This window comes from Mesoplodon mirus (genome assembly GCF_964341445.2).
Source record: "Mesoplodon mirus genome assembly, chromosome: 6".
Lineage (NCBI taxonomy): Eukaryota > Metazoa > Chordata > Mammalia > Artiodactyla > Ziphiidae > Mesoplodon > Mesoplodon mirus.
This window is the reverse complement of record NC_138982.1, coordinates 18,469,482-18,541,570: the sequence shown is the minus strand read 5'-3', so window position 1 is coordinate 18,541,570 and position 72,089 is coordinate 18,469,482. Positions and strand designations below refer to the sequence as shown.

The following is a 72,089-nucleotide window of genomic DNA, read 5'->3' as shown; positions in this document are numbered from 1 at the left end:
ATGAAAAGAAAATAATCTCCACACTTTAACCTCCACACTTTAACATCTCTCAACATCAGGCTTCTGTTTGCCTGTTCCCAGACATCACAGCAGGGGGAGTTCCCTCCTACATGAAGGTTTTCTTCAGCCAAAAGGTGTTTCATATGATAGAAAGTTTCTTTAGGCTTTTCTAGATGTCATAATCCCTAAGAAGTGAAACTAAATGAAGATTTTTAAGTTCTCTGTAACTTCCTATCTTGCTCACAAATTCATGTATAAAAGGAGACCACGAATCTGACTTAAAAGAATATACTCAGGAGAAAAAAAACACGTATAACTCAAAGATGCAGATTCCACAAATGCAGTATTTTTACACATTAACAAATAACTTGGTTATGCATCATTTGTTTATTTGCACATTAATTTTGTAAATGTGTTAATTTAAAAAACCATCATACTGCATCACATTAAGGGTGATAATAGGCTAAGGCTTTAAATTTGGAGCAGTAAAATATTACACCCTTTGGACACATTCATTATATTGTCAATATTGACAGTAGATCTTCAAAACCTTCTTAAGCATTGTGGAAATAATGCTTTATTTTAAAAATCTGTTATAGGAAGGGCTTCTGTGGGCTTATTCAGCACCTGAAATTTAAAACATAATTAAGCCTTTCTTTTCAGTTTTTAATTAATCAAAAAGAGAAGAAAATAATCTCATTTGCTACTTTCTGTTAATTGTATCTCTTCTCAAAGTAGTAATCCATGCCTTATTGTGTCTGCATGTGAATAAATCTTTTACAACTAAGTACCTCAAACTCTGTACTTAACTCCATTGCAAAGGAAAAATGCTTTGATCTCTATAGTTCAGAATTAATTTCCTCTCCCTCCTGGCTGATCTCTAAGCAAATTAACATATTACAGCAACCTGCTTGTAACCATTCTCCCACCACCAACTCTATTCAAACAAAATGAAGTCACTGCACTTCCTGCTGCTAGCCACCCTTCTGTGGACTCATCATCACATGACATTTTTCTGTAACCCCTGCAGTGACTCAGTTTTCAGAATGCAACTCCTAAGTGGTTGATTTCACTAGTGCTTTCATTAGATTATCTCCCTTTAATCTCAGGACACTCCCTCTCTTTTACCTTAACATCTCTGCCGCTCTCTTACCTTGCAACCCATTACATATAGGTTCCCCAATTTGGAAGTCTTTGCCCACACACTCACTCTTCTCTCCGCCTCTCATATCATTCACTCTGCCATCCCCTGCTGCCTACAATACGACTTTGCAAATGTTATCTTCACCCTCTGCAAATGAAACCTTTTTTTTTCTTCAGTTTCCTAGTAAATCAAATCCATATGTCTTACTTAAGAGATTCTATCTTCGCATTCACCACTCCATGCTCTCACTCTGCTTCTCAGGTAGAAGTTCTGCTAATTCACATCTCTTAAACATGGAGACAGGAAATCAGGAACCCAAGAGATTATAGTCTGAGACTGACACAGGCAAGCCTACAGAACTGATCAACGGCTTATCAGTGAGATTTCCTCTCCCCCCAGGTTCCCCACGTATTCTCAAATTATACTAGAAACCAAAGCAAAACATGAAGTATCAATAGCTGATATGGTGAAATTATATTGACTGCCATAAATATGTATCAGTATTAAATAATCTGCTCTACTAATGGAGGAACAACTAGAATTGGTGGCACTAACTCTGCCATTTAATCTTAAACTGCTTCTTATTGTCACTTACTTCTTGGAAATACCATATTGACAATGAAAGTACTTACTCATTTGTTTTTCTATCTTTGTCACTTATTTTGAGTATATTACAGGTACTTTAATACTGTATTACATATACAGATGCCCTTATAATAGAGGTAATGTCCCATCTGTCAATATATGCTGGGAAAGAGCTGCTGTTGACTTTACACCTTCTGAATCCGCAACACTGTATCCTGAACATCATAAACTTATGTTGAATGATAGTGTGGTATGCACCTGCCAATTCATGTGATTTTTGTTCTCTAATCCATCAATCCATGTTTTCATGTGATTATCAGTAAATCATGATATTGCATATAACCTTTCCAATCCAAAGCAGCACATGCACATACCCACACACACACACACACACACACACACTTTCTTGTGTGTGATTTCTAATCTTATATTCAAGGCCCTCCACAATCAGTTCCTTGTTGACTTCTCTGATCTAATCTCTCTCTGTATCTCTACACGAATCAGCAGTTGCAGCTGCAGGCACAGGAGAGTGTGGCTAAAATATTCCCAAGTTTTTTTACCTAACAATGACACCAGCCAAAGTCAGCAGCAAAAGCAATAGTCAGCAGCAAAAGCAATAGGTGTACAGTGCCTGGAAATTCTCTCTTCTTTGCCCCAGCCTTATTTACTTTATTTGCATTTAATGCAGTTGCCAGAAGGCAGAGATATGATTGGCAGGGTAAAAAGGAGAATGTACATAGAGTTTTGACAAGTTTTAACTAGACCTGGTCAAAAGTCCACTGTCTCTAAGCTATACTCACTCTTATAGTTAAAAGAATGCAAACCAGACCAGAGTTCCACATGTTTACTCTACTGTTTTGTCTCTCCCTTCTCACAAAGTTTAGCTGACCTCTAGGCAGTTTTTTTCTAAATGTATTAGCTTAACTTCTCTTTATTTCTACTAGCTAAACTGGACATCTTCACCTTACCTTATGCAATAGATTAATATTATGATAAAACTGTCCCATTCAACACATTCATTAGCCTGGGTTCTCCACAGAAATGGAACCAATAGATATAATAGAAACAATATTATATATATTAATACATAACATATATAATATATACAATTATAATATATATATATATTTATATGTAAAGAGAGAAATTTATTTTAATATTATAAGGAATTGGCTCACAAAATGATTATGGATGCTGGAAAGACTCAACATCTGCAGTTGGCAAGATGGAGAGCTGATAGTATAGTTCTGGTGCAAGACCAAAGGTCTGAGGACCAGGAGAGGCAGTGGTGTAATTTCCAGAAGATAGACATCCCAGATCAAAGACAGTCAGGCAGAGAGGACAGTTTCTTCCTTTGTCAGCCTTTTTGTTCTATTCACACCTTCAATGAATTGAATGAGGCCCACCAACATTAGGGAGGGCAGTCTGCTTTACTCAGTCAGCCAATTCATATGTTAATCTCATCAAGAAACACTCTCACAGCAGGCCTAGAATAACATCTAACCATGTATCTCTGCACCCTGTGGCCCAGTCAACTTGACACATAAAATTAACCATCACAAGACATTACATGTGTTTTCACCTCTACACATTTGCTCAGATTCACATCCACATCAAAGGGTGTTCCCTATTTTTTCTACTTATTTCAGTCATACTTCCTTCAGGATGGAGCCTATGACTCCGTATTCCATGAAAGCCTTCTCAACCACATTCAGCCCCTGATCATTCTTTTTTTCTGTTGAACTCGTGTAGCACTGATGTGTAGACACATATATGCACATATAAAAAAGGAAAAAAATACCATATAAGGTGATATATGCTAAATCCTAAGTGAATATGCATATTAAATTAAATAATTACTATGTGCATATTCTTCAGACTGAACATTCCTGAGGACATCAGGTAAGGTCAGGCCAAAATATGTGTTTAATGCACAGCTCCTGCAAACTATACTTGTAAATCATTTCCCAGAATCAGATTTGCTTTGAAAGCTACAGACTTGCAATGCTGCATAGCAAACTCAGTGTTTCTATACCATGACTCCGTACACCAGAGATTCTGAATCTAAGCATTACAGACTCTACAGACTCAATGGGCATTAAGGCATCTGTAAGCTCCATCGACTGTGTACAAAATAGTGTGCTTGTAATGCAGTTGTTGGATTTTGGGGCTCTGCTCATATTCTAAGGAGTCTCTAACTCCAGTGGATTAAGAACCAGTATCCTTGGTCATTTTCTACTATATCTGTGGACATAAAATCTTTTTATTCTAGCATTTTTAATGAATAATTATTTTCCTTGGTAGAATATACATACTTGAATGTTTTTTTCTGTTATAACGAAATCAGTTTGAATTAAAACCTATTGGAATGTATCACTCAGTCACTGCTGTGTAATGACCATAAAATCTCAAAGGCTCAGAATAACAGGAAGCATTTATTTTACTCAAGAACCTGTGAGTCCACCGGGGCAGCTCTGTTCCATGTGTCTCACATCCTCCTGGGACCAGCTGGGGTGTGTTTCTTCTTGGGACAATGGCAGAGTGCAAGAGAACAAATCCTATCGTATAAGTACTAGTCAAACCTCTACTTGGGTTTAAGCCTGCTAACAACCTGTGGCCAAAATAAGTCCCGTAGCCAAGTCCAAAGTCAAGGAGTGGGGGGAATTGGAATATATCCACCTTTAGAGGGAGAAACTACAAAGCTATAGACAAAGGAGATGGATACAGGAAGGGATTTAGAACTGAGCCCAAGAATTCAATCTACCCATTCTCTAACTGAATGAGTAAACAAAGTGTGCCACAGATAATAATAAGAGCAGGTATGGTATGCTTTCATATGATTTCACTCATATGTGGAATATAAAAAACAAACAAACAATAAATAAAACAAACACATAGTTACAGAGAACAGAGTAGTGGTTAACAGAGGGGAAGCGTTGGGTTGGAGGGGCAAAATGGGTAAAAGGGATCAACTGTATGGTGACAGATGGAACCTAAAATTTTGGTGGTGAGCATGCTATTGTGTATACGGAAGTAGAAATATAATGTTGTACACATGAAACTTATATAGTATTATAAAACAATGTTACCTCAATAAAAAAATTTTTTAAAAAGCTGGTATAATTTAGATATTTAGAGTTATGCATTTTATATACAGATCTTAGTTAATCCATACAACCACCCTATACGTGAACCATTATGAATACAAATTATCCTTATAACATATAACGAACTGAAGTTTAGAGAGTTTAAGTAATTTGCCCAAGAGTACACAACTAGAACAGGAATCCTAATCTGTAACTATTTCTGTGTTAGAAATAAAATATTGTGTATAGTATTAAATACATGATTTTTAAATTTGCAAATGACAAAAACTTAAACCAGATTAAGCAAAAAAACAAACAAAAAAAACACACAAAAAAAAACCCCACCAAAATGGGAGGGAAGTGATTATTGGCTACATATTCCAAATGTGGGAAAGGAAAGGGCGGAGCTGGACTGGTCAGCAGCTCCAGGGGCTCTCACACTGCCCGGACTCACCGTCTTCAGGTTTCTTCTCCATATCTCTCTGCAGGTGGGCTATGTTCCCTCAGACAGGTTTTTCTGAGAAGGAGATCTGGCTTCCAAAAGCTCCTGATTTATACTTTACTCACCTGTGTCCAAGGGGGAAACAAACTCTCATCCGTAACCCCAGCTGCAGTCATAGAAGGATCTTTCCTGGCTGGATTGAGTCACAGGTCTACCCCTAGACTTACCACTGTGTTTGGAGGTGCAGGGTGCTATGACTGGACCAGGCTCAGACAGGGACCTGCCCCAGTGGTAACTGTAGCCAAGGAGTTGATTAGGATGAGGCTCTCATTACAATTACATGGGGTGGGGAGCAGGGAGGAGGAATAATGCTATTCCCAAAAGAAGAGGCAAAACAATGAATGATAATGATCACTGAGTTGCAATAATTATTTAGCATATTAATTTCAAAATGTTCTCAAGTGGTCAATTTACTTGTTCCTTCTCCAACGTTCAAAAATTGTTTTTTCTTCTCCATTAAACAACGATGGTCCGTTTATTTGATTAAGAGCAATTCTGCCTTGAGAAGCATCATAATCTCTATTTGCATTGTTTCTGAGTGTTCTGACAATCAGTGCTAGATTTGTAATGTGAATCAAATCTTCTTATATTCATCCATAGTACGGACACATACATAATATAAAATGGTCACTGAAAATAGAAATGGTGAAAATAAATTCTTTCAGGAATGAATTTTATCAATACGTGGGAAGACAAAAATAAGCAACAAGAAAGACCACAAATTTTAAAAAATCAAGTTGCTTTATTTGTTTTAGAAAATCTTATTGCCTATAGGTCCTTAAGAACATGACTTTAGTCAAAGCTGAAGGAAGAGAACTTTATCTTGGATAAGAAATCCTTCTCAGACAAGGGTAATTTTTCTGCAGAGAGGAAAAGGTATTATTTGATTCCACCTTCTGACCCTGGTGATAACACTAGCTTAGCAGCACAAGCTGTGTCATCAGGCATGTGTGTGCAAGAGACTGAAAAACATACATATGTTGAACATAACAGCCTAGTCAGATTAGAAATGTGAGACATATTCTCATTTTTACCTTTCCTCCTTACCTAGGGGCCTGAAAGTTTGATCATGTAAAATACGGATATCTTTGCAGGAGAGCAGTAATGGAAGGATTCATAGAAAAATAGTGTAATTCGGTGAAATGAACCCACAGCTTTGGGAGATTGACTCAGACCCTCAAGTACTTCATCTCTCTGAGCTGTGGTTTCACTTGTTTGAAATAAAGATGAATCTAATAATAACCAACTTACAGGATTATTGTAAAGAATAAAATAACCTTTTTAAAAGTATTTTAAGTTGCAAAGTACAAAACACTCCAAGAGTTATGGAATGAATGAATATTGTCAGATGGCACTGATGATATGAATCTTCTCCCCATCAGACTTAAGAAATACAGGGTGCCATTTTTCCCATTAATAAGTGATGAGTGCCCTGAACAAATTAATGCTGTTAATGAGACCCTAGAAGTCTTGTTTAATCTATTTAAAGAAATAAATTCATCATTTTTTTGAATGATGAAACAAATTACAAATTTCAAATGAGTCATCCTTTATGAAAACGGATCAAATCAGGCTCTAGCATCCTAAATGAAAAATTAACCTCGTTAGCAAATTCTAGTTACTAAATATAACTGCAAGTCATAAAAGTAAATTTCAAAAAGAAATAGTGATATAATTATTTTGGTCATGTTTTTTAAAAGTCTATATCCTATACATATGGAACTATTTATAATAAATGATATGCAGTCCAGGTTTTCCATAAAAATATGAGGAGGGCATGAATGAGTGAGGGTATAAATGAAAGAAAACTGGCCATGAGTTGATAATCGTTGATGTAAAGGGGTTCATTCTCTGAACATTTCTATGTTTGCAAATTTCTACATTTTAAAAAATGTAATTAACATTCAAGGATCACATTTCCTCAAATTTGAAATGGCTAAGTTTATATGTGTGTACATTATTTTGTGTTAAATAAATGATTTAAGTAAATTTTTACAGGCACCACTTTCCCAGGAAATTGACATCATAGATAATTTTACATAGGCTGAAATATCTGGCAATAATCTGTGTGTTATAATAAATTAAATATATATATGCATATATATATGTGTGTATGTATGTGTGTATATATATCTATATCTCTCTCTATATATATACATATACATATGTATTTTCTTAAAAAAAGAAAGAGAATAGAAATCATTAAACAAGCAGGCTTCACGACACCCCAGGCCTTAGTTCATCAAACGTTTTGTAACTCTATGGAACACGTTTATACTTTGGCCTCTAGAAAGACTTGTGCTAGCTATACCTCTGCTGGAGTAGCTAACTCCTTTCTCTAAGCTGGCCTTCCAAACAGTACACACTGTGTATGGGAGGATAAGTAGGAAGGTGTTTCCATATCAGTCCAGCAGAACTACCACCTGTTCTCTTTGCCACCAGGGACATTTCTTCTTACTTTCCCTATTTTTTCTGCTCCTTCTACAATCTACCTCAGCATACAAAAAGATTCCTGACTGCAGCTTTGCCATGTGTGATGTTCCTACTTTTGAGACAATTCCATGCAGCAAACGTGTGGAACACCCATAGCAGTTCAGGCACTGAGCCATATGTGTGGGTAACAATGAAACACAAGAGGGACAGATGCCATCCCTACCCCAGAGTGCTTTCTCTCAGGAAATGTCGTTTTAAATGTACTGAGTTTTAAAAAGGTGAAGTGCAGGGAGCTACGGGAGCATAAAATAAAATGGAAGCCCTGCCATGTGTTGGACTACCGGGATTGGGCTGGGCCCAAAGAATCCCATGACAAACCTTCTGGATTTGTACACTTAATAAACAGTTCTATTTGTGATACACCACACTTTAAGTTGCACTATTTCTTATGAAGAAAACTTTTCAAATTATTCACTGATTTTTAAATTTCATTGATGATTAAAATAAATCAATGTAGTTTTTGAGTATGTAGCAGCATGAACTGATATTGTGGGGCTTTGGTGCTTCTGGATATTGCATTCTGAGAGTCCGAGCTTCTGTCCAAAGCATGCTACTTACACTTTTCAGGAAATTTGGGGGACTCCATCTAGCCTAGCCTCATCCTTCCAGGTTGGACTCTGCATCTGTGATTGCATAAGCCTATATGTGGTCTCTCAGTGCACTTATTATACAATTGTATTAGTCTGAACTCTTGGAGGCTCAAGGAAGCAATTCAGTAGGGATGGCTGAATATCAGTGATCAAATGATGTCATGATGATTTGGTCACATTTCATCTGTTACTATAGTTCCCTCTGTCTGTTCTCATTCTTAGGCTAGCCCTAAGAATGAGAGGCTGCTAATTGTCTCAAATTTGAAATCCAAAAAGAAAAGCCATCTTGTCTCACTCACTATTTACACATCAAATTTTATGAAAGCGCCCTGATTGGAATTGTTTGACTCATGTTCTTACCCTTGAACCAATCTGAGTTCCGTGAAGTAAACTTGGAGTGATGGAGGAGTTGTTTCTCAAAGGCACATTTAGTGTATAGACAAAAGTGCAAGTATTTTATGAATATTTTTTTTTTTTTTTTTTTTTGCTGTACGCGGGCCTCTCACTGCTGTGGCCTCTCCCGTTGCGGAGCACAGGCTCCGGACACACAGGCTCCGCGGCCATGGCTCGCGGGCCCAGCCGCTCCGCGGCATGTGGGATCTTCCGGGATTGGGGCACGAACCCGTGTCCCCTGCATCGGCAGGCGGACTCTCAACCACTGCGCCACCAGGGAAGCCCCCTATGAATATTTTTAATAGATCTTTATTGGAGTATAATTGATTCACAATACTGTGTTAGTTTCTGTTGTACAACAAAGTGAATCGGCCATATGCATACATATATCCCCATATCCCCTCCCTCTTGTGTCTCCCTCCCACCCTCCCTATCCCACCCCTCTAGGTCATCACAAAGCACTGAGCTGATCTCCCTGTGCTATGCTGCTGCTTCCCACTAGCTATCTATTTTACATTCGGTAGTATGTATACTGTCGATGCCCCTCTCTCACTTCGTCCCAGCTTCCCCCTCCCCCCACCCCGTGTCCTCAAATCCATTCTCTATGTCTACGTCTTTATTACTGTCCTGCCCTTAGGTTCATCAGTACCATTTTTTTTCTTTTTAGATTCCATATATATGTGTTAGCATACAGTATTTGTTTTTCTCTTTCTGACTTACTTCACTCTATATGACAGATTCTAGGTCCATCCACCTCACTACAAATAACTCAATTTCGTTTCTTTTTATGGCTGAGTAATATTCCATTGTATATATGTGCCACATCTTCTTTATCCATTCATATGTTGATGGACATTTAGGTTGGTTCCATGTTCTGGCTATCGTACATAGCGCTGCAGTGAACACTGTGGAACATGGCTCTTTTTGAATTTTCTCAGTAGTGGGATTGCTGGGTCATATGGTAGTTCTATTTTTATATTTTTAAGGAACCTCCATACTGTTCTCCATAGTGGTTATATCAATTTACATTCCCACCAAAAGTGCAGGAGGGATCCTTTATCAGCACACCCTTTCCAGCATTTATTGTTTCTAGATTTTTTGATAATGGCCATTCTGACTGGTGTGAGGTGATACCTCATTGTAGTTGATTTGCATTTCTCGTATAATTAGTGATGTTGAGCATCTTTTCATGAGTCTCTTGGCCATCTGTATGTCTTCTTTGGTGAAACATCTATTTAGGTCTTCTGTCCATTTTTTAATTGAATTGTTTTTTTCATATTGAGCTCCATGAGCTGTTTATATATTTTATATATAAATACTTTTTAACTGTCTTTTTAAAAAAAATTAATTTATTTTTGGCTCCATAGGGTCTTCATTGACGTGCGCAGGCTTTTTTCTCTAGTTGCGGTGAGCAGGAGCTACTCTTCGTTGAGGTGCGCAGGCTGGCTTCTCATTGCAGTGGCTTCTCTTGTTGCGGAGCATGGGCTCTAGGCAGGTGGGCTTCAGTAGTTGTGGCGTGTGGGCTCAGTAGTTGTGGTTTGTGGGCTCTAGAGCACAGGCTCAGTAATTGTGGCACACAGGCTTAGTTGCTCCGTAGCTTGTGGAATCTTCCCGGACCAGGGCTTGAACCTGTGTCCGCTGCATTGGTAGGCAGATTCTTAACCACTGCACAACCAGGGAAGTCCTGTTTATATATTTTGGAGATTAATCCTTAGTCTGTTGTTTCACTTGTAAATATTTTCCCCCATTCTGAGGGTTGTCTTTTCGTCTTGTTTATGGTTTCCTTTGCTATGCAAAAGATTTGAAGTTTCATTAGGTCCGATTTGTTTTTGTTTTTATTTCCATTACTCTAGGAGGTGGGTCAAAAAAGATCTTTCTGTTGTTTATGTCAAAGAGTGTTTTTCCTATGTTTTCCTCTAAGAGTTTTATAGTGTCTGGTTTACATTTAGGTCTTTGGAGCTTATTACATTTGGAGTTTATTTTTGTGTATGGTGTGAGGTAGTGTTCTAATTTCATTCTTTTACATGTAGCTGTCCAGTTTTCCCAGCACCACTTATTGAAGAGGCTGTCTTTTCTCCACTGTATATTCTTGCCTCCTTCATCAAAGATTAGGTGACCATATGTGTGGGTTTATCTCTGGGCTTTCTATCCTGTACCATTGACCTATATTGCTGTTTCTGTGCCAGTACCATACTGTCTTGATTACTGTAGCTTTGTAGTATAGTTTGAAGTTGGGGAGCCTGATTCCTCCAGCTCCGTTTTTCTTTCTCAAGATTGCTTTGGCTATTCGGGGTAAGTTGTATTTCCATACGAATTGTAACATTTTTGTTCTATTTCTGTGAAGAATGCCACTGGTAGTTTGATAGGGATTGCATTGCATCTGTAGATTGCTTTGGGTAGTATAGTCATTTTCACAATGTTGATTCTTCCAATCCAAGAACATGGTATATTTCTCCATCTGTTTATGTCATCTTTAATTTCTTTCATCAGTGTTTTATAGTTTTCTGAGAAGTCTTTTGCCTCCTTAGGTCGGTTAATTCCTAGATATTTTATTCTTTTTGTTGTGATGGTAAATGGGATTGTTTCCTCAATTTCTCTTTCAGATTTTTTATTGTTAGTGTATAGGAATGTGAGAGATTTGTGTGCATTAATTTTGTATCCTGCAACCTTGCCAAATTCATTGATTAGTTCTAGTAGTTTTCTGGTAGCATCTTTAGGATTCTCGATATATAGTATCATGTCATGTGCAAACAGTGACAGTTTTACTTCTTCCTTTCCAATTTGGATTCATTTCTTTTTCTTCTCTGATTGCCATGACTAGGACTTGCAAAACTATGTTGAATAAGAGTAGTGAGAGTGGGCAACCTTGTCTTATTCCTGATCTTAGAGGAAATGGTTTCAGTTTTTCACCATTGAGAATGATGTTCACTGTGTGTTTGTCATATATGGCCTTTATTATGTTGAGGCAGGTTCTGTCTATGCCTACTTTTTGGAGAGTTTTTATCATAAACGGGTGTTGAATTTGGTCAAAAGATTTTTCTTCATCTACTGAGATTGTAATATGGTTTTTCTCCTTCAATTTGTTAATATGGTGTATCACATTGATTGAGTTGCATATATTGAAGAATCCTTGCATTCCTGGGATAAACCTCACTTGATCATGGTGTATGATCCTTTTAATGTGCTGTTGGATTCTGTTTGCTAGTATTTTGTTCAGGATTTTTGCATCTATGTTCATCAGTGATATTGGTCTATAATTTTTTGTGTGATATCTTTACCTGCTTTGGGTGTCTGGGTGATGGTGGCTTCATAGAATGAATTTGGGAGTGTTCTTCCCTCTGCAATTTTTTGGAAGAGTTTGAGAAGGATCAGTGTTAGCTCTTAAATGTTTGATAGAATTCGCCTGTGAAGCCATCTGGTCCTGGACTTTTGTTTGTTGGAAGATTTTTAATTACAGCTTTAATTTTACTACTTGTGGTGGTTCTGTTTATATTTTCTAATTTCCTGATACAGTCTAGGAAAATGGTACCTTTCCAAGAATTTGTCCATTTCTTCGTGATTGTCCATTTTATTGGCATATAGTTGTTTGTAGTAGTCTCTTATGATGCTTTGTATTTCGGCAGTGTCTGTTGTAACCTCTCCTTTTTCATTTCTAATTTTATTGATTTGAGTCCTCTCCCTCTTATTCTTGATGTGTCTGGCTAAAGGTTTATCAATTTTGTTTATCTTCTCAAAGAACCAGCTTTTGGTTTTATTGATCTTTGCTATTGTTTTCTTTGTTTCTATTTCATTTATTTCTGCTCTGATCTTTATGATTTCTTTCCTTCTACTATCTTTGGGTTTTCTTTGTTCTTCTTTCTCTAGTTGCTTTAGGTGTAGAGTTAGATTGTTTGAGATTTTTCTTGTTTCTTGAGGTGAGACTGAATTGCTATAAACTTCCCTCTTAGAACTGCTTTTGTTGCATCCCATAGGTTTTGGGTCATTGTGTTTTCATTGTCATTTGTTTCTACGTATTTTTTAAAATTTCTTCTTTGATTTCTTCAGTGATCTCTTGGTTATTTAGTAGCACACCATTTAGCCTCCATGTGTTTGTGGCTTTTACAGTTTTTTTTCCTGTAATTGATTTCCAATCTCATAGCGTTGTGGTCAGAAAAGATGCTTGATATGATTTCAATTTTGTAAAATTTTCTGAGGCTTTATTTGTGACTCATGATGTGATCTATCCTGGAGAATGTTCCATGTGCACTTGAGAAGAAAGTATATTCTGCCACTTTCAGGTGGAATGTTCTATAAATGTCAATTAAATCTATCTGGTCTATTGTGTTATTTAAAGCTTGTGTTTCCTTATATATTTTCATTTTGGATGATCTGTCCATTGGTATAAGTGGGGTGCTAAAGTCCCCTACTATTATTGTGTTACTGTTGATTTCCCCTTTCATGGTTGTTAGCATTTGCCTTATGTTTTGAGGTGCTCCTATGTTGGGTGCATAAACATTTATAATTGCTATATCTTCTTCTTGGATTAATCCCTTGATTATGTAATGTCCTTCCTTATCTCTTGTAACAGTCTATTTTAAAGTCTATTTTATCTGATATGAGTATTGCTACTCCAGCTTTCTTTTGATTTCCATTTGCATGGAGTATCTTTTTCCAGCCCTTCATGTATCCCTAGGTCTGAAGTGGGTCTCTTGTAGACAGCATATATATGGGTCTTGTTTTTGTATGCATTCAGCCAGTTTGTGTCTTTTGGTTGGGGCATTTAATCCATTTACATTCAAGGTTATTATCGATATGTATGTTCCTATTACCATTTTGTTAATTGTTTGGGTTTTGTTTTTGTGGGTGTTTTTCTTCTCTTGTGTTTCCTGCTTAGAGAAGTTCCTTTAGCATTTGTTGTAAAGCTGGTTTGGTGGTGCTTAATTCTCTTAGCTTTTGCTTGTCTGAAAAGCTTTTGATTTCTCCATCAAATCTGAATGAGATCCTTGCTGGGTAGAGTCATCTTGGTTGTAGGTTTTTCTCTTTCATCACTTAAGTATATCCTGCCACTCCCTTCTGGCCTGCAGAGTTTCTGCTGAAAAATCAACTGATAACCTTATGGGGATTCCTTTGTATGTTATTTTTTTTTCTGTTGCTGCTTTTAATATTTTTTCTTTGAATTTAATTTTTGTTTGATTAATATGTATCTTGGTGTGTTTCTCCTAGAGTTTATCCTGTATGGGACTCTCTGTGCTTCCTGGACTTGGGTGACTATTTCCTTTCCCACGTTAGGGAAGTTTTCCACTATAATCTCTTCAAATATTTTCTCATACCCTTTCTTTTTCTCTTTTTCTTCTGGGACCCCTATAATTTGAATGTTGGTGTGTTTAGTGTTGTCCCAGAGGTCTCTGAGATTGTCTTCAATTCTTTTCATTCTTTTTTCTTTCTTCTGCTCCTCAGCAGTTATTTCCAGCATTTTGTCTTTGAGCTCACTTATTCGTTCTTCTGCCTCAGTTATTCTTTATTGATTCCTTCTAGTGTATTTTTCATTTTAGTTATCATATCAGTTATCTCTGATTTTTCTTCTAGACCTTTGTTAAACATTTCTTGTATTTTCTCAATCCATGCCTCCATTCTATTTCTGAGATTCTGGATCATCTTTACTATCATTACTCTGAATTCTTTTTCAGGTAGATTGCCTATTTCCTCTTCATTTATTTGGTCTTATAGGTTTTTACCTGGCTCCTTCGCCTGTGACATATTTTTTTGCCATCTCATTTTTTTTTTTTTTTTAATGAGTGGGATTGTGTTCCTATCTTACTGGTTGTTTGGCCTGAGGCTTCCAACACTGCAGTCTTTAGGCTGTTGGGTAGAGCTGGGTCTTGATGCTGAGATGAGGACCTCTGGGAGACCTCACTCTGATTAATATTCTCTGGGGTCTGAGATTCTGTTAATTCAGTGGTTCACACTCAGAGCTTCCACCACAGGAGCTTCAGCCTGACCCCCAGCTCCTGAACCAAGAACCTTCAGGCCACATGGGGTGGTAAAGAAAAAGAAAAAGGAGAAGTATAACAAAGTAATATATATATATATATATATATATATATATATATATATATATATATATATATATATATATATATATATATATATAAATATAGATGAAACAACAACTGGAAGGTAAAACAGAACAACAGTACCAAAAAAGAAGAAAAAAAAAAGGTGGAAAAAGCCTTGGCTGTGGAGGGTGGGGCCTAAGCAGGGGTGAAGTTTGGGCAGTGGGCAAGGCCTATGCTTAGGTCTCACCAGGCTGGAAAAGTCCGGGGGGATTGGGCGGCTTAGGCTCAACAGAACAGAAGGGGCCCAGGCATGCCTCTCACCTCTGGTTTCAGAGGGCAGGGGACCCCACCTGGGAGCCTAGCAGGCTTCCTAGGCCCACGTGGGCAGGGAAGATGCCCTCTGCTCCTCTCCTGCTCCTCCTGTCCTGGAGGACCCACCTGCCTGCCTCCCCTGATCTCCCTGGCCTCCCTCCTATGCCCCTAGGACTCACGCAGCCTGGAGGGGGCTTTGGAAGGTGTGGAAGTCGCCTGGGAGCTCAGCAGGCTCTCCATCCCATAACCTGGGCCCCAGTGGGCGGGGCAAACGCCCTCTGCACCTTTCCTCCTCCTCTGGTCCTGGAGGGACCCTCCCACCTACCTCTCTTGTTCTTTCCCAGCCTCCCTTCTATGCTCCCAGGACCAACCTGGCCCGGAGAGGACGTCTGAGGGCGTAGGACCTGGCCTAAGAGCTGGGCAGACTTCCCTGGCCAATTGGGCAGGGGAAACACTGGGCTTCTTCCACCCCTGATCTGAGCCCCTGAGGGTCCTTCCAGGCGTAGGAACCCCTCCCCCCCTCAGCCACCCCTCAGGGGCACCGATTCTGTCTGGCCTCCACTTCTCCTCCCCACTCAGTCCCCCCACGTCCTACCAGTTCACTTGGGGGTTCTTCCCGTCTCCTTGGCTGTTGGGTCCCCCACCAGCATCCAGCAGGTGCTGTAGTTGTGGGGAGATGAACTCTGCATCTGTTCATGAATATTTGACTGTGTCCATTTCCTCTAATGGACTATATGCTAGAACAAAGGCTGTGTCTTATTAATCTCTATATATTCAGTATTAGTAAAGGAACTCACCCCTAGTAAGCATTCAGTAAATGCTGATTGAATAAACATAATGTAAAAGAATGTGAATAGGGCTTCCCTGGTGGTGCAGTGGTTGAGAGTCCGCCTGCTGATGCAGAGGACGCGGGTTCGTGCCCTGGTCCGGGAAGATCCCACATGCCGTGGAGCGGCTGGGCCCATGAGCCATGGCCACTGAGCCTGTGTGTCTGGAGCCTGTGCTCTGCAACGGGAGAGGCCACAGCAGTGAGAGGCCTGCGTACTGCAAAAAAAAAAAAAAGAATGTGAATAACCATCTAGGAAGAGAAGAGGGAGAGGAGGATAGACTGTGCTGAAATAAATTCTGAAGCACATCAGAGTGTATGAGTACAGGGGCTGCCAAGGCCAGACAATGTGTAGAGGATCAGAAGTGTCAATAAGCAGCTCTTAACCTTTAAATCACTTTGAAATGTTTCTAAAAGGATACACTACCTTATTACTCAGCTGACATCAGTCACAGATAGGCTTCATTTAAATCTTCCTCTCTTTTTAATAACAGATAAGAATGCTCATGGGATGACTAAAATTGTACCACATCCCTGTAGTTTTGTGCTAACTCTGCCACTGAATCACTGAAAGTTCTAGTATGGGATGCATTAGGGACTTGGGGCCCAAGGTACTAGCCATAAAACCAGAAGGCTTGCTGACCTCAACTTAATTTTCAGGAACTTTGATGATGAAAGTGTTCAAAGGCAGAAAACTCTATGCCATTTGTATTATATCCTGATGTTAAATGTTTACATAACTGAATTATTATTTTTCCTAAATGATGAACTAGAGTCTGGATGAATATATCATATTGCATTGGGGGCAGTGGTGATAGTTCAAAATGGTCCAGCAATTATAAACAGGACCACATCAAAAGAAACCAAGGAGAACAGAGTTTTAAGAAAGGGAGGATGTGATTAAATCATCAAGTGCTCAGACAGGTTGAGGAGGCTGTAGCAGCACATCGGAGAATTGTCTGTTACTGGAGACCTTTAAGACATCAAGGGCAGTTGAGACAGGAGCAAGTCAGATGATAAGAGAGAGGTTATTGATGCAAAGTAGCCCAGGGTGGCTTTTTCAAGATATCTAGTAGTAAAGAAAGTAAAGGGGGGCTTCCCTGGTGGCACAGTGGTTGAGAGTCCGCCTGCCGATGCAGGGGACACAGGTTCGTGCCCCAGTCTGGGAAGATCCCACAGGCCGCAGAGCGGCTGGGCCCGTGAGCCATGGCCGCTGAGCCTGCGCGTCCGGAGCCTGTGCTCCGCAACGGGAGAGGCCACAACAGTGAGAGGACAGTGTACCGCAAAAAAAAAAAGGAAGCTGCAAGACAGTGAAGAAAATGGTGGTGTTTTGTTTGTCTGTTTGTTTTCTTTCATTTGGTTTTATAAATAAGGAAGGGTTGATGGTGTCTGTAGGTAGAATGGAAGGGGCCAGTCAAGAGAGAGTTGATTATTTCAGGAAAAAGGAGCTGTTTCATGGAGGAAGATCCTGGAGAAGGTGAAAGATGATGTGTTAAATAGCATAGCTGGACAGGTTACTATAGGTAAGGAAGAAAAGCCAAAGGCCTAAGGAATGTATTTTTTATAATTAGATCATTTTTATTTTTAAAAGATGCAATAGTCAGATAATTTCTATACCCAAATAATTCAGTCAGTGCTAAACAACCATTTTTCACATTTGCTTTTCTTATTAAAAAAAGAAAAAGAAAAAGCTGAGCTTACAATGGAAAAATTCAATAATAAAAATGGTTCCTCTTCTTAGGACATCATAAAATAAAAAGGGTAATGTAAATATACAACACACAAATATGGAAGAGTTAAACATACTAAAACATTGGGAAAACAAAATCATCAGATTATTTAAAAATAGAATAATTCATAATATTCAGAGTCATTGCCCCAAGAAACAAAATACAATATAAAATTAAAGTACATGAATGCAAAGGACATTCATAAATATCTATATTTGCTAGTTATTGTGCTGTTGGGGCTAAAACATTTAAAAGAGCTTAGTTTCTTTCTTTAAGAGAGCGAATCCTATGCACAAAAAAAATGTGGAAAAGAAGAAAAAAAGCCTTTTTATTAATGCATTATAAGGAAACATCCTATATATACCAATAAAAAAGTAGCGATGGTGGGGGAAGGAAAGGAATTGATTATTCAACTTGGGTAGGTACATCAGTTCTTTTAGATTTGTTGAGATTTTCTTAAATTAACTTATTCAGAGCACTAATGCAAATGTCCTTTACGATCCAAAGGTTAAATCACCAAAAACAAAAATGAGGGTAGTAATTTGACTTTAACCCTTATTATAATGAAGCACAAGTAAATTTAAGGCAGTTCTCTGAGAACCAACAAAATATGAAACCGTCCCTAGAACAAATAATGCATAACTCCTTATGGCAGTTCTGTTTTTATTCCTGTGTTGGGAAAGGTTTTGGTTATATAACATAATAAAAATAAGTCAGACAGACATGATCATGTTAAAGAGAGAGCATGAGCTAATCAGTCAAAAATGCACTATAGTTATTTTCAAGCTGGCTCCACACCTGGAAGCAAACTGAGTCACCATCCTCATCTTGTCATCACTGAGAATTTTTGAGTGATTGCCTCAGACAGGAGCCGCAGGATTTCAAAAGACCCAGATCCAGACTGATAAATTGCTGAACTCTACTCTTTGATAAAGGGTTCACCATTTAACTTGGGGAAACTACTTAAGATTCACTGTGACTGAATCATACCCATTCCAAAATGTTGCTGAAGGCATTAAACAAATAAATTCTTAGAATTAATATGGGCCCTTGTGACTACTGCCAGGTCCTGTATTAGGTTCCCCCTGCCTTACCAGCCTGGAGATCAAGTGAGGTCACATGACAAAAATTCCCTCCTAACAAGTCTCTCTTCAGTATTTCAGGTAGTCCTCAGGACAACACTCCATGTGTCCCCAAACAGATGAGCTCACATTCTTCCAGTGCAGCCTCTAAGTGATGCCTGGCACCCACAAAGCCATCTGGGGGACACTGGTCACCACAGCCCAGGCCCTCCATGAGACGGCAACATGTCCCTGCCTTCCCTTCAGCCCTCTGACCTCAGAGGTGCATAGTTCCTTCCTTGTTCACCAAGGAGAGAGTCTCTTTTCTGCCTCACTCTATGTTGAGGGTGAATATATAATTAATTTTCTTAGCTTGAACAGTTTTGAGAGTGGGAGGGGGCTCTAATTAACAGTTACCCCAAGACAGAAGAATAGACTTGACCTATCCCAGGCAAACCAGGACATACAGTCAACAAATATATGGTTCCAGTCTCATCCAGGTCACTCAGGCAATGGGCTTACCTCCTGGTTCTTCACCAGTCCTTGAGTTAAAACAGCTCTTTCAGTTCCTTCCTTTTCTTCACAGGCCTCCGACTTAGTCTCCAGGGCTGGCTGGGGGGTGCACCCATGTGGTCCTCTCCATTGTCCACCAGGCTGTCTCCAGCTGCCTACACAGCAAACTCCACTTCACAGATCCTCCCTCCCCCAAGACACACCCAGGCCAAGATGGCCAAAATAAATCCAAAACTGAGACACCACCGGGTGGCAAGCCCAGTCTAAGCTCAGTAATCAACACATTATCCCAACGGGGAAAAGAAAAAAAACAAAAAAAGGAGAGAAAATAACCTTTTCATTGCCAAGGCCAGTTAATAAGTTTGCCTATTATGAATTATAGAAAAAACTCTTGATTATTTCCCATCTCTTTGTCATTAAATATTGATAATTACATCTGCCCCATTTCTGAAAAATTTTATAATGAAGCAAAATTAGTGAAATGATGGCTATATGGCATTATTGAGCCCTGGGAAAGGGAATTACATCAGTGGTAATAATAATGTTCTCTTCGAAAGAGTAGGAAATAACAATTTCCCACCAGAAAAGCATCCATGAAATTTCTTTAATATTGATTATTTAAAATAAATATATCAACCACATTTATTAACATTTACTGACTGTGGGTAATCCATAAAAAATTGATGATCACAGTCTAATAGTTAAGCGTGTATATTCCAAGAGAGACACCCAAATCTCTGAATAGAGTTTTTAATAATGGAGTACACAACAATATTCTGAAGCAGAAAGCTTTAGGGACAGATCATGACCCAATTATATGTACAGCTTATATAGAAAATAGTTTTAGTGGAGACCTTAACAAAGATATTACTTTGCTTTCATTTTGCATTCTAAATAAGATCATGACATTTGGTTAAACATTAAATAATCAGACTACTAAATTTAGGTTTGTTCCATTAATCTAGATTGTTCCTAAGGAACAGAGAAAACTATGACATTAGGCAAACATAAAGCATAGGACTTTGCACATTTTGGCTGCTCAGTGGACGTGTGCTGAGTTGATAACCTTGAAGTGTCCCCAACCAGATAGGCAATGGCTTCTCTTAAGATAGGATCCTGATTTTAGGCTAAAAACTAAGGATATCATTTCTGAGAATGGAGGAGTCATGCAATTTCTCAGACTGCTTTTCTAGGCTCAATAAGAAGTTTCACAGGGAAGGAGTGCAACTCTGAAGTGGGGGAGAGGCGGAGCAAGTGATAACATGAAGTCTGTGAATAATAGAACAATTCAGTTTGAATCCAAATCAGGATGACATGCTGCAAAATTGGAGCTCTTAATAAGAGCTTCCATGAGGTCACTGGAGGGGCAGTGTTACCAGGCAGGATACATTAGACCCGTGCCAAGATAGTCTCTCCTCCTCTTCATAACTTTCCTGACCTTCTTAACGCCTGAAATTCCACCATTAGAGTGTCACTCTTTTAGGTCATGAAGTCTTTTTGGTCTTCTAGAATCTCCCATCAAAATGAAAATCACCCCTGGGAAGATTACATATTTAATCCAATATTTCCAAAAATATATAGTTCTAGTCTCTCAACATATTTCATGGGGTGGGGGGGGAACTCTGTGGTCAAAGAAATTTGGTAAATGCTCCGTACTTTGTTAACTCTTTAACTTCACAATGCCAAAATATATATATATATATTAAAGACCCCAAAATATATTGCAGAAAAAATATATATAACTGTTTTATCCAGTATTTGCAAAATTATTTCGACTAGAAAATAATTTGGAATACTTTTAACATTCAGAATACTGTACTATCAACTCACAATGAATCATAAGGGTCTGGAAACAGGGACAATGTCATCAGCAGCTAGGGAACCAGGAATAGTTACTGGGTGGCTAGACCCATTGTCATTGCAGATATTCATTGTGTATATATATATATATATATATATATATATATATATATATTTTTTTTTTTTTTTTTTTTTTTTTTTTGCGGTACGCGTGCCTCTCACTGTTATGGCCTCTCCCGTTGTGGAGCACAGGCTCCGGACGTGCAGGCTCAGTGGCCATGGCTCATGGGCCCAGCCGCTCTGCGGTATGTGGGATCTTCCCAGACCGGGGCACGAACCCGTGTCCCCTGCATCGGCAGGAGGACTCTCAACCACTGCGCCACCAGGGAAGCCCTGTTTTTTTTTCTTTTTAAATAAGATTTCATTTGAGAAAGTCCATAAACATTTGGTATAAACCTTGATAACTCAGGAAGAACAATCTAGTATTTCTCATAAGGTAGTCCACAGCCCTGCATGGACTACCTGCAGGTGCGCCTGGGATGCTTGTTTAAAAAAGTTGAACCTGTGGTGTCCTCTTACTCCCCAGACCTGCTGAAACACATTCCCTGTTAGTATGTTTTAAGTAGGAATTATGCACACTAAATTTAATAATTTGTGCATGAACTTTATTTCATGTACATAGGAATATATGTAACATATGTACATTAAGGACTAACACCCCATTTGCCCACTACCCAACTTAATAGAAGATGACCAGTTCCTTTGAGGCCTACCATATATCCCTCCAAAACTGCATCCTCTTTCCTCACTCCCTAAGTAGCCATTATAATGAATTTTGTGTGAATTATTCTCGTTTTTCTTTATAGTTTTACTCTATGTGATTATATGTAAACTTAAACAATGTATTGTTTGATTTTGCCTGGGATTGGCAAAATGGAATCATGCTCTATGTATTATTTTGTTACCTGCCCCCTTTTTAGTAAGTTCATGAGATTCATCCATGTTGACACGTATAACTATGGCTTATTCATTTTTATGTGTATTGTAATCCAGGTGTGAATTTTCCAGAATTATCCAACCCCATTTGTGCGTTTTAGTAATTTCAATTTTTGCTTTCACAAACAATGCTGCCATATACATTCTTATATATATCTCTTAATTGTGAAAAAGTTATGGGTATATATTTAGGATATATAGTAGGGTATATACTTAGGTGTAGAATTACTGGGGTCTATGTGCAAGTTCAGATTTACTAGGTGATGCCAATTTTTCCCCACTATGGTTGTATCAATTATTAAAGTATAAGAAATTCTGCTGGAAAAAAAAAGTTACTGAATAAGGAAATCCTTGATTGAATAATGAATAGGTTACACAATATGTTTTTGAATTCTGGGAAAGAAGTGGAATTAAGCTAAGTTTTTTTTTTATTAGTTTCTGTTTTATAACAAAGTGAATCAGTTAAACATATACATCTGTTCCCATATCCCTTCCCTCTTGTGTATCCTTCCCTCCCACCCTTCCTATCCCACCCCTCCAGGCGGTCACAAAGCACCGAGCTGATCTCCCTGTGCTATGCGGCTGCTTCCTACTAGCTATCTATTTTACGTTTGGTAGTGTATATATGTCCATGTCACTCTCTCGCTTTGTCACAGCTTACCCTTCCCCCTCCCCATATCCTCTAGTCCATTCTCAAGTAGGTCTGTGTCTTTATTCCTGTTTTACCCCTAGGTTCTTCATGACATTTTTTTTTCTTAAATTCCATATATATGTGTTAGCATACGATATTTGTCTTTCTCTTTCTGACTTACTTCACTCTGTTTGACAGACTCTAGGTCTATCCACCTCATTACAAATAGCTCAATTTCGTTTCTTTTTATGGCTGAGTAATATTCCATTGTATATATGTGCCACATCTTCTTTATCCATTCATCCGATGATGGACACTTAGGTTGTTTCCAAAACGAATATTTTGGTACATGTCTCTTTTTGAATTATGGTTTTCTCAGGGTATATGCCCAGTAGTGGGATTGCTGGGTCATATGGTAGTTCTATTTGTAGTTTTTTAAGGAACCTCCATACTGTTCTCCATAGTGGCTGTACCAATTCACATTCCCACCAGCAGTGCAAGAGTGTTCCCTTTTCTCCACACCCTCTCCAGTGTTTATTGTTTCTAGATTTTTTTGATGATGGCCATTCTGACTGGTGTGAGATGATATCTCATTGTAGTTTTGATTTGCATTTCTCTAATGATTAATGATGTTGAGCATTCTTTCATGTGTTTGTTGGCAGTCTGTATATCTTCTTTGGAGAAATGTCTATGTAGGTCTTCTGCCCATTTTTGGATTGGGTTGTTTGTTTTTCTGCTATTGAGCTGCATGAGCTGCTTATAAATTTTGGAGCCAGATACTTCTCTTATCCTTCCCTTTATCCTTCTCAGGCATTTCCCCTGATACATTTTCTGCACATCTAATATTAATTTGTCTGCTTCTTAGAGGACCCCAACTAACACAGATACTCAACTATGATGCAGTCCATTATGAGGTTTCATTCTGTTAGGGTTTTAGGTGAAGTCTTTCTTGCAAATATCCAAACCCTCCGCAATCATACAAAGAAGGAAAGACTTTCCATTTCCCATTGCCACCTTTCCCTTGATATTGACTGCCAGGCTCACATCTGCCCTTCTTCCAGAAAGAGGTTCGATTTGGAAAGGACCTTGTCATTTGATAAAAGCAAGGGAAAGGAAATTAGCACTGGGAAATTGACCACTCGAATAAAGTGAAAGAGAACGTACATGAAGAATAGAAGCACTTGTCTAAAATTGTCTTTTGAAGAGCCTAACAGAAGGTACTACTTATTTTTCAGTTAGCAAGTACTTACTATTTTTTCATACTTAGTGTATTAGTTAGATTCCTAGGGCTGCATAATAAAGTACCACAAACTGAGCAGCTTTGAACAACAGAAGTTTATTCTCTCAAACAGTTTTGGAGGCTAGAAGTCTGAAATCAAGGTGTCTTCAGGGCCATGCTCTCTCTGAAGGCTCTAAGGGAGAATCTTTTCCATGCCTTTCTCTTAGCTTCTGGTATTTCCAACAATCCTTGGTGTTTCTTGGCTTATCGTTCATGAGTCCAATCCTTGCCTGGGTAGTCACATGGTTTTCTCCTTAGATGTCTTTACGTCTCTTCTCTTAGAAGGACAGCAGTCATAATAGATTAGGGCCCACCCTAGTGACCCCATATTCACTTGATTACATCTGCAAAGACACTATTTCAAAATAAGGTCACAGATACTCAGGGCTAGGACTTCAATGTAACTTTTGGGGAGATACAGTTCAACCCCAACACTTGGGTAGGGGCATGTTTCTTTGAATGGAAAAATGAAAAAGTGCATAATTAAAATTTCTCAGCTACTTGGGATATAAGCAAACAAACAGTTCTGCTTTTACGTAGTGATTTGTTCTGCTGCTTGTATTGTGTCCTTACTATATGTCTGATGTATCCACATCCTCTATATCTTCAGATGCAGCTAGCACCTAGCACTTTGGGACACTGCTGAATATTGCTGGATGGGAAATGAAACTGATATGGGTCTTCTAAACATAGGCCTGTGGATGATATGAATTGATAGGCATGTTTATTACAACTGGTAAAAGCACTGCTGGTTTGAAGTAGTGACCTTTCTAGCTGAAATTAACTGGGTCCTTTCAATGACACTACTTGTCCATGAATGAATATACTTTCCTAATTCAGAGAAAACAGAATTTAAAAAAAAAATCACCAAATCAATCGGCTGGAAAGGATTTCATGAAGCACTTTCTAGATAATAAATCACAGCACAGTAAGACCTCACATATATATGACTAAACATCTTGAGCAGCTTCCAAATTCTTGCCCATCCCATCTGCCACAGGGAAGTAAGTGAACTAGAATGGGAAATTTAGCAAATGTTATGGACAGGCTATTCAAAAACCATTCACATATACCCTTCTTCCTGCTCTATTATAGATGCTGTTAAAGCTAAGGATTTGAACTCCTGGCTTTTACCATGACTAGAGGTGGCCATGTGATATACTTCTGACCAATAATATGTAGGTAAAGTCACTAGGGAGGGCATCCCTTCTCAATAAAAAGATGGCCTCTTTGGGAGGAGTGTTCTTGCCTCTCATTATTTGTTAATCTTCTCCTGCCAGAAGTGTATATGTGACACTTGGAGATGCAGCAGCCATCTTACTACCATGAGTTCAAGAGTTTCCATAGAAATGGTGGAACAAGACCATTAAAAGTGGATAAAAAGCACCAAACTTGGATTTTAGTATTGGATTGTCCAATGATTGAACTTAGCCTCTATGACAATGATTATCAACAAGGGGATACTTTGCCTGCCAGGTCACATTTGGCCATGTCTGGAAACATTTCTGGTTGTCACAACTGTGTGAGGGGAAAGCTACTGGCATCAAGTGGAACAGAAACCAGGATGCTGCTAAACATTCTCCATTGCATAAGACAGCCCCAACAACAAAGAATTATCCAGCCCTGGGCTTCCCTGGTGGCGCAGTGGTTAAAAATCCACCTGCCAATGCAGGGGACATGGGTTCGATCCCTGGTCCAGGAAGATCCCCCATGCCGCAGAGCAACTAAGCCCGCAAGCCACAACTACTGAGCCCGTGCTCAGTTTTATCTTTAAAACTGTTTTATCTTTTAAAAAAACAGTTATAAAGACTAAGTAACAATAGCAAAAGTTGCATATTTATTAAGTGAAAAAAATCAATATACAATAGTGTAGGCATTAAATGACTACCACCATTTAAAAGGAGAAAGTGAATGTAAGTGATTGTAACAAAGCGACAACAGTAGTTGTATTGATGATTTTATGTGAATTCGTTCCTGCCTATTTTGCAAAGGTTACTCAATGTGATTATGCTATCTTTATAGTTTGAAAAATAATTTTTTAAGTAATTAAAGGGAAGAAGATTAAAATACTCAATCAGTGTTTATTTCTCTAACATTTATGAAGTTTCTTCTTGGCCTTACAGAAACCTTAAAGGCTAAAGCAATAGTTGATGCAATTGGATACCATTTCTATTGAATCATCATGTCAGCAACATTCCTTTCTAGTTCTTTATGTCTCCCTAAATATAGAATTCTTGTAGGTCAACTCATAGATTCCTCTCCAGGGTTTTTGTGAAAACATCAGAACTACCTGCAACATTAAAGAGATGGGGTGAAAATTTGCCACCGTAAAAGTTTGTATGTGTTTTAGATTCCTGTGGCTGCTATAACCAATGACCAAAACTGGGTGGCTTAAAACAACAGAAATTCATTCTCTTACAGTTCTGGAGGCTAGAAGTTCAAACACTGACATCACTGGGCCAAAATCAAGGTGTCACAGGGCTGCACTTCCTCTGGAGTCTCCAGAGGGAAATCTTTGCCGTTTCCAGCTTCTGGTGGCTACAGGCATCTTTGGCTTGTGGCTTCTTCACTCCAATCTGTGCCTCTGTCTTCATATGTCCTCCTCTGTGTAATTTTCAAGCCCCCTCTGCATGTCTTCTGTAAGGATACATGCGATGGAACTTAGGGACCACACAGATAATCCAGGATAATCTCCCCATCTCGAAATTCTTAACATAATCACATGTGCAAAGACCCTTTTCCCAAATAAGGTAAAGAAAAAGTTCCAGATATTAAGATCTGATATCTTTGAAAGCCAGCATTCAATTTACTAGAATATTATATAAAGAAAATATAAATCTAATTACTAATCTCATTGGATAATCTGAACTTCCATTCATACCTAGCTAGAAACTAAAATCTGGCGAGATCATCCAGTATCTAAATCCTAGGAAGGTAGAGTGAGAGTAAAGAACTTATTATCCCACTAAATGAAATAAGCATGAAATGATAAATTTGGGGGAAACTAATTTTTTTAACACATCAATGTAAAGTGTTTTTTAAATTGTGACATGACCAATAAAATTTGTTTTACCTCTATCAACATTTGAATACATAATGGCCCTTTATATCTAAAACTGGAAAGTTTAACATTGTTTTATCATATTGCAGCAACTACGAAATGTTCTGAAAACTAATTTGAGAGCTTAATCTTAATAGCACAGTTCAATAAACATAGACTGTGAAATTACTAAAAAGGCAGGACTGTACTTATTTTGAGTTGACTAAGAAGCTGAGAATATCTTAATTACCTTTCCAATTAAAAGATATTTTAGCAAAATTATGAGAGTACACAAATAATTAAAGCCCTAGAGCTTTCATTTCTTTTTCCCATTTGGTTAGTTTAATTCTTCAGATCTAATTTCAGAATAACCCCATCAAAGGTTTAGATTTTGGGGTACTTAACATATTATAACTGTTTTTACATTTCTGTTTTTGGCCAGGAACACTTCTATATCTAAACATTAATTTTCATAATACTTGAAATATATTTGATCTTGACGTTTAACAGCCTTTAATGCTACTAATTTAGTTGCAATTACAGATTCCCCCAGATATTCAAATGTTTAGCTAAAATGGGGTAAAGTGGCAAAGCAATTGCCTTAGGACACTTCTTGCTAACAGATGCACAGACTAAAATTGAGATAAAGCAGAGATACTCACACAGTTCAAAGCTTTGTGGCTTGAGGCTGAAATGCTGTGTGTAGTTCCCAGGAAAGGAGCTTGGTGGCGCCACTCTCACCGTTGCACAGTTCAAGGTATGTGTTGCATCTGTCAGGGCTACTGCAAAACAAACACTGAATGCTATTTTCACTTTTCGTCTTTTTTCGTAAAAAGGAAAATCCTCTTCGGATTTTTTTCAGTTAGCAAAAATGGGTACTAATGTAGGTCTTTTGTAAAAGCAAAGTGGCTTTAAAAATCGAATACCTGTAATCATTAAAACCTACTCAATCCCTTATCAGATAAATGATTTGCAAATATCTTCTCCCATTCCATGGGTTGCCTTTTCACTCTGTTGATAGTGTCCTTTGACGCACATAAATAACATGGCACTATTTTAAGCACAACTCATTTTATCTTCATAAAAACTCTATGAGGTAGGAACTATTATTATCATCCCTATTTTACAGATAAGAATACTGAGACATAGAGGGTTTAAATAATGTGCCAACATCCCCCATGGTAATGACTGAGCTTAGATTTGAGTCTGTTATGGACTGAATGTGTCCTCCCAAAATTCGTATGTTGAAACTTTACCCCTCAATGTCATGGTATTAGGAGGTGGGGCCTTTGGGAAGTAATTAGGATTAGATAAGGTGATGAGAGTGGAGCCCTCACAAGTGGAATTTGTGCCCTTATAAGAGTCATGAGAGAGCTCACATCCCCTCTCTGCTTTCCTCCAGGTGAGGATATAATGAGAATTTGGCAGTCTGTAACCTGGAAGAGGGCTCTTACCAGAACCAACCATGCTGGCACACTGATCTGGAACTTCCAGCCTCAGAACTTGAGAAATGAATAGTTTTGTTTATAAGCCACTCAGTCTATGGTACTTTGTAACAGCAGCCCAAACTAAGACAGAGCCCATGGGGGGTATCCCAGAAACACTGTCACACACACACTTCTTTTTTTGGTTGTTTTCTCAAATTTGAATTCATCCTTTTTTAAAAAATTTTTTTAAAAATTTATTTATTTTATTTTTGGCTGCGTTGGGTCTTCATTGCTGTGTTCAGGCTTTCTCTAGCTGCAGCAAGTGGGCTACTCTTCCTTGCGGTGCACAGGCTTCTCATTACGGTGGCTTCTCTTTGTTGCGGAGCACAGGCTCTAGGCACCTGGGCTTCAGTAGCTGTGGTTCGCAGGCTCTAGGGCACAGGCTCAGTAGCTGGGGCGCGTGGGCTTAGTTGCTCCGCGGCATGTGAGATCCTTCTGGACCAGGGCTCGAACCTGTGTCCCCTGCATTGGCAGGTGGATTCTTAACCACGGCGCCACCAGGAAAGCCCCCCCACACACTTATAATGGACATCAGTGACCTCCTGATCACCAAATCCAGCTATCTTTTCTTAGTCCTCATTCAACTGCCTAATAATTTTTTCTCTGTCATTTAAAATCATGATCCTTTTTATGTGAAACTTTCCTTCTCTTGGCTACTACATTTTTCTTGGTTCTCCTCCTATTTCCATGAGATAGTTACATCTCCTTCTTCAGTCTTCTATGCCTCTGTTCATGCTCACAAGTTCAAAGGCCTTACTTCAGCCCCCCTCCTTGCTTGTTCTACATTCCCCAGGAACCATCTTTCTTCTGTTATGGGTTAAATTGTGTCCTCCAAAAAGATGCTGAAGTCTTAACCCCCAGTGCCTGTGAATGTGAACTTACTTGAAAATAGGGTCTTTTCAAAGGATCGAGTTAAGATGAGGTCATTTGTGCAGGTTCTAATCTAATATGACTGTGTCCTAATAAAAGGGCAACATTTGGACACAGACACAGATGTGAATAGAGGGGGAGACTATGTGAATACACAAAGAAAATACAATCTACAAGCCAAAGAACACCTGAGCTACCAGAAGCCAGGAGAGAGGGATGTAACAGATTCTCCCCTCAGGCCCTCAGAAGGAACCAACCCTGCTGATACCTTGATTTCAGACTTCTAGACTCCACAACTGTGAGATGATAAATTTCTGCTGTTTAAGCCACTTAGTTTGTGGTAATTCGTTATGGCAGCCCCAAGGAACTAAACACTTTCCAAGGGCTTAGAGGCAACTATTCTGTGAACAGTCTCAAACTCACACCTCTGGTCCTAATTTTCCTTTTGAGTTCTAGGTGTATGGTATCAACAGCAACTCATGACTATGCAACCATGATCCTGCCTTTCCAGAATATTACTCTTCTCCCATCTCCCTTCTTTCTCACCTTTGGCCCCCAACTTAGCAACCTTTGTAAATGAGATATCTGTGGCCCCAGCCACCCTGGCTAAAAACCACAAAGTCACCTTTGAGTCCTCATTTTCCACCGCCTTGAAGCTGTCTCTATTTCTGTAATCCAAGAATCATGTGTGGTCCATTAGTTTGGGAGACTAGTATCAGGTTCCCAGACTTGGCAGCCATTACATCCCATGGTCAGAGCCTGATAAAAGGATTGGTGCCACTTTAGCCAAATATTGGGATGCAGACTCAAGGAATCCTTGCTGTTCTCACAGATGATATTATGACCCAGTATCTGGGCAGTGGCTTTGTTACAACCTATTTAAATACCCAAAGTTTTGCCTAGCATCTTAATATACTTAAACTTGGGGCTTTCTGCCTGAACCCCAGCCCAGAGGCTGGAGTTCTGATAGCTGCTCACAGATGTCCTTGAGATCTAAGATTCTGACTCTTGCTCAGATCTGGATTACCCATCATGGCACCAGACCACCAGCTAGAACACCACTATTATGCCACATCAGTGATTCAGGCCCAGTTTGATTGTCTAATTTAGTGCCCACTGTCCATCTTTTTTTTTAATTAGCTCAAATGTACTTAATAATTTATAGTTCACAGAGCACACAATGTATTTTCTTATTTAATCCTAACAGCCATAAAAAATCCAGAACAGTGAAAAGTTAAATAACTCACATGAGCTCCTGTAGTTAGCGTCTGTTGTGTCAATACTCAGATTTAAGCCTCCTGGCTCCAAATCCCGTGCTCTTTTCTCTTCACCACATTGCATGCTCCTGCGTTCCTGGAATCCACTGGCCAGAAAGAACTTCCTTCCTGCCTATATCAGCCCCACGGGGGCCTGTAGCTCCAGATCCCTACCTCTCCTCATCTGGCCTCGCCCCTGCTATAGATAACTGACCCGTGTTCTATCATATGCAAAGATTTGACAGATAGCTGCTTTTTTTTTTTTTTTTTGGCGGTATGTGGGCCTCCCACTGTTGTGGCCTCTCCTGCTGCGGAGCACAGGCCCAGCGGCCATGGCTCACGGGCCCAGCCGCTCCATGGCATGTGGGATCTTCCCGGACCGGGGCACAAACCCGTGTCCCCTGCATCGGCAGGCGGACTTTCAACCACTGCGCCACCAGGGAAGCCCCAGATAGCTGCCTTTGAAGTGACCTTAAGACTAATGATCCCCCTTCTCAAAAGGTTGAAAATGATTTAAGGAATTGCAAAACTACTTAGTACCGTAAACAAATATGCGAGCTGCCAAGTGTAAGGGAAAGATAATATTCCTATGTAGAAGACACATTTTCAGAGGAATTTTTAAAGATGATATATGAGATTCCATGCAGTGCCAGTGTAAGCTGTAGTCGTAAGAGGAAAGCACAGATACTGACTTGAATCAGTGGCTACCTAGGATGAATTTCTCTCCCCAATTTTTTGTCTACTTTTCCATTTCAAGATGATGAATGTTAATCTTTTATTAATCCTCTCTTACTCAATATTAAAAGATAGCAGGATGTCTTGTGTGTGCCAGTTTCCTGCCCTGGCCTGTGAGATGCTGCGCATATGGTGAAGAACATGGGCTCTGATGCAAGACTGTCTGAGTCTTAGCCCCCCGTGATTAGCAGTGACCTTGAGCAACCTCTCTATACCTCATTTTCCTCACTATAAAATGGAGCTATTAATAGTGTACTTGCCGCAGTGTTGTTGGAAGGATTAAATAATTAATGTAAGTAAAGTGCCTACAACAGCACTTTGCCTGTGGAACTTGCTGTTTAACTATTTGCTGTTCTGTATGTACAGGAATGAGGAAGTAGCACACCCAAATCACTGGAGGAATCATTACTACTGGTTAGTCAGAGGAGATTTAAAAATGAGGACTTCAGAAAGCTCACACTATTAGTGCCATGGAACGCCTCCATCCTCTCTCTTATACAACACATGTAAATAATTAGTTTTCATAAAAGACCATCCTTTCGATCTGTTAAATATGTGCGACCCTCATAGTATTAGTTAGAAGATGCCAGCCGCCTTAGACTCAGAGTGAACAAATTCTGTTGCAGGGAAAATAGTTGGTCATTAAGAAAAAAAAAAAAATTGGCAATGGGTATAGGGTCAGAACAGCCTGCCAAACACAATTTCTTGAAAAAGATGAGATGAAGGCCCATTATAATTTGTCTCCAGTGGCCCACTTATAACTGTTAGCAAATTAAAGATCTGTGATAAGTTACATCTTCCTGTGTTTCCTTTTGTATAATCTTAAAACTTACAATCTGGGGCTTCCCTGGTGGCGCAGTGGTCGAGAGTCCACCTGCCGATGCAGGGGACATGGGTTCGTGCCCCAGTCCGGGAAGATACCACATGCCGCGGAGCGGCTGGGCCCACGAGCCATGGCTGCTGAGCCTGCGCGTCCGGAGCCTGTGCCTTGCAACGGGAGAGGCCACAACAGTGAGAGGCCTGCATACCGCAAAAAAACCCACAAAAAAACAAACAAAAAAAACCCTTACAATCTGAGTTAATTGTCACAGAAGAAAATGATTAATCAAAACAACAATATAATTGTACCACATCTTGTGCTTCTGAGTTACTTCTTGACAAAGAAAAAACAGTGTTTCCTATGATAGTGTCAGGTTATACAGATTCCTTAATAATAAAACATATACAGAATTATCCTTATTGTTAGATCTACTAACTTATCAATTGTAAAAACTGAGCCTGCAATCAGAAACATTTTAACAAACTATATTATTTCCATAGATTAAAAATGGGCCTCCCTGGTGGCGCAGTGGTTGAGAGTCCGCCTGCCGATGCAGGGGATACGGGTTCGTGCCCCGGTCTGGGAGGATCCCATATGCCGCGGAGCGGCTGGGCCCGTGAGCCATGGCCGCTGGGCCTGCGCGTCCGGAGCCTGTGCTCCGCAACGGGGGAGGCCACAACAGTGAGAGGCCCGCATACCGCAAAAAAAAAAAAAAAAAAAAAAAAAAAAATGTAACTTAAGAAATTAAAATATGAACACTATTTAGAGATGCAAAGTAATGTTATATATAAAAAAAAGCTGACACAATTATATCAATTATCATGTAAAAATTATATAGGTAAATTGTTAAGGAAAGGAAAGAGCCAGGAAATGTATTAAATTATCTATATTTGTAGGTATAAAGGTCTATAGTTTTTTATAATATGCCTCATATATTCACTTTTTAAACAAATCGTGACTGAAAATGAGTGTGTCACTTTTCAAAACCCTATGTAGAGTTATATTACAAGAGAAGTAACCACCATAAAATAAAGACCAGGAATAAGAAGTTATTTAAAGAGGGAAAAAAGGAGATATTGATCAAATGAAATTTCACTGTCTTGATGAATTAATTTCAAAGTTTCCTTGTGATCTTGATCTATAGAATGTTGTGATATATCATTACCATATGCAGCTCTCTTAACAGACCACATAGTAATGCTGGGAAAGGCCGATTAAACTAGTTCTTTTTGGATTGTTAAAAGCTAGATTGAATGTCCAGTGGTAAGACTCCTGTTCTGATAAACTCTTCTTTATCTAAATACCTGCCTTTCTCCTAATCTCATTGACTCCCCCAGCCCTGAAGATAGCAGCTGTGCCATCTGATAGAAGATAAACCCTTGTGCCTGTTTTCTACCCTTGTTGAAGAAAACCTTTGAATTTGTAACTTGGGCTGAAGATACTTATCAAACAATCTTTAGTTGCCAGGAATTCAAAAGTGGGCCATGGCGGCCACTGCTGGAATCTGGTCTCTCTGCTTCTATTTGCTAAAAAAAAAAAAAAAAAGAAAGAAAAAGTATCAGCATGGAATACTTACTTAAGCAAAGTTTAGTGCACTTAACCAGAAAGATCCTGCAATACCTTCTGCAGGAATTTATTTCAACTATGTAGCAGGCCTGCTGAAGAAAAGCTGTTCAAATGTTACAGATAATGCCCTAGATCCCATTACAGTTCTAATTTCATTGAGGCTCTGGATTCTTTTAAAATAGTATGTGTTAACACAGTTTCTAACCTAACTACACAAAGTAGATTTTGCTTTTGAGAAGTCAACTCAGAGGAGACCCAAGGCCAATATAAAGTTAAACTGACATTCTAAAGTTAAACTGATCCAAACTTGTTTTAGGACTTTTTTCCCCCCAAGTTTTTAAATGCACCTCATATCACAAGAAGTGTTAAAAAAAAAATTAGCTTTTTAACATTCATTTCCATTAAAGAGATTTTTTTTTTTTTTTTTTTTTTTTTTTTGCGTTACGCGGGCCTCTCACTGTTGGGGCCTCTCCCGTTGCGGAGCACAGGCTCCAGAAGCGCAGGCTCAGCAGCCATGGCTCACGGGCCCAGCCGCTCCGTGGCATGTGGGATCCTCCCGGACCGGGGCACGAACCCGTGTCCCCTGCATCGGCAGGCGGACTCTCAACCACTGCGCCACCAGGGAAGCCCAAGATTTTTTTTTTTTTTAAAGGTTTCATTTCCATGTTCCAAAGACCCAAAGATCCTGGAGTTAGAATGTTTTTACCCTCAGTTAGGCCAGTGTACCCAGTGGGGAATTATTTTCAGCGATGTTTCTTCCCCAAATTTTGCTTTTGCCTGCAATTTGTCTCCCTAGGCTACTGTCCTGCTCTCCCCTCCTTCATCATATCTAAGCTCCCTTGGTTGGGACATCAAACTAACCTGACTAATAAATAAATCCATGTTGATATCTGAAAGGACCCCAAGAAATACAAATTCAACTGGGCTCTTTCTAAACTTAGTAACTTCTCCCCCGTACTGCTGAATAATTGTACCGCTTTCCTCCAATAAGAACTTCCCATATTGGCAGTCAGTGAGTCATTTATTTTCGGTTCACTTGTGACCAGCTACATTTATTATTTATTTTTCTCCCCAGCATCTTAAAACTCTTGGTCTCCTTCCTCTATTAATATTCAGCCAACATTTACTGAGCACCAAACATGATGCAAAGTGTTGAGGGCTGAATAATTCAGAAATGATAGCCAAACAGCCTAGAGTATAAATAATGAATACGTAAATAGGAACGTTTCATAAAGGCAAGAACCACGTCTGGTTGTCTTTTTGGCTTCTTCAAGGGCCCACAGTTTCCAGATTATGAGCACCTGTTTTAGACTCATTTAAAAATTAGTTTGTGTAAGATGGCGTACTAGGAGGACGTGGAATTCGTGTCTCCTCACAACTAGGGCACCTACCAGGCACCGGTCGGGGACCACAGACACCTAAGGGGACGGGAGGAACCCCCAGAGACCAGGGAGGACATGGGGCGTGGGGAGAGTGAAGGGGGAGGAGAAGTGGAGGGGGGACAGGACTGGCGCCCCTGAGGGGCGGCTGGGGGAGGGGAAGGGATCCCACGCCCGAAGGGGGAAACTGGGGAACCATCGGGCAGGCAGAGGATCAAAAGGGAGTGTGGCCAGGTTTCCGCTGCCCACATGGGTCCCCAGGGACCTGCTGAGATCCCGGGCCTGATCCTCTGCCCACCTAAGCCCCCTCCAGCCACGTGGGTCCTGAGGGAGGGAAGGGCAAGCAAAAGTAAAGGCTGGACCTGCGGGACCGGCACCCCTGAGGGGCAGCTGGGGGAGGAGAGGAGTTCCCACACCCAGGGGACCCACCCACGGTTAGGGGTCCAGCAGTGATGGGGGAGACTCTGGGGGAGATGGTGGGGGAGGGACGTGGAGGAATGGAAGGGAAGGGGGCCAGTGCTTTCCCTGTCCACATAGGCACCGGGAAGCCTGTTGGGCTCCTGCGCCTAATCCTCTGCCTTTGGAGCGTCTCTCCTGCCATACAGAGCCCGAGCCCCCCCCCAACACCCCCACCCAGCACCCTACCTCTACACTCGGAGACCCCCTCCAACAAGCTGGGCCTGAACCCCACCCACACACCCTCACTCAGGGCGCTACCTCCAAACTCCAGAACTACACACTCCAGAAGACCTCCTTCCGAGGTGCTGCCACTCCCCTTCGGCACAGGTCCCAAGCAGAGGCCCCGCCCCATGCTTGAACGTCACCACTCCCACCCCACCCTAAACCCCGCCCCTACCTAAACTCTGCACTGGAAGCCAAGGATTTTTTTTTTCTTTTCTTTTTTCCTCTTTTAGATTGGGTTTTGTTTTACCTTGTTGATTCACTGTTGTTATTTTATATTTTTATTTTTCTTAATAGATCTTTTATTTTCCTAATTTTATTTTATTTTTTATACTTTGTTAGTGTTCTCTCCTTTTGGCTTATTCACCGCCCCCCCCCCAGTTTTTTTTCTTTTTTCTGTTGCAGTTTTATTTTACATTGTTGCAGTTGTTTCCATTATACATTTATTTTCCCTAATATAATATATTTTTAATCTTTCTACTTTTATTTTGTTTTTTATTCTTTGATATTGTACCACTCCTTTTTCTCTTTCTTTCTTCCTTTTTTTTTTTTTTTTACTGCACCACGAAGCTTGTGGGATCTTGGTTCCTAGGCCGGAGGTCGGGCCTGAGCTCCTGTGGTGGAGCTCCGAGCCCAAACACTGGACTAACAGAGAACCTCAGACCCCAGGAAATATCAATTGGAGTGAGGCCTCCTGGAGGTCCTCAGCTCAGCACCAAGACCAGCTCTATCCAACTGCCTGCAAACTCCAGTGCTGGAAGTCTAACAAACACCAAACAACCAGTAAGACAGGAATATAGCACCACCCAGTAAAAAAAAAAAAAAAGAAAAAGAAATGACAAAAAAATTTATAACAGACAAAGGAGCAAGGCTAAAACCTACAAGACCAAATAAAGGAAAATGAAATAGGCAACCTACCTGAAAAAGAATTCGGAGTAATAATAGTAAAGATGATCCAAAATCTCGAAAACAGAATGGAGATAATACAAGAAACATTGAACAAGGATCTAGAAGAACTAAAGAGCAAACAAACAGTGATGAACAACACAATTACTGGAACTAAAAATACTCTAGAAGGAATCAATAACAGAATAACTGAGGCAGAAGAATGGATAAGTGAGCTGGAAGATAAAATGGTGGAAATAACTGACAGGGAGTAAAATAAAGACAAAAGAATGAAAAAAACTGAGGACAGTCTCAGAGAGCTCTGGGCCAACATTAGACCCACCAACATTCGAATTATAGGGGTCGCAGAAGAAGAAGAAAAAAGAAAGGGTCTGAGAAAATATTTGAAGAAATTGTAGTCAAAAACTTACCTAACATGGGAAAGGAAATAGTCAATCAAGTCCAGGAAACACAGAGAGTACAATACAGGATAAACACAGACAAACATGCTGACACATATTAATCAAACTATCAAAAATTAAATACAAAGAAAAAATATTGAAAGCAGCAAGGAAAAAGCAACAAATAACATAAAAAGGAATCCCCATAACGTTAACAGCTGATTTTTCAGCAGAAACTCAAAGCCAGAAGGGAGTGGCAGGGCATATTTAAAGTGATGAAAGGGAAAAACCTACAACCAAGATTACTCTACCCAGGAAGGATCTCATTCAGATTTGATGGAGAAATTAAAACCTTTACAGATAAACAAAAGTTAAGAGAATTCACCACTACCAAACCAGCTTTACAACAAATGCTAAAGGAACATCTCTAGACAGGGAACACAAGAGAAGGAAAAGACCTACAATAACAAACACAAAACAATAAAGAAAATGGTAACAGGAACATACATATCGATAATTACCTTAAATGTAAATGGTTAAATGCTCCAAGCAGAAGACACAGATTGGTGAAATGGATACAAAAACAAGACCCGTACGTATGCTGTCTACAAGAGACCCACTTCAGACCTAGGGACACATACAGACTGAAGGTGAGGGGATGGAAAAAGATATTCCATGCAAATGTAAATCAAAAGAAAGCTGGAGTGGCAATTCTCCTATCAGACAAAATAGACTTTAAAACAAAGACTATTACAAGAGACAAAGAAGGACACTACATAATGATCAAGGGATCAATCCAAGAAGAAGATTTCACAATTGTAAATATTTATGCACCCAACATAGGAGCACCTCAATACATAAGGCAAATACTAACAGCCATAAAAGGGGAAATCAACAGTAACACAATCGTAGTAGGCGACTTTAACACCCCACTTTCACCAATGGACAGATCATCCAAAATGAAAATAAATAAGGAAAGACAAGCTTTAAATGACACATTAAACAAGATGGACTTAATTGATATTTATAGGACATTCCATCCAAAAATAACAGAATACACATTCTTCTCAAGTGCTCATGGAACATCCTCCAGGACAGACCATATCTTGGGTCACAAATCAAGCCTTGGTAAATTGAAGAAAATTGAATCGTATCAAGTATCTTTTCTGACCACAACGCTATGGAAATAGACATCAATTACAGGAAGAAAACTGTAAAAACTAAAAACACATGGAGGCTAAACAATATGCTACTAAATAACCAAGAGATCACTGAAGAAGTCAAAGAGGAAAGCAAAAAAATACCTAAAAACAAATGACAATGAAAACACAACGACTGAAAACCTATGAGATGCAGCAAAGGCAATTCTAAGAGCGAAATTTATAGCAATACAGTCCAACCTCAAGAAACAAGAAACATCTCAAATAAACAACTTAACCTTACATCTAAAGCAATTAAAGAAAGAAGAACAAAAAATACCCAAAGTTAGCAGAAGGAAAGAAATCATAAATATCAGAAAAGAAATATATGAAATGAAGGAAAGGATGGCAAAGATCAATAAAACTAAAAGCTGGTACTTTGAGAAGATAAAATTGAGAAACCATTAGCCAGACTCATCAAGAAAAAAAGGGAGAAGACTCAAATCAACAGAATTAGAAATGAAAAAGGAGAAGTGTAACAATTGATACTGGAGAAATACAAAGGATCATGAGAGGATACTACAAGCAACTATATGCCAATAAAATGGACAACCTGGAAGAAATGGACAAATTCTTAGAAAAGCACAACCTTCCAAGACTGAAGCAGGAAGAAATACAAAATATAAACAGACCAATCACAAGCACTGAAATTGAAACTGTGATTAAAAATCTTCCAACAAACAAAAGCCCAGGACCAGATGGCTTCACAGGAGAATTCTATGAAACATTTAGAGAAGAGCTAACACCTATCCTTCTCAAACTCTTCCAAAATATGGCAGAGGGAGGAACAATCCCAAACTATTCTACAAAGCCACCATCACCCTGATACCAAAACCAGACACAGGTGTCACAAAAAAAGAAAACTACAGGCCAATAACTCGGATGAACATAGATACAAAAATCCTCAACAAAGTACTAGCAAAGAGAATCCAACAGCACATTAAAAGGATCATACACCATGATCAAGTGGGGTTTATCCCAGGAATGCAAGGATTCTTCAATATATGCAAATCAATCAATGTGATACACCATATTAACAAATTGAAGGAGAAAAACCATATGATCATCTCAATAGATGCAGAAAAAGCTTTCGACCAAATTCAACACCCATTTATGATAAAAACTCTCCAAAAAGTAGGCACAGACGGAACCTACCTCAACATAATAAAGGCCATATATGACAAACCCACAGCAAACATCATTCTCAATGGTGAAAAACTGAAACCATTTCCTCTAAGATCAGGAATAAGACAAGGTTGCCCACTCTCACCACTATTATACAACATAGATTTGGAAGTTTTAGCCATGGCAGTCAGAGAAGAAAATGAAATAAAAGAATCCAAATCAGAAAAGAAGTAGTATAACTGTCACTGTTTGCAGATGACATGATACTATACGTAGAGAATCCTAAAGATGCTACCACCAAACTACTAGAGCTAAACAATGAATTTGGTAGAGCAGCAGGATAAAAAATTAATGCACAGAAATCTCTTGCATTCCTATACACTAATGATGAAAAATCTGAAAGAGAAATTAAGGACACTCCCATTTACTACTGCAACAAAAAGAATAAAATACCTAGGAATAAACCTACCTAAGGAGACAGAAGACCTGTATGCAGAAAACTATAAGACACTGATGAAAGTAATTAAAGATGATACAAACAGATGGAGAGATATACCATGTTCCTGGATTGGAAGAAGCAACATTGTGAAAATGACTATACTCCCCAAAGCAATCTACAGATTCAGTGCAATCCCTATCAAATTACCACTGGCATTTGTCACAGAATTAGAACAAAAAAATTCCACAATTTGTATGGAAACACAAAAGACCCCAAATAGCCAAAAGAATCTTGAGAAAGAAAAACGGAGCTGGAGGAATCAGGCTCCCTGACTTCAGACTCTACTACAAAGCTACAGTAATCCAGACAGAATGGTACTGGCACAAAAACAGAAATATAGATCAATGGAACAGGATAGAAAGCCCAGAGATAAACCCACGCACATATGCTCACGTTATCTTTGATAAAGGAGGCAAGAGTATACAGTGGAGAAAAGACAGCCTCTCCAATATGTGGTGCTGGGAAAATTGGACAGCTACATGTAAAAGAATGAAATTAGAACACTTCCTAACACTATACACAAAAATAAACTCAAAATGGATTAAAGATTTAAATGTAAGGCCAGCCACTATCAAACTCTTAGAGGAAAACATAGGCAGAACACTCTATGACATAAATCACAGCAAGATCCTTTTTGACTCACCTCCTAGAGAAATGGAAATAAAAACAAAAATAAACAAATTGGACCTAATGAAACTTAAAAGATTTTGCACAGCAAAGGAAACCATAAGACGAAAAGACAACCCTCAGAATGGGAGAAAGTATTTGGAAATGAAGCAACTGACAAAGGATTAATCTCTGAAATTTACAAGCAGCTCATGCAGCTCAATATTAAAAAAAACAAACAGCCCAATCCAAAAATGGGCTGAAGACTTAAATAGACATTTCTCCAAAGAAGATATACAGATTGCCAGCAAACACAGGAAAGGATGCTCAACATCGCTAATCATTAGAGAAATCCAAATCAAAACTACAATGAGGTATCACCTCCTACCAGTCAGAATGGCCATCATCCAAAAATCTACAAACAATAAATGCTGGAGAGGGTGTGGAGAAAATGGAACCCTCTTGCCCTGTTGGTGGGAATGTAAATTGGTACAGACCCTATGGAGAACAGTACGGAGATTCCTTAAAAAACTAAAAATAGAACTACCATATGACCCAGCAATCCCACTACATACACCCTGAGAAAACCATAATTCAAAAAGAGACATGTATCACAATGTTCATTGCAGCACTGTTTACAGTAGCCAAGACATGGAAGAAACCTAAGTGTCCATCAGTGACAGATGAACGGATAAAGAATGTGTGGCACATATATACAATGGAATATTACTCAGCCATAAAAAGAAACGAAATTGAGTTATTTGTAATAAGGTGGATAGACCTAGAGACTGTCATACAGAGTGAAGTAAGTCAGAAAGGGAAAAACAAATACCGTATGCTAACACATATATATGGAATCTAAAAACAAAAAAAATGGTCATGAAGAACCTAGGGGCAGGACAGGAATAAAGACACAGACAATGGACTTGAGGTCACGGGGAAGAGGAGGGGTAAGCTGGGATGAAGTAAGAGAGTAGCACTGACATAGATACACTACCAAATGTAAAACATAGCTAGTGGGAAGCAGGCACAGGGAGATCAGCTCAGTGCTTTGCTTATCTAGAGGGGTGGAATAGGGAGGGTGGGAGAGAGGGAGACGCAAGAGGGAGGGGATATGGGGATGTACATATGCATATAGCTGATTCACTTTGTTATACAGCCGAAACTGTATAACACAACACTGTAAAGCAATTATACTCCAATAAAGATGTTCAAAAAATAAATTAGTTTGTGTTTCCAGGGAGGGGGCCAGTATGAAGTTGGAGGAGGGGGGTGTACAAACTACTGGGTGTAAGATAGGTTCAGTGATGTAGTGTACAATACAGGGTGTATAACCAACATTTTGCAATAAGTGTAAATGGAAAGCAATCTTTAAAAATTGTATATAAATGAAAAATTTTTTAAATAAATAAATAAATAAATTTGTCTGTAATCCCTGTAATGGGAAGATGAAATGAGTCCACAATGTCCTGTTTACAAAGTTGGAAGAAAACCAGGTTTGGAACTTTGCTATAATCCATAGATAATCAAATCTCTATTTCTAAATTTCAGGGATGTCAAAATCAAAATAGTAATCAAGGTGAAACTACTTTGCTAACCAGGAAAAGAATACAAATTAGTGAACTGGGATGACAGGTCCAGATTTGTATTTTCTAGAGAATACTCTGGCAACAGCACTTCTTGGTGAATCCATTTAATTTTTCTTAAGAACTATCTGGAAAGCTGTACCTGAGAAATGGGAAGGCAGGAAGGAAAATTTAGACACATCAGAGCACGGGATACTTTGGCCTAGTATGGTCCTGCAGGGGATTTAGAACAAAACGAGTTCAGCGTGCATGAGGGAGATGGAACAGGAGGCAGAAAGAGAATTATAGCAAATGTGAAGTTAAACACGGATGTTTTCCCTTAATATTTATTTATTTATTTATGGCTGCGTCAGGTCTTAGTTGTGGCACGCGGGCTCTTCGTGTGGCGTGCAGGCTTCTCTCTAGCTGTGGCGCATGGGCTCCAGAGCGTGAGGGCTCTCGTTGTGGCGTGTGGGCTTAGTTGCCCCGCAGCATGTGGGATCTTAGTTCCCCAGATCGAACCCACATCCCCTGAATTGGAAAGCAGATTCTTAACCACTGGACCACCAGGGAAGTCTCAAACACGGATTGTTTTAAAGCAGGGTTGGCAAACTATGGCCTGTGGGCCAAATCCAGCCTTCTGTCTATTTTGTCCAGCACAGCTAAGAATGTTTCTCTATTTTTAAATGGTTGGGGGGAAGAAAAAACCTCAAAAGAAGTATAATATTTGTGACAAGTGAAAATTATATAAAATTCAAATTTCAGTATCTGTTAGTAAAGTTTTACTATAACACAGCTATGCTCATATGTTTATGTATCATCTTTGGCTGCTTTCACACCGCAGCAGCAGAGGTGCATACTTGTGACAGGGACTGTATGGCCTGAAAAGCCTAACATATTTACTGTCTGGCCCTTTAGAGAAAAGGTGGCAGGGATGTCCAAAGAAAGCTGTAAGTCTAGACATTGGGAAGCCAGCCCTCTGCCTTCGTCCTGCTGTTGGGTTCCGGAAGGTATGTGTGACCCAAAAGTAATGTAAATGTATGTGCCCCCAGTGGTGCTGCATAGGCTTTGCAAAGACTGGGGGATTTGCTACACTGGTGTATTCAGGCCTTCGGGGGATACCTCTTTCTCTGACAAACCCCATCCCTACTCCCCAGTTTCCTGCACCAGAGGTCCACGACCCAGAATCTATAACTTTGAGTACAACTATTAGCATTTATGATTCAGCTGTCTTTAAATAAAGTTTACAAAAGGATTTGATGGGCTAGTTTGGGAATTTATGAAAATGCTCTCCAAGCTGCAGACACTGATGTGAAAACGAACTTCTAAGTACAGCCTCTTTGTAAATTGTGGACCTGTATGTACATAGTGGCTTAGAGTATCGTGGAATTTTCATTCATGTGGTTGAGCCTAAGTTGATGTGACTTAATAGTGTTAAGGCTCATAAACGATGACTACGATGACTAGGGCCTGGAAGCACGCCAGTAAAGTTTTCCTGATTACTACATGCTGACTACTTCAGATTATTGTTGGAAAGCTAGTGAATGAGGCAGACAGGATGTAACTAACACTAGAGATTAGTTTTATGAATTAGAATTTATCACTGATTTCAAGCTATGTCTGGAAGAAAAGCTACTGGGGTGGGGATTAATTAAGGTACAGATTAGTTCATAGGACTTAAACCTAAATGCCTTTATTGATAAAAATTTATAAAGAACTACTCTGCAAAAACATTTCTAGTTTTTAAGCTTAAAAGCATGAAATGTTTTACAGAATTGTTTTTTAATCCATTGTAGAAACACTTTATAGAGTGCTTATGAGGTGCCTAAAGCCATGGCTGGTCCTGGTGATACAAAAATAGGTAAAACATGGTCCCTTTCCTCAAAAAAAACAAGTACTCTTCCAGAGAAAAAACCAGAAGAGAAAAGCAAAATTAATAAATTCATTCATTCATAGATAAAATGAAAGTACTGTTTAGTTCAGTTTTGACACAAAGGGAGTAGTCATTTCAAGATAAACATGCTAATGTCTATAAAGCATCTGGACTTTCTTAGCAGAAAGACTAAACAAATACAAAATTATCAAAGACCAAGTCAATCTTTATTTTTAATTCTAGTCACAGTAGAGGAAAAAAGACTTAGGTGGTACCTTTTGGTCATTGATCCTGAAGTTGGAAAGGGCAATTACAGTCATCAGAATCTGAGGGGGATTGGACCCACCACAGATACCAGAATCCACGGATGCTTGAGTCCCATATTTGCCCTCGGTATCCACAGACTCCAAATCTATGGATTCATCCAACTGCAGATCCAGATCATAAATATTACATGATCTGCAGTTGGTTGAATCCACGGATATGGAACCCCGAAGATACTGAGGGCCTGTATATTTATTGGAAAAACTGAGTATAAGTTGCACCCACGCAGTTCAAACCCATGTTGTTCAAGGGTCAGCTGTATTATTCAAGATAAGCTACCACATGCCAGTGATCGGAATCCTGACTTAGTTAAGTCTGTATCCCCAGAAGTTAATACCATGCAATATATACAAAAAGGGCTTACTACGTTTGTTGAATAAATGTTTTACTACTTTATTGTGAACCCAAATTTTGAATGTGTTTGTAAAATATAATTCTGAAACTGGTTTTAGGAAATTCTAGCCTATGGTCATAATAAGAGTATTTTGGCTGCATTAAGTTACAAAGCAGGGCTTCCCTGGTGGCTCAGGGGTTAAGAATCCATGTGCCAATGCAGGGGACGTGGGTTCGAGCCCTGGTCCGGGAAGATCCCACATGCCACAGAGCAACTAAGCCCGTGCACCACAACTACTGAGCCTGCGCTCTAGAGCTCGCGAGCCACAACTACTGAGCCTGCACACCACAACTACTGAAGCCCGCATGCCTAGAGCCCGTTCTCTGCAAAAAGAAGCCACTGCAATGAGAAGCCCGCACACCGCAAGGAAGAGTAGCCCCCACTCACCACAACTAGAGGAAGCGTGCGCGCAGGAATGAGGACCCAACACAGCCAAAAATAAATTAAAAAAAAAAAAGTTACAAAACAGTGTGAGGTGAGAAGTTTGCCCCCTGGCAATTATTAACCTCCTGTATTGAGCAAGGCAAAAGGAAGAAAGTTCCCAAACTCAACCCATCATTTGAATTTATTATTCTGTACCACCTTGATAAGGATAATGGGACTTTCTGAGACTCTTGTGAAAAGAAACTGCTTTAAAATATCCAGCATGAGCATAATTAACTCTTCGTTAAACGATAACAGTCATAATAATAAATTCTAATAGGTGTAATGTAATATGATATCATAATGTCATATACAATGGGAAGATTAGATATGTAATATTTTTAATGTGCTTACACAGTGTCTGGGACATAACGATTGCTTAGAATGTAATATTTTATTGTTATCCACACTTACCTGCACAATGGTGCAAATAAACTATTTCTCCTGAAACATGGGATTAATTGCATAAATTTTCATTCAGCAATAGATTTCTTTACTTGAATTAAATCTGCCCTTGTTGGTTTCATTTTTTATTTACTCATTCATTCATAACGTATTCATTAAAAAACCATTCATTCAAGCAAACATTTAGTGAGCTTAATCAATGTTGTCTTCCCTTATATTGTTAGGGCTGGACTAAACATTCAAATATATCTTGATCCCTACTCTCAAGGAGATCACAGTCTACTAGGGAAGCCAGACAAACAAATCAAAGATTAAGCTGTCTGCCATGATATAGGTATGCTTGTGTACGGTGAGGTAGAGCTTCCAGTCCACAACTCAGTGTTAAGCTTCCTTTAAAGAGGCAGTGCTTGGGCAAAAATTTTAAGAAATTAGTAAAGTTTAGCAAAGTAATGGAGGTAGGAGCCAGAATCATTGCAGGGAAAACATGACATTTTTTAAAATGCAATTTTTTTTTTTCTGAAGCAACGGATACATGTTGGGTGTCTATTTGGCTTCCTAAAAATCTGATTTAGAGACAAGGATTCATTGTATCAGTGGGGTGATCCCAGGAGACACTGGGAGGACTGTGGGAAAGTAAGCTGGGAAAAGGAGAGGCAGCCACAAAGGTTACTTTATCAAGTCTGTTACCACTGTGGTAAATACAGATAAATGGAAATCAGTTACACTGGGGAATTCTGGGAGTTGATATAGGACACAGGCCTTAGAGTTATCTAACAAGAGGAAGGAAGTTGGACTACTCATTCATGCATCAGTTTTTGATATTTGTTGGTTGAGGACAGCTAGAGGAGAAAGACGTCAGGCAGTTGGAAGTCACTCTCACTAAAATGGTAAGGCCTTGGGATAGGGTGGCGGGGGGGGGATCTCAAACACTACTTGCTGGCTTTGGCAGACCTAGAAATTAGACTGATGGGCAAGGATGGACGATTAAGAGGTTTTCATATAGTGCCTGTGAACTTGAACTTTCTCTTTAACATTACAAAAGCTTTTGAAACGTTTTTTAAAAGAGGTAAGGGAAATAAGTTTTGTTTTATAAAGTTGGCTTCTGCTAACTCTTTGAAAGATGGACCAGAAGGGGCTAGGCTAATTTAGAAGCTACTGCAGTTCTCACAAAAATCATGCTGGCTTGGAGAAGCTTCAAGATGGCAGAAGAGTAAGATGTGGAGAAGACCTTTTTCCCCACAGATACATCAGAAATACATCTACATGTGGAACAACTCCTACAGAACACCTGCTAACGCTGGCAGAAGAACTCAGACCTCCCAAAAGGCAAGAAACTCCCCACGTACCTGGGTAGGGCAAAAGAAAAAAGAATAAACAGAGACAAAAGAATAGGGACGGGACCTGCACCAGTGGGAGGGAGCTGTGAAGGAGGAAAGGTTTCCACACACTAGGAAGGCCCTTCGCGGGCGGAGACTGAGGGTGGCGGAGGGGGGAGGTTCGGAGCCACGGAGGAGAGCGCAGCAACAGGGATGCGGAGGGCAAAGTGGAGCGATTCCCGCACAGAGGATCGGAGCCGACCAGCACTCACCAGCCCGAGAGGCTTGTCTGCTCACCCGCTGGGGTGGGCAGGGCTGGGAGCTGAGGCTTGGGCTTCGGTTGGATCCCAGGCAGAGGACAGGGGTTGCCGGCGTGAACACAGCCTGAAGGGGCTAGTGCGCCACACCTAGCCGGGAGGGAGTCCGGGAAAAGGTCTGGAACTGCCAAAGAGGCAAGAGACTTTTTCTTCCCTCTTTGTTTCCTGGTGCGCGAAGAGAGGGGATTAAGAGCGCCGCTTAAAGGAGCTCCAGAGACCGGCACGAGCCGCGGCTATCCGCACAGACCCCAGAGACGGGCATGAGATGTTAAGGCTGCTGCTGCTGCTGCCACCAAGAAGCCTGTGTGCAAGCACAGGTCACTATCCACACCTCCCCTCCCGGGAGCGTGTGCAACCCGCCACTGCCAGGACCCCGTGATCCAGGGACAACTTCCCCAGGAGAACACACGGAGCGCCTCAGGCTGCTGCAACATCACACCGGCCTCTGCCGCCGCAGGCTCACCCCACGCTCCGTACCCCTCCCTCCCCCCGGCCTGAGTGAGCCAGAGCCCCCGAAGCAGCTGCTCCTTTAACACCGTCCTGTCTGAGCGAAGAAGAGATGCCTTCAGGCGACCTACATGCAGAGGCGGGGCCAAATCCAAAGCTGAACCCTGGGAGCTGTGCAAGAAAAGAAGAGAAAGGGAAATCTCTCCCAGCAGCCTCAGGAGCAGCGGATTAAATCTCCACAATCAACTTGATGTACCCTGCACTTACGGAATACCTGAATAGACAACGAATCATCCCAAATTGAGGAGGTGGACTTTGGGAGCAATGATATATATGTTTTTTTCCCTTTTTCTCTTTTCCTGAGTGTGTATGTGTATGCTTCTGTGTGTGATTTCGTCTATATAGCTTCGCTTTTACCATTTGTCCTAGGGTTCTGTCTATCCGTTTTCTGTTTGTTTTTTTAGTATGGTTTTCAGCACTTGCTATCATTGGTGGATTTGTTTTTTGGTTTGGTTGTTCTTTCTTTTTTTTAATTACTTAAAAATTTTTTTAATAATTATTTTTTTATTTTAATAACTTTAATTTAATTTTACTTTATCCCTTTCTTTCTTTCTTTTCTTTCTTTCTTTCCCTTCCTTCCTTCCTTCCTTGCTTCCCTCCTTTTTTTCCCTCCCTTTTATTCTGAGCCGTGTGGATGACAGGCTCTTGGTGTTCCAGACAGGCATCAGGGCTGTGCCTCCGAGGTGGGACAGCCAAGTTCAGGACATTGGTACACCAGAGACCTCCAAGCTCCACTTAATATCAAACGGTGAAAATCTCCCAGAGATCTCCATCTCAAGGCCAAGACCCAGTTCCACTCAAGGACCAGCAAGCTACAGTGCTGTACACCCTATGCCAAACAACTAGCAAGACAGGAACACAACCCCACCCATTAGCAGAGAGGCTGCCTAAAATCATAACAAGGTCACAGACACCCCAAAACACACCACCAGACATGGACCTGCCCACCGGAAACACAAGATCCAGCCTCATCCACCAGAACACAGGCACTAGTCTCCTCCAACAGGAAGCCTACAAAACCCACTGAACCAACCTTAGCCACTGGGGGCAGACACCAAAAACAACGGGAACTATGAACCTGCAGCCTGCGAAAAGGAGACCGCAAACACAGTAATTTAAGCAAAATGAGAAGACACAGAAATATACAGCAGATGAAGGAGCAAGGTAAAAACCCACCAGACCTAACAAACGAAGAGGAAATAGGCAGTCTATCGGAAAAGAATTCAGAATAATGATAGTAAACATGATCCAAAATCTTGGAACAGAATGGAGAAAATAAAAGAAACGTTTAACAAGGACCTAGAAGAACTAAAGAGCAAACAAACAATCATGAACAACACAATAAATGAAATTAAAAATTCTCTAGAAGGGATCAATAGCAGAATAACTCAGATAGAAGAACGGATAAGTTAGTTGGAAGATAAAATAGTGGAAATAATTACTGCAGAGCAGAATAAAGAAAAAAGAATGAAAAGAATTGAGGACAGTCTCAGAGACCTCTGGGACAATATTAAATGCACCAACATTCGAATTATAGGCATCCCAGAAAAAGAAGAGAAAAAGGGACTGAGAAAATATTTGAAGGGATTATAGTTGAAAACTTCCCTAAAATGGGTAAGGAAATAGTTAATCAAGTCCAGGAAGCACAGAGAGTCCCACACATGATAAATCCAAGGAGAAACATGCCAAGACACATATTGATCAAACTATCAAAGCTTAAATACAAAGAAAAAATATTACAAGCAGCAAGGGAAAAGCAACAAAAAACATATAAAAGGGAATCCCCATAAGGTTAACATCTGATCTTTCAGCACAAACTCTGCAAGCCAGGAGGGTGTGGCAGGGTATATTTAAAGTGAAGAAAGGGAAAAGCCTACAACCGAGATTACTTTAGCCAGCAAGGATCACATTCAGATTCAACAGAGAAATTAAAACATTTACAGGCAAGCAAAGTGAAGAGAATTCAGCACCACCAAACCTGCTTTACAACAAATGCTAAAGGAACCTCTCTAGGCAGCAAACACAAGAGAAGGAAAAGACCTACAATAACAAACCAAAAACAATTAAGAAAATGGTAGTAGAAAAATACATATTGATATTTACCTTAAATGTAAATGGATAAAATATTCCAACTGAAAGACACAGACTGGATGAATGGATACAAAAACAAGGCATATGCTGTCTACTAGAGACCCACTTCAGACCTAGGAACACAAACAGACTGAAAGTGAGGGGATGGAAAAAGATATTCGATGCAAATGGAAATCAAAAGAAAGCTGGAGGGCTTTCCTGGTGGCGCAGTGGTTGAGAGTCCACCTGCCAATGCAGGGGACACGGGTTCATGCCCCAGTCCGGGAAGATCCCACATGCCATGGAGCAGCTGGGCCCATGAGCCATGGCCGCTGAGCCTGCACGTCTGGAGCCTGTGCTCTGCAATGGGAGAGGCCACAACAGTGAGAGTCCTGCGTACCACACACACACAAAAAAACCCCCCAAAAAACCAGAAAGCTGGAGTAGCAATTCTCATATCAGACAAAATAGACTTCAAAACAAAGACTATTACAAGAGACAAAGAAGGACACTACATAATGATCAAGGGATCAATCCAAGAAGAAGGTTTAACAATTGTAAATATTTATGCACCCAACATAGGAGCACCTCAATATATAAGGCAAATACTAACAGCCATAAAAGGGGAAATCGACAGTAACACAATCATAGTAGGTGACTTTAACACCCCACTTTCACCAATGGACAGATCATCCAAAATGAAAATAAATAAGGAAACACAAGCATTAAATGATACATTAAACAAGATGGACTTAATTGATATTTACAGGACATTCCACCCAAAAACAACAGAATACACTTTCTTCTCAAGTGCTCATGGAACATTCTCCAGGATAGATCATATCTTGGGTAACAAGTCAAGCCTTGGTAAATTTAAGAAAATTGAAATCGTATCAAGTATCTTTTCTGACCACAATGCTATGAGACTAAATATGAATTACAGGAAAAGAATCTGAAAAAATACAAACACATGGAGGCTAAACAATACACTACTTAATAACCAAGAGATCACTGAAAAAATCAAAGAGGAAATCAAAAAATACCTAGAAACAAATGACAATGAAAACACGACGACCCAAAACCTATGGGATGCAGCAAAAGCAATTCTAAGAGGGAAGTTTATAATAATACAATCCTACCTTAAGCAACAAGAAACATTTCAAATAAACAACCTAACCTTACACCTAAAGCAATTAGAGAAAGAACAAAAAAGCCCCAAAGTTAGCAGAAGGAAAGAAATCATAAAGATCAGATCAGAAATAAATGAAAAAGAAATGAAACAATAGCAAAGATCAATAAAACTAAAAGCTGGTTTTTTGAGAAGATAAACAATATTGATAAACCATTAGCCAGACTCATCACAAAAAAAAGGGAGAAGACTCAAATCAATAGAATTACAAATGAAAAAGGGGAAGTAACAAGTGACACTGTAGAAATACAAAGGATCATGAGAGGTTACTACAAGCAACTATATGCCAATAAAATGGACAACCTGGAAGAAATGGACAAATTTTTAGAAATGCACAACCTTCTGAGACTGAACCAGGAAGAAACAGAAAATATGAACAGACCAATCACAAGCACTGAAATTGAAACTGTGATTAGAATTCTTCCAAAAAACAAAAGCCCAGGACCAGATGGCTTCACAGGTGAATTCTATCAAACATTTAGAGAAGAGCTAACACCTATCCTTCTCAAACTCTTCCAAAATATAGCAGAGGGAGGAACAATCCCAAACTATTCTACGAGGCCATCACCCTGATATCAAAACCAGACAAAGATGTCACAAAAAAGGAAAACTACAGGCCAGTATGACTGATGAACATAGATGCAAAAATCCTAAACAGAATACTAGTAAAGAGAATTCAACAGCACACTAATAGGATCATACACCATGATCAAGTGGGGTTTACCCCAGGAATGCAAGGATTTTTCAATATATGCAAATCAATCAATGTGATACACCATATTAACAAATTGAAGGAGAAAAACTATATTATAATCTCAATAGATGCAGAGAAAGCTTTTGACAAAATTCAACACCCATTTATGATAAAAACCCTCCAGAAAGTAGGCACAGAGGGAACTTACCTCAACATAATAAAGGCCATAGATGACAAACCCACAGCCAACATCGTCCTCAATGGTGAAAAACTGAAACCATTTCCACTATGATCAGGAATAAGACAAGGTTGCCCACTCTCACCACTATTATTCAACATAGTTTTGGAAGTTTTAGCCACAGCAATCAGAGAAGACAAATAAAAGGAATCCAAATCAGAAAAGAAGAAGTAAAGGAGTCACCGTTTGCAGATGACATGGAACTATACATAGAGAATCCTAAAGATGCTACCAGAAAACTACTAGAGCTAATCAATGAATTTGGTAAAGTAGCAGGATACAAAATTAATGCACATAAGTCTCTTGCATTCTTATACACTGATGATGAAAAATCTGAACGTGAAATTAAGAAAACACTCCCATTTACCATTGCAACAAAAAGAATAAAATACCTAGGAATAAACCTACCTAAGGAGAGAAAAGACTTGTATGCAGAAAATTATAAGACCATGATGAAAGAAATTAAAGATGATACAAATAGATGGAGAGATATACCATGTTCTTGGATTCGAAGCAGCAACATTGTGAAAATGACTCTACTAGCCAAAGCAATCTACAGATTCAATGCAATCCCTATCAAACTACCACTGGCATTTTTCACAGAACTAGAACAAAAAATTTCAAAATTTGTATGGAAACACAAAAGACCCCGAATAGCCAAAGCAATCTTGAGAAAGAAAAATGGAGCTGGAGGAATCATACTCCTGGACTTCAGACTATACTACAAAGCTACAGTAATCAAGACAGTATGGGACTGGCACAAAAACAGAAATAAAGATCAATGGAACAGGAGAGAAAGCCCAGACATAAACCGACACACATATGGTCACCCTATGTTTGATAAAGGAGGCAAGAATATACAGTGGAGAAAAGACAGCCTCTTCAGTAAGTGGTGCTAGGAAAACTGGAAAGCTACATGTAAAAGAATGAAATTAGAACACTCCCTAACACCATACAGAAAAAAAACCTCAAAGTGGATTAAAGACCTAAATGTAAGGCCAGCCACTATCAAACTCTTAGAGGAAAACATAGGCAGAACACTCTGTGACATAATTCACAGCAAGATCCTTTTTGACCCACCTCCTAGAGAAATGGAAATAAAAATAAACAAATGGGACCTAATGAAACTTAAAAGCTTTTGCACAGCAAAGGAAACCATAAACAAGATGAAAAGATAACCCTCAGAATAGGAGAAAATATTTGCAAATGATGCAACTGACAAAGGATTAATCTCCAAAATTTACAAGCACCTCATGCAGCTCAGTATCAAAAAAACAAACATCCCAATCCAAAAATGGGCAGAAGACCTAAATAGACATTTCTCCAAAGAAGATATACAGAGTTCTGACAAACACATGAACGAATGCTCAACATCATTAATCATTAGAGAAATGCAAGTCAATACTACAATGCGATATCATGTCACACCAGTCAGAATGGGCATCATCAAAAAATCTACAAACAATAAATGCTGGAGAGGGTGTTGAGAAAAGGGAACTCTCATACACTGTTGATGGGAATGTAAATTGATACAGCCACTATGGAGAACAGTAATGGAGGTTCCTTATAAAACTAAAAATAGAACTGCCATATGACCCAGCAATCCCACTAATGGGCATATACCCTGAGAAAACCATAATTCAAGAAGAGTCATGTACCACAATGTTCACCGCAGCTCTGTTTACAATAGGCAGGACATGGAAGCAACCGAAGTGTCCATCGACAGATGAATGCATAAAGAAGTTGTGGCACATATATACAATGGAATATTACTCAGACATAAAATGAAATGAAATTGAGTTATTTGTAGTGAGGTGGATGGACCTAGAGTCTGTCATACAGAGTGAAGTAAGTCAGAAAGAGAAAAACAAATACTGTATGCTAACACATATATATGGAATCTGAAAAAAAATGGTCATGAAGAACCTAGGGTCAAGACAGGAATAAAGATGCAGACCTACTAGAGAAAGGACTTGAGGACATGGGGAGGGGGAAGGGTAGGCTGGGACAAAGTGAGAGAGTGGTAGTGTATATATGGACATATATACACTACCAAATGTAAAATAGATAGCTAGTGGGAAGCAGTCGCATAGCACAGGGAGATCAGCTCAGTGCTTTGTGACCACCTAGAGGGGTGGGATAGGGAGGGTGGGAGGGAGGGAGATGCAAGAGGGAAGAGATATGGGGATATATGTATATGTATAACTGATTCACTAAAGCAGAAACTAACACACCATTGTAAAGCAATTATACTCCAATAAAAATGTTAAAAACAAACAAAAAATCATGCTTGCTTGAACAAAGGTGGTGACAGGGTGATGTAGTAGAGTGGGTGGTGTAGAAATATATTAAGGTGAAGGAATTCTGAATCCATGTGGAAGGAGGAGGAGACGGAAGAGGCAGAGGAGATTCCAGGTTTCTGTCTTGAAAAACTGGATAGAAAGCAGTACCCTTCACCCAAATTGAGGATTCCAAGAGGAGGAAACAAATGAGGGAATGATCAGTGAGATCAGATTTGGAAATTCTGTGTGTGCAGTAGGCTGTATAAATCCAGAAATTAACAGATATTTCTGAACTGGAGACATAGCTTTGAGCTTTCTCAGAGTATAAATGGTGGTTGAAACTGTAAGACATTGTCTAAGGAGGCTCTAGGCTCCTGGAAGATGAAGAAGTTAAGGTCTAGTGGGGAGGAAGGCAGGTAAGCAATTATGGATGGAAGTATTGGCATAAAATGCCATAGGAGACTTAAATTTTAGGGAAAGCAAGAAAACTCGACCCAGAGGGTCTTTTTATGTCAAATATGAAGGATGAATGTGTATTGATTAGTGGAGTGACTGGGGACTGGAGCATTGCTGGCAGGACCACCTGTTGCAAAAACAAGTTTAAGAGGGCAAATCATTGAACTTGTGATAAGTTAATATACAACCAGGCTAAAGTTTGCTTTTCCATTATTGGTGAATAAAGGCACTCCCTGAAAGTGAATGTGAACTCCCTGAGTGCAGGAACAATCTGTATCCCCAGTAGCTAGCACACATTAGGTGCTCAATAAAAACTGGTTGAAATGATGGGGTCTGTTCAAATAAATAATGTAATGTAATATAACACAAAATAATTTCAGAAAGACTACTCTCCTACTTAACTGAGAGAAAAACTTATACTCAGGTCATTTTATTCATTCAATAATTATTTAATCCACTACTATACAAATTGCAAGCCCCAGTATCTATTCCTTAAGGCCCCATAAGAACACGCAGCAGGCAAACAGTGCCTTCCTTAGTTAATGGAAACAATAGTCCATGTAAATGAAAAGGCATCTGATTCAGACTTTTATTTACATAAACAGGCTTTTCCCTTAGTCCTGATTAGAGGCTTCGTATTATAAATATATTCATTCTAAACTAGCCCACCTACTATTTGCCTTAATTTGTTGCCCTGACCTCTAGTAACTTTGTTATTATTTCCCTAACACCTAATATAGCACCCGACTCAGAGTACTAGCTGTATAATAAGTATTTGTTAACTAACTCTCAGAAGTTAGGTGACTTATGATTAAAATGACGACTTCACATTCAGTATTCTAAAGTTTTCTGCATCATGGTGAACCTATCATTTTTGACCACATGGAAATCTTTCTTCAGTCTTCTTGTAAAGGTACTACTATTTTGCTTTATTAGAGATCTACCGCTCAGTCAGTCACTAGATACAGTTCTGGAAAGCACTCCTAAGCTACACTCCCTCTCCTGGCCAAGATATGGGAACAGGACCATGGTAGACAAAGCCTATACTTTTTAAATGTAATTTGAAATTTGAATAAAGTGACACAGGAAGTGAAGATGGTAGGTCCTTCTTACTCCACTCTAACTCGTATTCTTTCTTAACACTGGGTCTTCAGATTTCTTTTTGACTTATGAGCTACTCCATAAACTGCAATAAATTTTATTTTAGCTTAACTCACTCAGAATTAGATTCTGCTGCTTGTAACCAAAGGATTCCAATCACACGTAGTTCTAAAATTCTATGAGACTTACTTTAGTAAGAGGAGAGAGAAAAGGATGAGAGCAGAAAATAACAGAAGCACACTGAATGGAGAGGCAAAGCAAATATAAAACCGAAAGATAAATTTTACCAAACTAATCTTTTTTTTTAACCAAAAGATGAGTTGTATATGTATATATATATATATTTTTTTAACGGTACACGGGCCTCTCACTCTTGTGGCCTCTCCCGTTGCGGAGCACAGGCTCCGGACGCGCAGGCTCAGCGGCCAAGGCTCACGGGCCCAGCCACTCCGCCGCATGTGGGATCTTCCTGGACTGGGGCACGAACCCGTGTCGCCTCCATCGGCAGGCGGACTCTCAACCACTGCACCACCAGGGAAGCCCTGAGTTGTATATTTTTTAATTATTAAGTGTGAGCCTGCAGTTACAGGCTTTCAAATTTGGTGAGCGTAATGATCACGTGGGACACTTGTTTAAATGTAAATCTTCAGGCCCTGCACCCAGAGGTTCTGATTCTGTTGGTCCATGTGGGGCCTGGGTATATGCATAATTACAAGCTTCTTAGATGATTCTCAGGTCATGTTTTGGAAACCACTGCTTTAGGTTCTACTGTATATGAAAAATGGCAGTTAATCAAGTCTGTGAGCACAGCAAAACAGGCCTGCTCCCAGCTCAGTTTTGCAAAACAATCCCAAACTTCTAGTTTTGCTAAACAATCCCAAACTTCTAGTCACAACAACAGTCTGATGAAATGTTCTAGCTTTGCCAGTGACAATGGTGGCCTATCAAGTGGATTGCAAGACATATGTATGTATAATAAAACAACAAAGGCTAATTTTCAATTTTCATTTTGCCGAACAAGGGCCAATAAAATTACAAGAGGGAGAACTTAGAAAACTAAAACCATCATCTTTATTTTATAGTCCAATTTTTGTTATTTAGAGAAAAGCACCTTTCATATGGGTATAACTTTATTTCCTATTGATCTTTTATATACACTTCTGTTCATTCAAAATACCACCATCTGCATGAGAAGAAAATCTCTATTATAAAGGATGAAAATTCATTATTACAGAGAATTCCTTAAAGTTGAGGTGGGGTGGTGCCAAGACATTATTTTTTTTTCTTTAAGACTTTGATTTGTTACTGGACCAACCCTACAAGTAAAGTTATCTATCGGGCCAACATATGTACATACCATGTAATGTCCATAGACTTATTGGAAAAATTGAGTTTACTTTTTCAAAAGCCAAAAAAATGGGTCCCATGTGGTCCTACCTTAGCATTTGTACACAACAAAGAGTTCCAAATACTTTTCAAAAAATATGGTTAATGCTTTTACATAAAATCTTTATGTAAAAACTATAAGACAGGGGCTTCCCTGGTGGCGCAGTGGTTGAGAGTCCGCCTGCTGATGCAGGGGACACAGGTTCGTGCCCCGGTCCGGGAAGATCCCACATGCCGCGGAGCGACTGGGCCCGTAAGCCATGGCCGCTGAGCCTGCGCGTCCGGAGCCTGTGCTCCGCAACGGGAGAGGCCACAGCAGTGAGAGCCCTGCGTACCGCAAAACAAAACAAAACAAAACAAAACTATAAGACAAATATTTTATAGGAAATAGCAAAGGTGTGTCTGTGTTTGTATGCAATGCCAATTTTTGGTTACAATATTTTTTCAATATTTTATGATATTTAGCTTGTAATAATTTAGTTTGTAATAATTGTTCAATTATACCATAGATGCCATGCAAAACTTTCATCCTGGAAACAAAGAATAGTATTTTTAAATTCCTCTCAAATTTTAAAATTCAATTCAACATGATTAAAAAATTGTTAATTGGAAACCCACAAGATGCTCATTACTCCAGTAGACACTGGGGGAGAAATGTATAAAGTGACAGATTTTATAATACAACTCTAAAAAGCAAGCGATTCAAAAGTAGATTTTAAAAACCAGAAGCTAGCCAAGGCATGGTAGAGATGACTGTGAGGTCATGGTTGTAGAATATGGAACCCAATACACAGTCCTCAAGGAAGTCCATGTAATAGCACTGAAGTTAACAGAAGACCTCTGTTCTCTCTCCTACTTCCTGCACATGACACTCACAAGGTTTACATTAGGGAGGAAAATGTGCAGTAAAAACTAGTGTCTGAGTACTCAATTAATATTTAGGAATTAGTCATGGACTTGGAGAAGCACTTTTCATTATTTATACACAAGCTTACTAATCATAGAATCAAAGAAATAAACACAAAACTTTTTTATTAGAAACTCAGTCCTAAAAAAAAGTTGTTTTGCTCTATGCTGCTGGTACATGTGACAATCACAACAGACCATGTGGGCTATAACTTTCACCAAACATTCCCTTTTTGCAGCAGAGAGATGAGGTTAAAGAGGAATTATTTTTCTTGTAGCCCTTCTTTGCACTATTTTTCATTGGTCTTTGGCTCTTCCTTCCTGGTAATCTTTATTTATCTGATAATCCTTACTTTTGATGATAATTCTCAGACTGTGGAGAGCAAGGGTAGGTTCAGTTGCTTCCTTCATTAGCACCAGGAATATGGGAATTTTTCTTACTGTTTTTTTTTTTTGCGGTACGCGGACCTCTCACTGTTGTGGCCTCTCCCATTGTGGAGCACAGGCTCTGGATGCGCAGACTCAGCGGCCATGGCTCACGGGCCTAGCCACTCCGCGGCATGTGGGATCTTCCCGGACCGGTGCACGAACCCGTGTCCCCTGCATCGGCAGGCGGACTCTCAACCACTGTGCCACCAGGGAAGCCCTGAACATGGGAATTTTTCATTCAATTCAGCATGACTCAACAATTGCTTATTGGATATCCATGTGATGCTTAGTACTCCATTAGACACTAGGAAGGATGCAAAAGATGTATGACAGGATTCCTGCCCCCAGGAGCTGGAAATCCTATTGAACCGTAGATAGATAAGAACCAGATAGAGTACTATGAGATAACAGTGAAGCTTTGGGAATGAGGGTGTTGATGGGGGCAGTGCCCCTTAGCAAGGAGCTGTCTTGTGTTATTAGACTTGTTTTTTTTTTAAATTAATATATGCATAGTATGTCTCTTGGCTTATACTTGCTTTTAATGCTCAAGAGAATTAACAGTAGGAATGTTCTTACGAAAACCAGGCAGGACAGTATTCAGCAGAATACAAATTTGCAAATTATGGGTAGATGGTTGTCTCTCAGTGCTAGGAGAAGGTTGGATTACATAAAGCACATGTGGATAATAAAGGAAAGGAATTCCATATCTGTTGGAATGTACATCTAGATGATTCTCCTGTCAAAAAAAACAGTGATCTTCAGACTCCTTTAACCCTGAAGCAAATTTAAATGAAAATAATACATGGTTTGCCATTTCAAAATCTTGACCAACCAGAGTCAAACATAGAATTATCAGTAATGAGTAATAAACTGAGAAATGAAGTTAGAAAGAGAAGTATAAAATGGAATTAAGCCCCAGGGAAATGATTTTTCCCCAGCTTGGAGCTAGGACAGCCTTAAGTATCTTCTGGACGTTGTCTGTTTTTTTATAAGGATCCTGATGTTGTCATCTGCTTTCCCTCTGCTAAAAGTGACTGACTAACTGGAGGTAAAAATCAGTTTGGTACAACCACAAAAATGATACGTTTTTACATGTTAACTTTATTCATGGCTGTGTGAGAGCCATCTGGTTCCAGAAGAAGATGCTATAGAGCTTTCGCATAGTTTTTCTGGGTGAAGGAGGCAATTGGAGATGGAAAACAGCTCACTTAGAGCCCATGGGTCAGCTTAAACTATTTCATAAGCAATAAATTAAACGATGCTTCAGCAAGCAGAAAGCCTTGCTAAAGAGTGGGAAGTTGCTATATAGAAAGAGGATGACAAACATTAGAAGACTAATTAATAATCAAGATAACAAAATACTGTTATTGAGAAATTCTGAGCAAGAGTTTACCGGCTCAAACTTTTTTTGTTTCAAAAACAACAAAAAAATATAAGGCACAGAGGTCACACATTCGTGTTTTTGTGGAGGGAAATTATGAAACTAGATGAAGGCAAGATTTCTCAGCTTTCAGTCTGGGGCACTTTGCATCACACTGGTGGTTTCCAACTGGCCGCATCAGCATCATGTGAGAACTTGTTAGAAATGCTACCTCTTAGTCGCCGTCCCAGACCAATGAATCGGAAACTCCAGGGGTGATGCCCGGTAAGCTGTGTTTTAACAAGTTCTCCAGGTGGTTCTGATGCACATTAAAGTTTGAGAACCACTGCACCGTGATGTGGCTCTGTCACAGAAGGCTGGAGAGGCTGATTTGGACCAAGACTGTACCTATGCAGTCAGAAAGCCAAGCACCAAGCTGGAACATTCCTGGGAGGAATGAGGCCTCACGCTGACAGAGGAGATGGACTTTGGGGTTAAATAGCAGAAGAAGTAGAAGGTTAATAGTAGAAGGGAAACTCCAAATTCAGGATCTAAGTAAGAACTCCAATTCTCTAAGAACTACGGGGTCTTTTACGGCCTAGGCCTTACTTCCACCTTAACTCCTTCAGTACAAGTTTCAACTGTGCGGATTTGGGAACTGTAAGGGTGTATTTCTAATTTTATAATGAAAACCAGTAGAAGAAAAAAATGTCACTTTTCAAAATTGACCCTTTTTGCTTCCTGTGGTAAACATAATTATTTTGAAAATGACAAACCTCTCTAAATTTAGTTTATGCAACATATGGAAAATTAAGGGGAAGGGAGGAAAAAAAACCTCAGAGATGAGGCAAGGTTGAGTTTGCCTATTTTACATTATTATTGTAAAATTCCTTCGCCTTGAAAAACACTCAAGTTTCTTTTCCATGTGACTCACTAGCAAATTTCTGTTCCTTAGATGTGGATCCTGTATTGTGTGGAACAGGGATATCAAATAACCAAAATATGAAAAAACAAAAATCACAGCTTATATTTTAGTGTAAGAATAAGGAACTAAACAAGTAGAAAATCCCCTTTCATGATTGAGAAACTCATGTTAAGCTTAGCAATATTAGTAGCATTAAAATACTTTTATGTTATGTCCTCAGGATATCCATGAATAATGAAAGCTACAACCAACACTGCTGACATTAGTTAAATGTGGCTCACACAAAGATCTTATAAACTGCTTCTAAAAGCTATACTACGTTTCACTCATTTCCTTTTATCCCCCTCTATCCTTTTTAAAGATGTGGACTCATTTTTCTGGATGATACCTTTTATTTATTTATTTATTATTATTTTTTTTTTGTGCGGTACGCGGATCTCTCACTGCTGTGGCCTCTCCCATTGCGGAGCACAGGCTCCGGACGTGCAGGCTCAGTGGCCATGGCTCACGGGCCCAGCCGCTCCGCGGCATGTGGGATCTTCCCGGACCGGGGCACGAACCCGTGTTCCCTGCATCGGCAGGCAGACTCTCAACCACTGCACCACCAGGGAAGCCCTGGATGATACCTTTTAAACTCTTTATCAAATATGTATTCAATAACTATCAACTACTGTAGGAAAATGCAACTCAGTACCTGAAACCGTAATAGACAAGATAATTACCAGGGCCGTATACTCAGTTTGTCAGATAGTTTTCTATTTACCACCCATAACTGAAGCCATTTCCATAGCAGAGACTGTAGGTACAAAGAGAGTAAGAATTTTGTTAGGAGATAACTGTGGAATAAAATGAAGACCTTGTAGTAAAAAGTTTGTTACTATTCAAGAATGTTTCTTCTGGTCTTGTGTCTTTCCTTTGCAAAGTATACTTTATTTTTAGATGTGAAGATATAATTAGAACCCAGTGTTTTAAGTTTCCAAAATTGTGGAAAAGAATGCTACTTATGTACTTAAGTATTTAGGGCTAACGCAATGATACGGTGCTCAAATCTCTACAAAGCTTGCCTGAACAGAAAACTATGATGCTTCAGGCATATAACAGGGTGGTGCCGGTGTGTTTGCTGAGATAGTTCTCAAGACTGTTTTTTCAACACAAGCAGTCTTTCAAGTGTACTAAAAAACTCCACATTCATAAAATTGTCCATGAAAAGTAGAGAATATCATGAACTGTACTGAATGTAACCTGCACTGATATAAAAAAGATACTGGGGCTTCCCTGGTGGCACAGTGGTTGAGAGTCCACCTGCTGATGCAGGGGACACGGGTTCGTGCCCCGGTCCGGGAAGATCCCATATGCCACGGAGCGGCTGGGCCCGTGAGCCATGGCCGCTGAGCCTGCACGTCCGGAGCCTGTGCTCCGCAATGGGAGAGGCCACAACAGTGAGAGCCCCGTGTACCTCAAAAAGAAAAAAAAAAAAAAAAGATATTGACTTGTTATTTTCTACTCTGAAGTGTAAAGTTAGCAAGAGATTGAGAAAAGGAGCTGTTTATTTAATAAAATACTTACCATTTTGAGAACTGATCCAGCTCTCATGGATAAAAAGTTTAATTGTGTGAACAAAGTAAAATATTGAAAATATCTAATTCTCTACTGCACAGCAGTGACCACTATACAGCTTAATTTCTCTCCTCCAGCGAATACTCAGTATGACAGGCCAGGTTTCTGGTTTTCTGAGGCAGCTACTCAATGACTAGCAATTTAAATTCATTCCTACAACTGAATTCATAAAAACTTCCCTACCAAAACCCTAGAATCAAATTATATTGTTATGATCAGACAATGTTAAAGAAAATAAAATGCATTTTTAATAATTCCTCTTCCATCACAACTTTTTTTCAAGTCTCTGATACAAAGTTACTTCCAAAAACACTTTATGAGAACAATCAGACTATTTTCCTCATGGTCAGCAAACTCCTTCATTTATACTATTCTGTTATTCCTCTTTCTTATACTTGTCCTTCCTCTTCCTCAGTATTGCTGTAGGCACTCTGAAAAATGATCAAATACCTAATTAATGATTCTAAAGATCTTTGTCTTATTTCTATTACCTTGAGGAAAAATGGAAAAGAAAGGGGAGTCCATATTTGTGGTGAACCTATTGTGTCAAATACAGAGATGTGGAATTTTTACAAATAGCCCTTGTGATTGCTATAATCATAAGAGGTAGCTGTTATTGTACCCATTTTGCAGAGGAGGAAATTGAGGCCCAGAGAGTTAGCAATAGCTATGGGGCAAAATGGTATTTGAACCTAGTTGTGTGTAACTCCATAGCTCATGCTTTTTGTAACCTAAGTAAAATGTTGCCCCTGGAATTTTTACTAATGTTAATTATACCTTTATATAAAAATACTTTTATTTAATGACTAATATTTTCAAAGCACTATCGTATACCTCATCCCATTTCAAGGCAGCTGGTAGAATGGGGTGCTTGTTGTGGGGTGTTGTGAGGAATAGCAATAATGTATATAAAGTATAATATCCAATGTAAGACAAGTGCTCAGTAGCTATTATTATTATTATTATTATTACTGATCCTCCCAGCAAGCTTAGAAGTTAGGTGGTACAATTGTTATCATGCCCCCATGACAGACTTTTCCTACAAAGATTAATCCCATTGACGTTATACTCCACAAGCAAGAATTACTTTAAATTTTTTATTTTTAAGGCATTTACTTACAGGAATCTCAAAACCCCATATTCAACTTCAGTTTGTTTGCAATGCAGCCGGGCAGACAGGGAGTAGAAGGGAAGCAGGTGTGAGACGGGCTTACAATCTTTCCCAGCTGAGTCAGAATTGGAAATTTTGCCTTCCTTCTCCAAAATGAGTCTCCTTTCCACTGCACCAAAGTGATACAGGAGGATTTTCTTTCTCCTAAGTGTCACCCTCCTCTTCTTACAAAGGAAAATGTAATGGCGAGCCCATCCTTCAGTTCCTTGCTTGCACAGGGAGGGAGTGCCCCCTGATATCGGTGCAGACCACACTAGTTTACCACGGTGAGAACTGTTATCATGACGCAGAGGATGGTTCCGGTTTGACTTCTGTGGCCGCATTCCTGCTCTCCGGATAGTAGGCAGAGAAGTGCAAGAAAAGTACTTGGTATCAGTGACTCACAGCAAGACAGGAAATGTCAAGAGGGTCCACCCTTCCTTCCTGCCCTCCCGACCAGCTGGGTTTCAGAACCACAGGCCACAAGCAGCCTAGAATCTTGGTGATCAGGGCTGGAGCCACAGACAGAGCCTGGGCCACTGCAGTAGGCTCGCCAAATGGATTAAAATGTCAGGACCGAGCTGCCAGGAAAGCACACTCTATTCATCCTAGAGAGCACTGTTTCTGTTGAGATTTCTCTTTTCACTTTTATGCAGTATCTGCCTGGTATATTCTGGCCCTTGCATTGTTCTTAAACAGTGGGCTTGACACAGTTAATTGAGCGGTCCTCATTTATACTCTGTTTAAAAAACATGCAAGAAATGATATCAATCATCATTATCAAGCAATGCCTTCACAATGCAAAACGGCAGTGTGTGTCTCTCCGGCAAAATGTAAACACATCTACAGCAGCGTTTTGAACCTAGTGTAAAATTGCTTCAATAAAGTTACATTATGTTTCTCTTCATGAGAGCAGCAAATGATTATGATGATGATAAAGGCTAACAATTATTACAATAAGAACTGCCCTAAGCACTTTATATATTTTAAGTCATTTAAGTCTTACAAACACCCTTTGAGATAAGCATTATTATTGTTCCCATTTTACAAATGAGGAAGTTATCAAAATGAATGAAAGCCTTTTCATTGTCTCCCCAAATTGTTTTTAAACCTCACAAATAATAAACAAAGCTCAAACAAAAACAAAAAAAAAATCATCCATGAAGCTGCTGCTTACAGTGATTTGTTGTAAGAATCAAATGAATAAATGACACAAAATGATTATATACATGTTTCTCACAACTGGCCAAGTTCAGTAGTACATTTCCAATTCAAGTTGAAACTCTGAAATGAGTCATTACAGCAGACCAAATTTGTCAGTATCTTTTGTCAAGGCCACTTCCCTCTCTTCCTGCAGGACAGCAATGTCAGAAAGTGGCAGAAGTCTGCATTCCTGTGTGTTATTATATATAACCTTTCAGTTCTCACCTCCTTTTATTTTCCTGCTCTCTCCAAGCTCAGCTCACACCCTGTGTTCTGGCCGTGCCTGAATACTTTTAGTGCGCTTGGTCCTTGTTATGTGTCTTTTTTTTTTAAAATAAATGTATTTATTTTTGGCTGTGTAGGGTCTTCATTGCTGCATGTGGGCTTTCTCTAGTTGCGGCAAGCAGGGGCTACTCTTCGTTATAGTGCGCGGGCTTCCCATTGCAGTGGCTTCTCTTGTTGCGGAGCACGGCCTCTAGGCGCGCGGGCTTCAGTAGTTGTGGCTCACGGGCTGTAGAGCGCAGGCTCAGTAGCTGTGGCGCACGGGCTCAGTTGCTCCATGACATGTGGGATCTTCCTGGACCAGGGCTCGAACCTGTGTCCCCTGCATTGGCAGGAGGATTCTTAACCACTGCACCATCAGGGAAGTCCCTTGCTATGTGTCTTTGAATAAGGTGCTCTTTTTTCTTTTCTCCCCCTCTGTTCCACCCAGGGAGTGCCTGCAGCATTCAGAATTCTATTCATCTGTTCATACACTCAAAGAGTATTTACTGAACACTTATTATGAGGCAGACATGGGGAGATGGGAGAGGGAGGAAGGTCACTGTTCTGATGAAACTCCCATTTTACTGCAGAAAGAGAGACAAAGTTAAGAAAGAAAAGAAAGAATGGATGAGGGAGGGAAGGAAGGAAAGAAGTAAGGGAGGGGAGTTACTCACTCATTATGGTTAGGGTTAGGCAGGCCATGTGACATTCAGTGACATTGGATGTCAGGAATCCAGTCACTTAAGCTGAGCTCTGAAGGACAAGAAGGAGCCAGTCGTGCAGAGCCAGGAACCATTCATTCAAAGGCACTAAGCTAGAGAGCAAGCCTGGTTCCCAAGAACTGAACGGAGCCAGCATGACTGAGGTGCTGCCAGAGGGCAAGGCAGCCCCCAGACCCCACTGGCTTTGGAAGGCCTGTAAGAAGTTTAAATTGAAAATTTAAACCAGAGGACTGATAGAATCTAATATATTTCAATAAACCTCTCTGGCTGTTGAGTGCACATTGGGTTTTAGGGGGTCAGGTATAGAAGCAGGAAGACAAATTAGGATACAGGTGCAGGAGGGGCCAAGGCGATGTTTTCTTCTCTGTGCTCACACAACATTTTGCCAAGACTCAGTGTTAAGGTTACACGTTCTTTACAAACAGATATATGATTTTTCCTCCTCTACTAGATAATCAGATCCTTGAAAGCAGGAATGAATCATCAGTCCACAATAAACATTCCCTGCATAAATAAATTAATAGAAGAATGAATGAATAAAATAAGGTCCCTGCCCTCAGAAAGCTTAAAGTCTCTGAAACAAACATCTGTTCAAGTAACCAGACTGCAGAGTAGGTTATACACATTGTGGAAGAAAAAGAAAGCATTATATGTGAGGGCAGAGGAGGGAGAAAGAGGATTATCCAACTGAGAGTGTGATACTGAATCAAAACATCAGGGTCTGCCATTCTTGAACACAGTGGGATGTTAAAACAAGGTGGCAGGAGTTTGACAGAGAACAAATTGAGTCGGCTTCCCCTTCTGATGTTTCACAGTTTTAGATAAGGGCTGTATTTAGACTGAGTTCTGGGTCAACATGCAACTCAATGACTCTGTTGAGAAATGATTTATCTCTGCTGGACTATTAAATAAAAAGTAAACAAGAGTGTCAGATTACTTTTGGATTGTTCAAATTACAGCAAAACCCTGACATTTAGGTGAAGTGTTCATGCTTTAAATGTTTCTTCTTGGAGTTATAAAAAGACCAACCATGAGGAAGAGTCATGTGTGTTCTTAGTGTATTCTCTTCCTCCTTTTCTGTAGTTCACTCTCCCCAGGGGCTCCCCTGTCTCTACCCAAGATTTCACAGCCCTCCAGTTGCACAAATATAGGCCTTTTTCTCTCGCTCCCTTTCCCTTTCTGTTTCTCTCCCCCTTCCCCAACCTACCTCAACTACCTATCCATCTAGCTATCTATCAACAGTTAGTTTTTTGTCCCATAACAAAACAACACAAAATTTGACTTAAAACAACCATCTATAATGTATCACAATCCTGTGAGTGATCTGGCTAGCTCTTCTGGATTAGCCCAGCTCATTTGGGGCTGAATGCTCTAAAATGGCCTCCCTCTCATGTCTGGGGCTACAGCCAGGACACCTGGGATGCTTAAGGCCTTTCTTCATGTGGTCTCTCATCCTCAAGGATGTCTGTCCACGTGGTGACAGAAAGGTCCCTAGCAGCAGGAGAAGGAAAACCCTATTGGAAGCACTTTTCAAGCCCTTGCACCACATTTTCTAATGTCCCATCAGCCAAAGAAAGTTCGCTGTCCAAGCCCAGGTTCAAAGAATAGAGAAATAAACTCAATTTTTTGATGGGAGTCATGGCAAAAATTCCACTGCAAAGGGATACAGGGATATAAGTAACTTGTGTGATCCATCACACTATCATTTTGGAGAAATCCCATAAATTTAATTCACACGAAGGTGATAAGGACCCCTAACAAGGTGGTTTGCTTCATAACTTGGCAAAACATCTCACCTCCAGGGAAACAATGTCTAGAGTCAGAATTGCAGGCCCAGTGGTAGATTAGAAAGAGCTTTTCTTCTGCATAGGCCTCTTCTGCAGCCCTTCCAGTCCTGATCTACAGGCAGCCACCTATCTGAACACAGATTCCACACCCGCTCCTCCCACCCCTCAGAGAGTTACATCACAGTGTGCTTGACAAGCAGGATTTGACATATGGAAGGGAGTACATCAATCACTTGACTCTACCAAACACCTGGTACATAACTGCTCAATAAATACTGAATTAGTTAATTCATGTGTGCATGAGTGTATGTGTATGTGTGAGCCTAAGAGTATATCAAGAGAGAAGGAGGAAGGGTGAGCATGCAAAAATACCAGCTCCATTCCAAATACTCCCCTAGGGAGTTAAGAGACAGCATGGCAGAGTAGAACTGACATGGGCTTGAAAGCCAGCTGAACATACTGCCTGTGTAACCTTGAGCAAAATTCTTAACCTCTCTAAACCTAGTGCCTAATCTATAAAATGGGCATAATAATACCTTTGCTACAGGATCATTATAAAAATTAAATAGAATGATATACATGGAATACCTAGACCAACACATGACACATTAGACATATTTAGTAATTAGCAGGGAGCAGAAGCCAACCAAGTCTAGCTTCCCACACAAATTCCATTCTTCACTTCCTCCTTGCTTCAGTCCCAGTGCCACCTTCCCTTGGTGGTCTGCCTCCTTCCACCTACCGGCCCTTGACCAGCCCAATCAGAGAAATGAGCATGGCAGGAAGTGGAGAAATTCACCTGTATCTTTAGGTTCTATCAGCAAGATGTCATTCCAGCTGTGTCACTGGAAGGTAATTAAAGCAATGGGAAAGAGTGACCACAGTTAGTCTTACCTCTAAAAGTAAGGCTCTGGCTACTCATTGTTTGCCATTTTGGTTCTCAGAAACTCACAGCAGAAGCAACTACCTAGACCCAGATTTGACCAGCAGCATTTGGCATTCAGGAAGTATGGACAGATTTCAGTTAAATGTTGTAGACAGAACACATGAATTTCCTTCTCTGCCTTCCCACCTCACATTCCACTGAAATATCTGTTTAAAAAATATATAAATGAAATAAATTCATAATAAATCCCTGTATCAGGGAATGAAAGATTTCTATATATTTCTCCAAGATATGCAGAGGATGGGATCACAGACTGTCTGGATTCAAATGTCAGCTCCGTCAGTCATAAGCTGTATGACTTTGAGCAACTGTTTGCTTATTTAAAATGTGAAAAATCATAGGACCTATGGCACTGGGTTGTTGTGTAGGTTGGCCAAGTTATATGAAGCACTAGGATACTTCCTGGAACACAGCTCAATAAAAGTTAGATTTCACCGTTATAAACAGAAGCCAAAGAATTTACAACTAAGAAATTACACAGAAGAAAGCTGGAAGCTCAAAGCTGGGAACTGGCAAGAATTCCAGGGGCACATGAATGAAAAATCAAGGGTATTAGTTTAATGTGTACAGAAAAACTACAAGAGTCCATCTTCCCCCTGCTCTCTACTCCCACATCTACATGTAGGGGTGATGTGTCCCCTAATTAAACTAAAACCAAAGAAGTATTCTCTAAAGAAGTTGAATAACTTGTCTGTGAAGGGCTAAGGCTCCTGTTCTAGGTACCTGGTACATAAGGAGTAGCCTCTCTATTTTTAATGACTAAATGAATGATTTAACTTTAAAGGGATCACAAAATGATACATGGGAAAAAAAAATCCACACCTTGGCAACTTTTCTGAAACTTCACTATGTCAAAGATAAGAGCCTAAACATTTCTGAGAAGAAACAAGTTATCTATAAAGAAATGAGAATCAGACTGGTGTTAACCTCCTCCCCAGCAAAACTGGTCTCTAGAAGATAATAGAAAATGCTTTAAAAGTTCTGAGGGGGAATTCCTTTGAAACTAGAATTATATACCTATCTAAATTATTTTTCAAGTCCAAAAGACATTTTTAGACATGCAAGAGCTGAGAAAATTTTATCTCCCATGCATACTTTCTGGAAAAAAAAATATTGGGGGATGTACTAGAGCAAAAAGAAAAAATAATCCAGGAAAAATAAGGTCATGGAAGCCAATAAAAAGGTGAACATGACAGCCACGAAAAAAGAAATCTATGAAAAATAATTAGATAAAAGTTGTTCAGTAGGCTTAGAAAATCAACAGTCCCAACAGCAACAGGAAATCAGAAAGCTCTGAAGAGTAAGTCCTCACATTGAAAGATTCCTATAGGAAATATTATTAATAAACTGAATGATCTTTGACAAGATGAAAGCATACTACAATTCTGTCCACAAGAAAAAAATTTAATTAGAATTTCCAAACAACAAACATGATATATAAAGAAATCATGGTCTAAGTATAAAAAAAAACTATAATACTGTGTGATATTTAATACACTGAAAAAGAGGAATCAATTTGACCTTGACACTTGGAATATTCTTCTTCAACTAGCATAGGTTAATTAACACAAGGCTATATTTCCTTCCTTATGGGTCTAATCATACTACTTCGTACTTTAAGTAATAATACTCGCATTATATAATAGTAAAAAAGCTTTTTATTAAAAAATTTTTTTTTCACTCAGTCTATTGGCAAAGTGTAGAATAATCAACCATTTAGAACAACCCAAGTGATAGAAACATTGACAGTGTAAAAAGTTAGGACATGTAAATCGAGTAGAGATGGAAGAAAGCATATGGGGCATTAATCTCCTCATTTTATGTGATTATGAATACAAATTTCTGAAGTTGACAGACCAAGAAAGAAATATTAATATTATTTACAGATATAAAGGTCACCTCTCAGGATCTGTTTTGTTTCCTGAAAAATTGGATTGATGTTGTACACTCTATCTCACAGCAGCTTTGCCACGAATGTCAAAACAAAGGTATGGGAGTACTGGGGGAAATAAAAGTGTTTTTATCATCAAAGTGTGTCACTTCTACAGAAGTCTGGCCATTTGCTTATGCATCCTAACTGCAAATCATCAAAACATATTTAATATATCCAGTTACTTTCATCAGCTTTCTGCTCTGTGTAGTTCTCATAGTTTCCATCCCATGTAGAATCATAGGCCTTTAAAGTTGAAAAGACTTCTTGAGCTCACCTTCCCCTTTTCATAGGTGAGGAAACAGAGGCCACACAAAATTAACTGACTTGATACAGTCAATGGCAGTTAAATGACAAATTAGTCCTAAAACTAAGTGTCCTGAGTCCTAGGGCAATATTCTTCTGCTACATAAATAAAGAAATGGCCAAATAATAACAATATTACAGTTGACCCATGAAAAACATGTGTTTCAACTGCTAGGTCCACTTATATGTGGAATTTTTTCAATAAATATGTACTACCGTACTACGTAATCCATGGTTGGCTGAATCTGTGGATGCAATACCAGGTATACGGAGTGCTGACTGTAGCTACACTTGGATTTTTTACTGTGTCCAGGTCAGCACCCCCAACCACCCCTCTCCCCAGCCCTGTTACTCAAAAGTCAACTGTATGGGGCTTCCCTGGTGGCGCAGCGGTTAAGAATCCGCCTCCCAACACAGGGGACAAGGGTTCGAGCCCTGGTCCGGGAAGATCCCACATGCCACGGAGCAACTAAGCCTGTATGCCACAACTACTGACCCACCCTGCACTCTAGAGACTGCAAGCCACAACTACTGAGCCCGCATGCCACAACTACTGAGGCCCACGCACCTAGAGCCCGTGAGCCACAGCAAGAGAAGCCACCGCAATGAGAAGCCCGTGTACCGCAACAAAGAGCAGCCCCCGCTCTCTGTGACTAGAGAAAGCCCGCGTGCAGCAACAAAGACCCAACGCAGCCAAAAATAAATGAATAAATAAATTTATATAAAAAAAAGTCAACTGTATGATAAATAGGTCCAGATAATAAATTGAATCTATGCGATTTCAGGAAAAAAGTTAGAACCCTGTAGTTTCATATGATCAGGGAATGTCCATGGTGTAAATAGATGTGCATTCTTAACTTATAAAGGTTTATTCCATAAATAGTTGTAACTATTTTATTATATAAGATTCATTGATTTAATTGTTTTATATGCTAATGTAGTCTCTCAAGTATATTTACAAATTCTAATGGGAAGTTCCATGTCTCTTAGCTCCTCTTTGCTTTTACAGATGAATTGGGCTACATCAAGCTTTCTATAAAAATGAGTTGGTTTATTGTTTCTCTTTTGTATTTTTTTCTTTTAAATTTGTATTTAAGCCATTTCAAACTTACAGAAAAGTTGTAAAAACAGTACAAAGAACACCTGATTACTGTCTACCAAGATTTAGCAAATTTTAACATTTCTCTCTCATCTACGTATCCATCTATCTATATCTATTTATCTATCATAGATCTATTATATGTTACACTTTTAAAAAGATACATATTTTTTCTTATCCATGTGAGAGTACGTTGCACACATCATGCCCCTTTATCCCTCCACACTTGAGTTTCTTTCCTAGGAACAAGATTTTTCTTTTACATAGTAACAGTACAATTAACAAATTCAGGACACTTAACATTGATATAACACTTTAAAGTCTATATTTCAACTTTATCAGTTGTACCAATAATATCCTTTTTAGTTTTTTCCCCTAAT

The 72,089-nt window shown here is 39.5% G+C and overlaps 1 long non-coding RNA gene across 3 annotated transcripts; it reads right to left on the bottom strand.

The window, feature by feature from the left end:
- Positions 1–25,899: 25,899 nt before the first annotated feature.
- Positions 25,900–63,679, bottom strand: LOC309806272. 3 transcript variants are annotated; one of them, XR_014294363.1, is made up of 3 exons: positions 63,423–63,679; positions 27,679–27,798; positions 25,900–26,613 (listed from the first exon to the last, which is right to left on the bottom strand). It is a non-coding gene; the product is annotated as an uncharacterized lncRNA (long non-coding RNA). The 3 variants fall into 3 exon arrangements; XR_014294364.1 differs by lacking the exon at positions 63,423–63,679 and adding an exon at positions 32,198–32,908; XR_014294365.1 differs by lacking the exon at positions 63,423–63,679 and adding an exon at positions 30,621–31,039.
- Positions 63,680–72,089: the final 8,410 nt, after the last annotated feature.